At 39.8% G+C, this 60,948-nt stretch overlaps 1 protein-coding gene across 3 annotated transcripts; it reads left to right on the top strand.

The window, feature by feature from the left end:
- The first annotated feature begins 654 nt into the window (after window positions 1–654).
- Window positions 655–45,336, top strand: SS18 (SS18 subunit of BAF chromatin remodeling complex). 3 transcript variants are annotated; one of them, XM_072998872.2, is made up of 11 exons: window positions 655–855; window positions 4,897–4,973; window positions 5,764–5,848; window positions 12,547–12,700; window positions 21,078–21,305; window positions 26,374–26,541; window positions 27,478–27,582; window positions 29,885–29,977; window positions 30,701–30,817; window positions 38,934–39,067; window positions 43,739–45,336. In XM_072998872.2, exons 1-11 carry the CDS (start codon window positions 787–789, stop codon window positions 43,763–43,765), a joined length of 1,257 nt encoding a protein of 418 aa, XP_072854973.2. In that variant the 5' UTR covers window positions 655–786; the 3' UTR covers window positions 43,766–45,336. The 3 variants fall into 3 exon arrangements, with proteins under 3 accessions (XP_072854973.2, XP_072854975.2, XP_072854974.2); XM_072998873.2 differs by lacking the exon at window positions 29,885–29,977 and having other exon boundaries at window positions 657–855; XM_072998874.2 differs by lacking the exons at window positions 27,478–27,582; window positions 29,885–29,977 and having other exon boundaries at window positions 656–855.
- Window positions 45,337–60,948: the final 15,612 nt, after the last annotated feature.

Genomic DNA, 60,948 nt, shown 5'->3' with positions numbered 1-60,948 from the left:
TGGTCGACAAAAAGACTCGTTCTGAGGTACGGTTCCATGGTGTGTATTTATGTCTGCAGGCACTTTAACAGAAAAATTATATTACATCAATGGTGTTCGTCTTGAAGGAATAAAAGATGTTTTGTTGCGTTGATTAACAAGGCGGCATCAAGGGCAAAAATCCCATTGACGGATTTCACTTGGAAGGACTTGACCGCCTGAGCTCGAAACTTCAGATTCGCGTTTCGATGCTCGTGACCCTCCACGCGAACTTCAGGTTTCCCCCAAGAGAGGCGAGAGTGGGCTTGACTTCCCGTGAGGGTGGAGAAGCGATAATACATCACGAGCGAACTCCTCCCACAATCGCCCTCTCCTCTCCAGCAATAACAGTACTTGTCGCTCTTGGAACTCGAAGGAGGTCGGGTAGGAACGTACCACTACAGTGGAAAGGGGAGCCCAGGAGTTTTTAACTTTCCCAAGGGGACAATAAAGTCTCCGAAGGCGACAGTTCATTTCCTTAAAAGTCCCCCAAGACCATCGGAGGGGTGGGAGAAGTTACTCTTTGTGGGCTTGCCGACACCCCGTTGCGCTTGGTGAAGCGGCCGGTAGGCTTCCCTCCCTCCCTCTTTGTAGGAAGAGAATGGCTCAGTCCAACGGGCAACCGCTTCCTCCTCCTCCTCCTCCGACGCGCTCTTCTTCCCAGAGATTTGTCGCCGCCGCCGCCGCCTCGGAGGCGCGCGAGGGAGTGAGGAGGGGGCGCCTCGGCAGGAGACGTGCCGCGCTGCGAGTCTTTCCGGATTCCCCAAGATGTCGGTGGCGTTCGCGGCCCCTCGGCAGAGGGGGAAGGGCGAGATAACGCCGGCTGCCATCCAGAAGGTGGGCTGAGGGGCCTAGTGTGGGGAGGCGGACAAGCCCGGAAACGGGGCGGGTTAGGCTGGGCTGCGTGCCTTCTCTCCCTCGCCCGCCGGGCATAGAGGGTCCCGTAGAGGATTCTCTGGATTGGGGTGAATGCCGTAGTTTGCTGTTGTTTTCCCCCCCTCGCGAACCACTTAAATACTGCGCGTCTCGACGTACTTTCCCTGGAGAACCGTTTCCAGTAGGAAGAATCAGGCTCACCGTCGGGTGATCCGTGTTATGATGGAGGTGTACGTTCAGACGTGTTGGTCTTACAGCAGCCCTGTAAGGTTGCTCTGTGATTGCAACTCTTCGTATGAAGGGACTGCGGGCAGTAGTGAGATGGCACAAAAAAAAATCCATTCGGTTGATGGCTTGTTGAGATGTATCAACTCACCACTTCGTTGTTGGAATCACAGCCATATAGTTTTCATTACTTATTAGTGTGGTTTGTACTTTATTAATGCATCAAACAAGTCAGACAACCTCAAGAGCCGGGATGGGCGACAGGTGGTGCTTCAAATGTTGCTGAGTTGGCACTCCTGGCATCTCTCACCGTAGAGAGTCGGGAGGCCAGAGGTTCCTACTCCTGCTGTAGTGTGATAAGAAAAGAAATAAAATAGAAGGCTGATAGAACAAGCAGGTGAGTATAATGAAGTGCTGGAAAGAAGAAAAACTGTCGGTACTGTACAGATAGTACTGTACTGGTACTGTATAGATTGGGTAACCCAGGTATTCTTGGATTGTAATTTCCAGAAGTTGTGCAGGCTGGGATTTGTGGGAGCTACAGTCCAAGAACATCTGAGTTGCCCAAGGTAGGGAACCACTGGTATAGAGTGAAAAGGACAGTAGTTTTTCTAAGAAACATTGTAGCAGAAATAGGTTGAAAAGAGTGTGAGAGATTTTGCTAAATCCATGTGAAAGTAGGAAAAATGTTCTGAGAATTATCCGCTTTCACGTCCCTTAGTACAAAGCGGGGTGGAGTGGACTGATAGGGGGAACATCTTTCCCAAAATTGGAGCTCCTGCTGTTCCAGTCATATGTTGCATGTAGTAGGGATCTGGTAAGGATGAGTATGGAGAACCTGGAACTTCCAGTAATACATAGCGTTTCTCTTGGCCTTCAACAGACTAAGCAATTGTGGAGTAAGCAGGGTAAGAGCAAATACTGTATGTATCTTCGGATTAAACTATTGAAAGTAAAGTACAGTTGAGATGTCACTCTTTTCCCTTCCCCTTATCCTGGTTCCAAATGGGTGCTTCATTCTTTGAGGTTGGAAAAAATGTTTGGATTCAAAGAGAGTAGGAGGAAACTGCGCTAAAGATGTGTCTCAATTCAAATACCACACTGTGAATAGTATGTGAGAATACTGTTTTATATTCATTAGGTTAGAAAATTAAAGATTCTAGCTTTAAATGATTGCTTATGGTTAGAACTGTCATTCTTCATATGAAAGGATGAAGAAAGAGATAGCAGTGGCTGTTGTTATTTAAAATGCTACAGAGATTGCAGTAACTACTATTAGGATTTGTGGGATCAAGAAGTCTTAAATATGAGACATAAAATTGTGTTGCCTGGTTTGAGTAGGAGACTGGGTTTGTAATATTGCACTTGCAAAGCTTGTAGGACTGGAAAGACCATTGTTGAAAATGTGTAGGCTGGTAGTGTTTTGTTTGTGACAGTGATAGTTGGCTAAGAACATATGGATCGTGTTGGTACATGTTGCAGACAACCAGACTGCAATTTTTCAAGGTTAGTTGGAGTCAGTGGTATAATTTTAGGGCTGCTTCCAAATCTAGAAGCTGGATTTCTTTCTGCCTTAGTAAAGTCTTTAGAAAACTGAACTAGGAATAAGGAAATCTTGGGGAAGCCATGGTTTTAGTACATAAGGTCATAACTTAATCCATCCTCTTCCTTGTTACGTGAGTATAATAGTAATATTCCATTTACAAGGTTGTGGAGTGGTTTATGATGTGTTCAAAGGAATATATGAATAATAAGCACTGTAAAATGCAGGGAATTTGATACCATGTACAATTTTGTTTTGTAGTTAGCTTTGTAGAGGAGTAACTTTTGAAATTTAGGGGAAATTGTTAGAAAAAGAAATCAAGCACTTGATAGTTCAGGTTTTTTTAAATGCCCTCATTTTCATTGGGAATACAAGCGCTTGAGGGATTTTCAGAGTTGGCTCTAAGATAAATATGTAATGCCCTGCGTGAAGAGCCCAGTGGTTGGTGTAGTAAGTAGTATTGCCAATTTGTTTCTTGTGTGGGATTGCAAAATCTAGCAAAGGAAAACTATTCTGATTTTTTTTAATCCCAAACAAATGTTATTATATGTGTTCGCGAAGGCTTTCGCAGCCAGGATCTAATGATTGTTGTGGGTTTTTCGGGCTCTTTGGCCATGTTCTGAAGGTTTTTCTTCCTAACGTTTCCCCAGTCTCTGTAGCCAGCATCTTCAGAGGACAGCATTCTGTGCTCTGGTGTAGTTTGCTTGGGAGCGGAGTGTTTATGGCTGTGAGATAGACTTTTGTCCTGTTCAGGGCATGGGTGATTACTGTGTCTTGTTGTGGATGTATTGTTGTGATAAGGAGGAGAGATTATCTGTCACTTCATGCCCTAAAACAAGCTGGACATGAAATTCTATTTCAAAATACTGAAATACTGGACAACACCAGCAATCATTACATCAAACTGCACAGGGAAGCCATTGAAATCCACAAGCACCAGCAGAACTTCAACAGAAAAGAGGAAAGTTTAAAACTCAACAAAACTTGGCTTCCAGCTCTGAAAAATACAGTGTGCAAAAGGTCAATGACTTCTACCCAGCCACAAGGACTGGGGATCACTACACACAAAAGACCAGCTAATGACACCCATCAATCACAGTGACAGTTAATCTCTCCTCCTGGTGAAACGTTAGGAAGAACAGCCTTCAGAACATGGCCAAAGAGCCCGAAAAACCCACAACAACCAAATGTTGTTATACTTGAAATTAGAAAAGAACTGATTTTAAGGCTAATAGATAGCAGTTCATTTTTCTCATCGGTACCCAACCAAAGAGTAAATGTTAGGGGAAACAATTAGAAGCAATTACTGCTATAGTAAACTCAACAAACCATACCAGTGATCCCTTCTAGGCCTGTATGAGTACTTAGCTTATCCATATCCAAGACTGGCTCTTGGCATTATGAGAGATTTACTTCAGTCAAGTAATAAACAATTTTGGTAGGGATTTCAGTTTGTGATCTTTAGTCTTTGCTTTAACAGGCATCAGTTGCTGGTTTTTAGTTCTAAAAGTGATCCTTGTTGTAATAAAGTACACTGCCTAGTGGGTATCTATTCTCTACAGGATGGTTTAAAAATATAATAAATAAATTTGATGGTGTGCTTAAGATTTTAGTATAAAGGTTAAAATGAAACAGAATGTTGTTGTAATTTTTTTCTACCCTTCCACTCTATTTTGTAGAAAAACTATGTGAAACTTTAGCTGCAGTCAGAAATAATCTCCCCATCCCTGCTGTTAGTCTCATAATGGGCAGAGCAGGGATTTGCCTGTTGCCCTGTCCCCTCTTTCTTAAACCCAAGAGCCCTCCACATAGTGGACAAGTAACTTTTGCAACAGGGAATCATCTCATGTCATTAATAATAAAGAAGGTGAATGTCTGAATAGGGTTTGTATAACAGGAATGGAAATTAAGTCAAACCCAATGTTCCCCAAGAGAGACTGGCAAAGTTTGTGTTCAGGACTGAAAAGAAAAATTGTGTCATAAGTCCAGTAAGGATGAGTTGTCTGCTAAAAGGATGAGATGCTTTTGCTATGTTTTCAAAAACAGTTGAAATGTAAAATACATAAAAGTGAATTTTTGAAAACAAAGAGAAGGAAACATTGGAAATGAGTTTCCAATTTGATCCTGAACATATGGTTGCTCAAAACTTGAGGTAGAACAGCCAGTTGGGCAAAGTAAAGTTTAATCTATATTAGAACAGATTCATCTTATTATGAGAGTCTATTCTTTTTCAGATGTTGGATGAAAACAATCACCTTATTCAATGTATAATGGACTACCAGAACAAAGGCAAGACTACAGAATGCTCCCAGTAAGTTCTTTATCTGAATATAGTTCATTTTAACTTGAATTATGGCCTAAGAATGTGATATGTATTTGGAGGAGGTATTTGAGGTGCACAAAGTAGATTGTGTATTCTCGTACTGTACATATGTCTGGTTGCATAGTGTTATTGTCAATTACTCAGTTTGTACAAGTGAGATTTCCTTCTGGGGCTTGTCAGCGTACTTGTTCTCTATGCCACCATACTGGTGAAGCACTAAGTAGGCAAGTTAAAACAACATCAAGAACCTTCCAGCATCTTTATCACAGCTCTGCAAATTACAAAGAAAATAGTACCATTTTAGATAGTTAGTTAGATATGGAGGGGACTAGACAGTTCCCTTTTAAGGAAATTCTAATAAATGAATGTGAAATGAAAAAGTCTTTCATAATGTATCTTTGGCACACAGGATGTGTAAAGGAGTGAACAACTAACAGGGCTTCACTCTTGTCAGACTCCTGAACAGAGAAAAACCCGTGAGTGAAAGGTTTCCATCTAGACTCAGAAGCAAGACTTTTCAAAGCTTTACATATCAGTCTCTAAAATTAATTGATAGGCACTATGTACAGGCCAACATTGTAATATGCTGCTATGTTATATATCAGGAGTATTCTATTACATTCTGCATGAACTGCCTTTTATAGGCTGTTTTCAAGGGCACGATTTACATGATATGCTATCATTTTAATAACTATGCTGCATTTGATGGGGTACGGGGGACTTCTAAATGTTTTCCTTGATTTTTAAATGTACTTTTTTCCTTTCTTTAAAAAAATAGGTATCAACAGTTGTTGCATACAAACTTGGTCTACCTAGCTACGATAGCAGACTCCAATCAAAATATGCAATCTATACTGCCACCAGTAAGTATTCCTTGAAAACAATTATGCATATTCTCCCTGCATTAAAACAAAAGTTGACACAGCATTTGTAGAAAACATATATAACTTATTTTTAGTGCTTCTTGTGTCTTGCATAACAAATCTGTATGCCTTTGCTAGTATATTTCCTAATATAAGAAAATAGCATAAAAATAAAATTTCATGTTTGCCACTTGCTTAATTTCAGTAGAAGCACCTGTATAATTTGTATGTGGAGTTTGCTCAAGTTTCATTGTCTATGTCTATTGTAACTGTTTTCACAATATTTGTGTAGGTCACTTCTTAGTAATAGTTAGATATGTGCCATCAACCTGGAACCAACTTTTAGCGATTCTAACAGAGTTTTCAAGATCAGTGAGATATTTAAGTAGTGGTTTTACCAGTAGGTTTACATGGCTATGTGGGGTTCGAATCCTGGCTTTCAGAGTCCTAGTCTGCCACTCTGGCCATTGGTTCTTATTAAATGTATTACTCTGTCTGTTTTGAACTACTGTGCAAATCTTCTGCTTTTCCTGGAATGGTTTAATAGAAGCCTTCCATAGCACAGTTCTTGTCAAGCATTGTGAAACCTGTTGAGTTGTATTCAGAGGCACCATTGTGCACACAGAAACTGTCTTCTGCTGCCTGAATGATTGCGTAGCACATCCTACTAGAGTGTTTCACGGGAAAAAATACATTCAAAGTTATCATTTCCTGTGACAATGAGAGAGGTCCAGGAGGAAAAGGCAAGAAAAGAGAGGAAGAAGAGCGTGGAGTTTGAGGCAGGAACAGGAGAGGTAAAAAGGAAGGAGAGTCAGTTGCCGCCAGGCTGGGAATGGGGGTGGATAGAGGATCCCTGGATAGGATTATGGGAGAGGCTGAGAGTGCCTAAAAAGGAGGTAGATTACAGAAGGGAGATTCTCCCCAGACCCTCTTATTGGGGAGAAGCCGAGGCGAGAGAGTGGAGGAGGAGGTTGAGAGAAGAGAAGGAAAGAGTAGAGAAAGAATGGAGAATAAGAGAGATGAGGAAGAAGAACTACAGGGAGGACCCTGGAAGGATCGAGACCCCGAGGGATGAACCCTGTGGAATGGTGATCTGGATGACGAGATCGTGCCCTTGCTGGAAGGTTCGACGGAACAGACCATGAAAGACTGGGTCCCTGCAGATTTACTGGGACCATGGAACAATAGTTACGGCAACCCGTTCCTCTTAGAAGATTGGAGACCCTTTCCGGACCCGTTGGTAGAAGGAGAAAAGACTCATAATCATGTAACAGACACTTGTTCATTGTTAAATGCACCAATAAATCTTTTACCTGTTTTGAAGCAACGAAAATCTACGGATTGCTTTGAACCGAAAGAGGAGCCTAAAGCTGAACCCTCACACCAAGTTTGATTTTTCCATCACACCCAAATAATCTGAGGCTGCAAAACAATCCAGCTTTGCCTGCCACTGCTTGCAACTTGTTGAAATGTTTAGTACCCCTACATTATTCCTCCACCCCCAACTGCCCATGCTCGCTGGCACTAATAGGAGTTGTATCACATGCATCTGGAGGTCACTGGGTCTGATGGTAATCTGTTCTGGAATGCTCAGTGTATGTGTGATAAGACAATCCAAAGGAAAGGAAGAAATAATGCTGGAGGACTTCCATATTGGAAAGCACTCAGTGTGCTACAAAAAACAAAAGACATGTATTAATAGTTCAGTTATTAATGAAACAACTGGATTAAAATTGCACAGATGTAAAAGCCACATTGGATCACTGAATACAAGAAGTATAGGCAAGCTAGAAATTGTAAAACAAGAGAATATGTTAACTAATGTTTGAAAATGCCCAAATATTACAGTTCAGTCACATCAAATACTAAAATATTTGAATGTGAGTGAACTAAAGTATCTGGGCATTTAGAGTCAGATAATCACAGTGCTCCCATTTAGAAATGACAAATCCTGAAGAAATGGGGGTAGCTGTAATAGTGCAGTGAGTTGTAGAGGCAGGCAGGATTATACTGTGGGGTCTGAATAAATAATATCAATACCTCTTCACAAAAAATCAACATAATCCTAATTCAGGTTTATGCTCCAGCTGCAGATGGTGAAGAAATTGAATGTTTATAGGCAATTGACCAGGAAGAAATTGATCACACACCAAAAGAAGATATGTTAATGATAATAGTTGAACGCAAAAGCAGGAAATAAAGGGAAACTAAACAGGGCGAAAGCATTTTACTGTGGAGTCAGAAATGAAGCAGGAGAGCAATACATTGAACTTTGTGAAGCCAACGAGTTCATTGCACATTCTTGTTTTAGGCAACCGAACAGATGGTTGTACATTTGGATATCAGCAGATGGCCAATATGGAAATCGAATCAGCTATGTAATTGAAAGCACAAGATGGTGGCATTTCTCTCCTTGTAAATTTGCGACTACGAATGGATTATGACGTAGAGCATGAACTATTGGTACTAAAAAACAAAACAAAACCAACGTAAGGCTGAAGAACACCACAAAATCAATCATAGTACTCAGATATGATGTAATATTCCTAAAGAATTTAAAGGCCAAAAAATGGACTTGCGTTACTAAACTTCACCAAATAAATATGGCAAGGAAATTAGTCAAAAAAAGAATTGAGGATATTGAATACCAAGCTGACTTTACTAGTGTACAGAATCTGCTGTTAAGGGCCTACATTAAAAACTCCATGGAACCGGCAGGAATTCTTAGAAGTGAGAAGATTTAGAAGAGTTTTCACGCTAGCAAGATGTGCTGCCCTTCTGTCTGCCGTCCTCGAAGGGAAATATAGGAATGTGCCTTATGAAGAAAGGCTTTGCTCCTGTTCGCCAGGGGTGGTAGAAACTGTGCAACACATTTTTTTTACCTATCCCCACTATGGGGTTCCACGTAATCAGATTATTTATCCACTGAATAAAAAAAAATCCCAAGCCATACAGAAGAAAGTAGACTCCAGTTTCTTCTCTCAGATAAAGACCCTAAGATCACCTATCACGCTACAGATTTCTGCATGGTGATACATAGATTCCAGAAATCAAAGGGTAGATAAATTTTAGATGTGTAGATTTTAAATGGTTTTAAATTGTGGATTTTAAATGGATTTAAACTGTAAGTGTTTTAATGCATTTTATACTAGTGTAAGTGGTAGTTTTGCTATGCTTTATGCTGAAAAGGTTGAAATTGTAATTGTTTTTGTTTAATTGGTCTAAGGACTGTAATAAAAATATGTATGTAACTTGACCAGCCAGAAATCACAAAAGAACTAGTGACTAAAATAAACTACTGTTACTGAAAAATGATGATACCCAGTGTTGGTATAATACACAGAGTTCCAGAGTAGGACTCAGGAGGCCTGCATTCAAATCTTCCCTCAGTAATAGAAACTCACTGGGGGTGTAGAATTGGTAATATATTACTTACCTCGAAAGCCCTATCAGGATTGAAATACTGTATGTTGGTTCTGACTTGATGGCACATAACAATAGAAGAATACAAAAAGACTGTTCTTGTAGTTAAAGGTAAGGAAAAGCCTCAGTGGATGAGTGATGGAACTTAAAAGATAAATGAGGAGGAAAAGTAAAATGTGGTAGAGGAACAGAATACAGGTTTTCAGCAACTGGTACATTGTAACAAATGAAACTATTATAGTTATTATTGCATAGATATAGAGAAACAAAAGAGCCGGAAATCTCCTTTTCATAAGATCAAAGAACTTAGAGGTAAATTTAAATTAATGTTGAAAGGTCAGCATGGAAATATTTTATGTTGGAATAATAAAATAAAGAAGCCAGAAACAGCATGCTAACAAATTGAGCATGAAAGATGCCTTCATAGAAGAATAATTTAAATAAGAATTTGAAATTTTAGAATGTGAAATAGAAGCAGCATTCAAAGCAGTTGAATGAAGTAAAGCATCAGAAGTAGATGTTAATGTTGCTGTTTCAAGCTATAGAGCAGTGGTTGGGGAATGGATAATTCACCCCAAATGGGGTAAAAGTGAAAAGCCTGGGGGTAATGAGCAGAGCAGTACCCCCCCCCCCCACAGCCAAACCTCAAATTGTAAGCCACCTCTCCCTGTTACTTCCTTGGTTGCAGCAAGGCACTTGTAAACCAGCTCTTTCAGAGATCAGAGATTAGCGTGCTTGATTGTTTAGGGCTTTATAGCCCTGGGCAATCAATTCGGTGGTGTGGATGATTGCTTCTGCAGGAGATGAATGGAAGCAAGCAGGAGGAGGGAAAGTTAACGAGGGGAAAGAAGGTGCAAGAGATCCACGGCTTCATCAAGCTTCTTTAAATGTACAGTATAGAAAATGGAGAGAGGTTGGGTGTGTGTGTGTGTGTGTGTGTGTGAGAGAGAGAGAGAGAGAGAGAGAGAGAGAGAGACTGACTCTATGAAAAAAGGAACAGGCAAGCAAAACAGAAGGCTTGAATTAAGGTGGGGGAAAAGGTTGGCTTTTTAAGATGCTGTCTAGGTTTGTCATCGCTTTCCTCCCAAGAAGCAGGCGTCTTTGAATTTCGTTGCTGCTATCACCCTCTGCAGTGATGATGGGGCCCAAGAATCTGCTCATTTCCTACATACCTAAGTCTTTTGGTACATCTTACACAGTCATGGCCAAAAATATTGGCACCCTTGCAAATGTTTTGGTACTCACATGTTCATTTCTTTGCTTTGCATTGGAACAACACAAATGTTTTTTCACAAAACATCAACAATTTCAAGACCATGAGTCCATCTCCAGAGATCTTAATGTTCCTGTGTCCACTGTGTGCAATATCATCAAGAGGTTTACAGCCCATGGCACTGTAGCTAACCTCCCTGGACGTGGACGGAAGAGCAAAATTACTGACAAATTACAACGAAGGGTTGTTTGAATGGTGGATTAAAAAATTCAGGTTAACTTCTCAACAAATTCAAGCTGATTTGCAGACACAGGGTACAACAGTGTCAGCTCGCACTGTCCATCGCCATGTGAATGAAAAAGGACACTATGGTAGGAGACCCAGGAGGACATCACTGTTGACACAAAGGCATAAAAAAGCAAGACTGGAGTATGCGAAAACTTATGTGACAAAACCACAATCCTTCTGGGAGAACGTACTGCAGACAGATTAGACAAAAGTAGTGCTTTTTGGTCAAGGACATCATGGCACTTCTTACAGAAAAAGAAATGAGGCATTCAAAGAGCCCTACAGTCCCTACACAGCCCCTACAGTCAAACATGGCAGAGGTTCAAAGATGTTTTGGGGTTGTTTTGGATGCCACTGGATGCCTTGACTGTGTGAATGGTATCATGAAATCTGATGATTACCAATGAATTTTGGGGCACAACATAGTGGCCAGTGTCAGAAAGCTGCATCTGCACCAGAGGTCATGGATCTTCCAGAAGGACAGTGACCCAAAGCACACTTCAAAAAGTGCTCAGAAATGGTTACAAAGCGCTGGAGAGTTCTGAAATGGCCAGCAATGAGTCCAGATCTGAATCCCATAGAACACCTGTGGAGAGATCTCAAAACAGCAGTCGGGAGACGACATCCTTCAAATCTGAAGGCCCTGGAGCAGTTTGCCAAAGAAAAGTGATCCAAAATTCCAGTGTAAGAGGTGTAAGAAGCTCATTCATGGTTACAGGAAGTGATTGATTTCAGTTATTTTTTTTTCCAAAGGCGGTGCTACCAAATATTAAGTTAAAGGTGCCAATTTTCGCCAGTGCATTTTTGGATTTCTGTGTGGGCTTGTATCAGATTTGACTTTTCCTCTTGGTTTTTTGTTGTGTTCCAACACAAACCAATGAAATGAGCATGCGAGTACCAAAACATTTGCAACTGCAACAATTTTCTGAGAGAAGGGTTGCATTTTCTGACAGAATTGGAAAGGTGCCAATATCTTTGGCCATGACTGTAGGTCTCTTCATGTTCTTTTCCTTCATTGAATTCTAGTGTCGCTCGATTTTTCATTGGTATAACTTCTTTGATAAATGTACCAAAAATCTTTAAGAGATGAGCAACTGTGAAAGTTAAGTTGAAATATCATACTAGGTGGCCAGTTCCAAAATTGGAAAACTGAAATTCTTTGCAGTGCAGAATCCTTTGTAAATGGTGTGTGTTTTTGATACGCCCAGTGTTCACAAAATTTTAGAAAGAATTAATTGGATCGAGTTGTGCTATTCTATGAATCGAAGTCTCTTGGATTCAGCAACAGTTCCTAGTACTAGAAGGCAGGAAGGTGCCTTTTCACTGATGCCCCCACCCTTTTGGTAGTTTTCTTGCTGAGATAGAAGATTCTTCTGTTCTTCAGACCAGATTTCCGGCTGCTGTAGGGGAGAATGGGAGCTGGAAAGTATCACCTCTCTCTCCCATTAATGAGTACCAGGAGCACATATTCTGGGTTTGTGGGATTAGTGAACGTATAATGTTGTTTTAAATTTGAAAAGAAAAATTAAGGTAGATGGTTAATTTTGTAACTGATAAATAAGATGAATAGATAAAGGTAACTGTGGGAAGAAAGCAGGGGTTAATCATTTTGGAAGATACTGCTGTACTTTAAGACCTAACAGAAATGAAGATACTAAGCAAAAATAAATATTTGAGAAGACTTGGGGTCTGTGTTTGATAGAGTACCTGTACCTTATGTATGTCTGTTTATTTGTTGGATTAACTGTTTCTGTTTTATTCAATTGTCTTTCAGCCACCCACACAGAATATGCCAATGGGTCCAGGAGGAATGAGTCAGAGCGGCCCTCCCCCACCTTCACGTTCTCACAATATGGGTTCAGATGGTATGGTAGGTGGGGGCCCTCCAGCACCACATATGCAGAACCAGATGAACGGCCAGATGCCTGGTAAGTTTTTTCTCCTAAAAGATAGTAACACAAGGGTTGCTCAGCAACTGAAACAACATGTGGGCTCAAAGGATAGAAGATTGCTGATGACAAAACTGCTTTGAATGCCCCTGAGTACAGACTCTCTTAGAATTTGTTAGCTGCAGAGCTACGTGACCTGTATTCTGTGTTGATCAGGCTGCCCTTGGGCTTTGATGTTGCTGACACACTGCATTCCTTTGAACAGAATGGCTAAATTTAAACTGTCTGAATCTATACAGTATAGTTGTGTTTAGAGGATTTACTGAAGAAGGGTATTGGCCTGAGGCAGAATAAGATGTCCTTGGAAGAAATTATCTAAATTGTTGCAGCTGTGTTAGTATGATAGGTAAGAGATAGTAGAAAAGTGTAGAAAAGTGATTTAGACTAAAAAATTCCGCCAATTTTTGTATAATACAGCATATAAAGAAGACAAGTTGTGTATTAAGCAATAGTGTCAAGTCCAACCCTAAAGCTAAGGGGCTTTTAAAAATTATTATTACAGGACAAAATAATATAAAATGTCCTTTTTGTGTGACACTACTGCCTCACCTGGGTTTCCACCTTACAGTAGTATGCAGGGACTCCTGTCCGCAGGACAGTTCAGTCTCTGTTATTGCTCAAAGAGACAGTCAGTTTGTTCCTTCAGATATTTGTATAAACAGAACACCTAGACTCTCTTTTCAATCTCCTTACTTTATGAAAGATCTCTAATTCATAAAAAAAATTACCCTTAGTTAACTCTGCCCCCACCTGTTCCAAAAATGGAAACATGTTACAAGTTGCATTTTTCTTTTGCTCTTCTCCCTGCTTTCTGAGCTATGGCTAATCAGCCAACATGAGTGGTTATATAACTGCCACTAGAAATGTTTATTGCATTAAACAAGTGTGTTTCTTTTTATAATTGATTGCATAATAAGTGGTTGGAATAAAACAGTAAGAACAGTTTAAGTATGGTATTTCATGCAGTCTTTAGCTATTAGCCATGGCCTAAATTTTCACGAACTTTTCTTAGGTTTCCCTCAAAGGTATTTAACAATTTGCTTTAAGTCTGCGGTTTTCAGACTGACTGACTGATTGACATCTTAAACCTCAAGATGTAAGGTATTTTAAGTACACTGAATTTTGTCCAGGTGTATAGTTTTCTGTCTAGGTCACAAATAAGCAATTTGTGATCTCCACATATTGGTTATGATAGCTAGGGCTAATGGAAGATGCACTCTTAAAACACTTGGGGTCCACAGATCGCCCAACTGTACTCTTAAAATAACAAGAGCATATTAAGATAAAACTCTTGTAAACTTACCACTTGTGTACGTAATGAATGCTGGCACCTGAAACTTGTTTTGTAGGGATGAAAAAAGCTGCACTGATGGATATTTACTGATTTTTTGCATAAATATTAAATGCAGGAACCTGCCATTATTGGCTGCCACATCAAGACATACTCATTGTTGGTATAGACTTCACAGCCCTGTTGTAAATCTTTCCTGAGCCTTGCTTTGGATCACTGTGTGCCTCATCCTAACTGACTTACACAGTAGTTCTGAAGATTAAAATTACAATAACACTTATGTAAATCTTGAGCTTCCTTGGAGAAAAGGTAGGTTATAAATGTGGCAAATAAATACTGGTTAATTGTACTACAGACAGTCACAGGGGAAAAACTTCTGTAGCAGTGGAGCAGAGGCACTGGAATGTGATTAAACTACTAGATAATGCTAATAAATCATGCATAGCCTTTTCAGATACTTTATTTAATTGTCCTGTACACTGATTAGTTGGTGATTTGTGTATTTCTATCTGTACAAGAACTTTTAATATGGGCTAAAACATACTTTTCGTACTAATGTGGATATGTCATTTTGTACATAATGATGTCAGACTTTTCTGTGCAATTAGATGATAGAGTTAAGCCAGTTTTCTAATATAGTCCTGAATAACTTAAAATGTAAGCTAACAGATGAAATGCATATATTTTTAATATAGACCTTGTTGTTGTTTAGTTGTTAAGTCGTGTCTGACTCTTCGTGACCCCATGGACCAGAGCATGCCAGGCCCTTCTGTCTTCCACTGCCTCCCGGACTTTGGTCAAATTCATTTTGGTCGCTTCAATGACACTGTTCAGTCATCTCGTCCTCTGTTGTCCCCTTCTTGCCTTCACACCTTCCCAACATCAGGGTCTTTTCCAGGGAGTCTTCTCTTCTCATGAGAAGTATTGAAGCCTCAACTTCAGAATCTGTCCTTCCAGTGAGCACTCAGAGTTGATTTCCTTCAGAATGGATACGTTTGATCTCCTTGCAGTCCAGGGAACTCTCAAGAGTCTCGTCCAGCACCACAATTCAGAAGCGTCAATTCTTTGGCGGTCAGCCTTCTTTATGGTCCAGCTCTCACTTCCGTACAACACTACTGGAAAAACTATAGCTTTGACTATGCAGACCTTTGTCAGCAAGGTGATGTCTCTGCTTTTTAAGATGCTGTCTAGGTCTGTCATCACTTTCCTCCCAAGAAGCAGACGTCTTTTAATTTCATGGCTGCTGTCACCATCTGCAGTGATCATGAAGCGCAGGAAGGTAAAATCTGTCACTGCTTCCATATCTTGCCCTTCAATTTGTCAGGAGGTGATGGGACCATTGGGTATGATCTTACATTTTTTTTTCTATTCAGCTTCAGACCATTTTTTGCACTCTCCTCTTTCACCCTTATTGAGAGGTTCTTTAATTCCTCCTCACTTTCTGCCAACAGAGTGGTATCATCTGCATATCTGAGGTAGTTGATATTTCTTCCCGGTAGTCCTAATTCTGGTTTGGGATTGTTCCAGTTCAGCCTTTCGCATGATGTATTCTGCATATAAGTTAAATAAGCAGGGAGACAATACACAGCCTTGTCGTACTCCTTTCCTAATTTTGAAGCAATCAGTTGTTCCATATCCAGTTCTAATTCTTGCTTCATGTCCCACATATAGATTTCTCAGGAGATAGATAAGGTGGTCAGGCATTTCCATTTCTTTAAGAACTTGCCATAGTTTGCTATGTCAAAGGCTTTTGCATAGTCAATGAAGCAGAAATATACGTTTTTCTGGAACTCTCTGGCTTTCTCCATAATCCAGCACATGTTAGCAATTTGGTCTCTAGTTCCTTTGCCCCTTTGAAATCCAGCTTGTACTTCCGGGAGTTCTCGGTCCACATACTGCTGAAGCCTGCCTTGGAGAATTTTGAGCATAACCTTGCTAGCGTGTGAAATGAGTGCAATTGTACGGTAGTTGGAGCATTCTTTGGCACTGCCCTTCTTTGGGTTTGGGATGTAGTCTGATCTTTTCCAATCCTCTGGCCACTGCTGAGTTTTCCAAACTTGCTGGCATATTGTGTGTAGCACCTTAACAGCGTAATTTTAAGATTTTAAATAGTTCAACTGCAATGCCATCACCTCCACTGGCCTTGTTGTGGTTAAGGGGCAAAAGCAGCCATCTCTGACATGTTTATTTCATTCAAAACCAGTTGCGAAAACACAGTTTCTCTTGAGCACAGTTGGCAGCAGGATTTTTAAACCCAAACCTGGTATCCAATTGCATTTTGATGTTATGACAAACAGTATGCATGAGGCCAGCAGTACAGTTACATTGTTGACCACACCTGTTAATTCAGTCTTGTGTTGCATTGATATGTTTTTTCTTAGCTCAGTGGTTTCGGTGTCTGGCTGTGAAGCCAAAGATTGGGAGTTTGATTCCCACTGTGCCTCCTTGACAGGGACAGGACTTGATGGTCCATAGAGTCCCTTCCAGCTGTGCAGTTCTAAGTTTATAATGCAGGCCTAATACATGGACTGATGAAGTTGTGTGAATTTTGAGCTGAGGCAGGTGATGCAGTCTTATTTCTCCTTGATTGCCTGAGTGCTCCTTCTCTGGAGTAACAGAGAAAGGGATTTAATAGAGACTCATTGGGGCCATTTGTAGAATAGTTCTTCATTCTGTTCTCATCCTTTTTTTTTCTTTTTGCTATGGCCATAAACACAATATGAAAGAAATATAGCCTGAATTAGGATTGTATACATTGCATAATGAACCTCATGATGTGTGAAGAAATGTAGAAATGTTTCCAGTCTCTGGCACCCTTCAAATGTACCAGGGGGCCATGTGGCCCCTGTTGAAAATGGCTGAAAAAAGAACCATTTTGCATTCCAGAAAGTAAAATACTTTCTTGGTGTAGAGATCTTAATAGGACTACTTAATGAGCATAATTCTGGATTGGCTTATGTTCGTCTTCTGCCCTGAACTTAGGAATAGCCATGACGTAGACTTGACACGCAGTTACCCTTTTAATGAGGTATTCAACAATGAAGCATCAGCAAGGACATTAGGGATGGGCATTTTATAGGGGAGCAATTTCACCAGTGCATAGAAGGAGAATATGTAGCCAAATCCAACCACAGTCTGTAAAGGGAAAAACTAAGTGCATGGGACTAATTTAGTACAGCACTGCACATACAGTGGCATTTCTGACTTGAACATGTTTGTACAGGGACAGTTTTTCTGGCTGTTAGGTGGTGTTTGAAAAAGTTATTACGTCTTGCTGGAGAGCTGAAGAAGGTTGCTTGATTTTTGCAAAAACATTTTAGAGAGGCCTGTCTGCCATTTTCGGTTTTACAAGTTTTCACTTGTAGGGAAATTTATGTTGATGAAACCAGCAAAATGGGAGTTAAGTGTTAAGCTCCTCTCCAAAAATAATTTTCCCTGTTTAGTATTCTAAATCTTCCTCATTTCACTCATAACAAAATATGTTATGTTACTCACCAAGGAAGAGTAAAGACAAGAAGCAAGGAAATAGAGCAAAAGCTGAGAAAGAGCTGAGATTAGCTAGAGACACTAAAAGCAACAAAAAGCATTCTTCAGGTATATCTGAGGCAAAAGACAAGAAAAGAAAAGCTACTCAGTGGAGATGGAAAAAAGATAACAGATGACAAAGTAAAGGCAGAGGTGCTTAATTCCTGTTTTAGCTCAGTCTTTTCCCATAGGACAGACTATGAACCTCCAGACAAATGTGAAGTGCAAGTGGAGGGGACAGGATTGCAGCTGGAGATTGATAAACAAATAGTCAAGGAATACCTTACCACTTTGAACATGTTCAGATCTCCAGGGCCAGATGAATTCCATCTGAAAGTACTGAAAGAACTGGCTGAGGAACTCTTTATTTTAAAATAATAATAATAATGGGAAATGGGTGAGGTGCCCTATTATTGGAGGAGGGCTAATGTTCTTGTCTTCAAAAAGGGCAAAAAAAGAGGAAACCCAGAAACTGCAGACCAGTCAGCCTGACGTCAATCCCAGAGAAAATTCTGGAACAAAATATAAAACAGTCACTATGCAAACACCTAGAAAACAGTGCAGTAATAGCTAGAAGCCGGCATGGAGTTGTCAAGAAGAAATCCTACCAGACTAATCTGATCTTATTTTTTGATTAGGTAGCCTCCCTGGTAGAGGGAATGCTGTAGACATAGTATATATTGACTTTAGCAAAGCTTTTGACAAAGTGCCCCTTGATATCCTGATTAGATCAAGTGTCAGGTAGATACAAAATTGGCTAGAGAATCATACTCAGAGGGTGATAATTACCGTATTTTTCCGTTTACAAGACGACCCAAAGTATAAGATGACCCCCCCTTTTCTAACCCCCAAATTAGAAAATTTGCACGCTCACACCCCTTTGATCCTCCCACCCTTTCCTGGCTGTATTTCCCACTTTCTAAGCTCTGCGGAGCTTAGGAAATGGTTAATGCAACCATGAAAGGGCAGCGTGCTCGTGCTCGTTTGATCCTGATGCCCTTTCCTGGCTGCGTTTCCCACTTTCTAAGCCTGGTGGAACTTAGGAAATGGTTAATGCAGCCATGAAAGGTCAGCGCGCTCACGCCCCTTTGATCCTGATGCCCTTTCATGGCTGCCTCAGGATCAAAGGCGTGCGAGTGTGCTGCCCTTTCACGGCTGCTTTACTCTGTGGGTTTGCAAAAGGCAGGGAAAGCGGCTGCCTGCCGTGTATAAAATGACCCTTAATTTTTGGTCTAATTATGTAAATAAAAAGTCTTGTTTTATACACGGTAAAATGCGTAATTTCTCCTTCAACTGGGAGGAAGTAACAAGTAGGGTACCCCAGGGCTCAGTCCTGGGTCCAGTGCTCTTTAACATTTTCATTAATAACTTGGATGAGGGAGTGGAGGGAATGCTTGTCAAATTTGCAAATGATACCAAATTGGATTATTGGATTGGTGGTATTATTGGAATATCTATTGATGGAATAGATAATACCCTTGAAGACAGAAACAAAATTCAAAATTATCTTGATAGGCTTGAACACTGGGCTAAAATCAACAGAATGACATTCAACAGGGACAAGTACATTGTACTGCATATCAGAAAAAGAAACCAAATACACAATTACAAAATGGAGATACCTGGCTCAGCAATACAGTGGTGCCTCGCTTAACAAGGATAATCCGTTCCAGCGAAATCGCTGTCGAGCAAAATCCTCATTAAGCGAAATAAAAAATCCCATTGAAACGTATTGAAAACCATTTTTGATGCCTGTAAAGCGAGGAATCCGTCCAAAAACACAGCGGGGAGCCATTTTACACAGCGGGCGGCTATTTTGAAGCCGCCGATCAGCTGTTTTAAAAACATCATCTAGCGAAAAATTGGTTCCCAAAGCAGGGAACCGATCGTCGGAAAGTGAATTTTGCCTATTAAAACATCGTTTTGCGATCGCAAAAGTGATTGCAAAATAGTCATCATATAGCGGTTTCATCATTTAAAGAGGCAATTTTTAAACGAGGCACCACTGTACTACAAGTGAGAAGGATCTTGGAATTGTTGTAGATCACAAATTGAATATAAGCTAACAGTGCAATGTGACTACCAAAAAGCTAAATGCTATTCTCGGCTGCATTAACAGAAGTATCATTTCCAAATTCTGCGAGGTGCTAGTCCCCCTCTATTCAGCACTGGTTAGGCCTCATCTTGAGTATTCTGTCTAGTTCTGGACATCATATTTTAAGAAGGATGCTGACAAATTGCAACAAGTTCAGAACAGGCCAACAAGGATTATCAGGGAGATGGAAACCAAACCAGATGAGGAAAAGCTGAAAGAATTGGGCATGTTTCTCATGTCTTGAGAAAAGAAGACTGAGGGGTGATATAACATTTTTCAAATACTTGAAAGCCTGTCATACAGAGGAGGGGCAGGATCTGTTCTCAATTGTCCCAGAGTGCAGGACACACAACAATGGGCTCAAATTACAGGAAGCCAGATTTCGGTTGAATATCAGAAAAAATGTTCTAAGACGGTGGAACCAATTACCTTCAAAGGTGGTGAGTGCTCCAACACTGAAGGCATTCAAGAGAAACTTAGACAACCACCTTGCAGATATCGTTTGGTTTGTATTCTTGCATTCTATGATGGTAGAACCCCAGTCAATCCTCTGATTTAATTCTGTTCCACATAGGCTTTGGAAATACTGTAGTTGGTAGCAGTGCCTTAGTTTGTTTTACTGCTTCTGGATGTACTGCTTTTCTCTTGGAACAAAACCAAAACAGACAAACGCTAAGATAATAGGTAGCCTCTTACCAGTGGTATAATTTGAGCATCTACCACTGAACATCCGTTTCATGTAGAGCAAAGTCGGTTGTTGGCAGAAGCTTTTTGATAAAGAATATGTATATAAAGAATTAATCTGTATGTTGAAGCCTAAACTGGTATATATACTATATATATTATATACTATATAGGTTTTTCAGTCATGATCAAATGTCTCCTTAAAGGAATGCAGGGAGAAAAGATCCCAGTTTTTCTGAGGTAAAGATGAACCCTCTGCTTAATAGAGCCTGCTCAGCATCACAGTGTAAGCTCAGATAAAAACACACTTCAAAAAGCACTCAAATGGTTACAAACAAAGCGCTGGAGAGTTCTGAAATGGCCAGCAAAGAGGAACATCCACTACTTCACATTAGCTCATAAAGGAACGTCTACTGAGGGACACGACTGCTTTTAACTCTGTAAAGTGTTGATTTAAGACTTTAAACTCTATATAAAACATGTCTCTTCTGTTTTGGTCATCAGCAGAGTGCTGTGTTCATCAGGCCTAAAGCTACCACAGGATTTGGGAAATGCCAACCGCAATATAAAAACATTATTTTGAAGGATAATGTGATTAAATATACATGTAATTTCAGCCTGTAGTGTGTGACTTTTTTAAAAAAAGACTGAGTTTTATTAGCCTACATAGAACAGATGACTATTGATTTGCTAGATCATTAAAGTAATTAAAACTTTAGTTATTTTCAAGATCCATAAAGAATGTGTTTTTTGATTCAAAGGACCTAACCACATGTCGATGCAGGGACCTGGACCTGGACCGAACCAGCTCAACATGACAAACAGCTCTATGAACATCCCTGCAAGTAGTCATGGGTCTATGGGAGGTTATAATCATTCAGTACCATCTTCTCAAAGTATGCCTGGACAGAATCAGATGACAATGAGCCAAGGACAACCTATGGCCAGCTATGGTCCCAGGCCAAATATAAGCATGCCACCAAACCAAGGTAAGCAAATAAATATATTATCCAACTTCTATTAAATATAGAATACTATAAAATATAAGCATTTTCAAAATGTTTTAAATGAGGGCTATAAGTATCTGTTCTTCTGTAATGTTGACATTTGTTGGATGTATATTTGTAACCATCTATATCTATTCACTGACCTTGAAAGCCATATTAGGATCATGATAAGACAGTTCTGACTTGACGGCATGAAACATGAACAGAATATTTGTACCAATAACTTTTCTCTCTTTTTTTTACTGAATGCTTGAAAGATAATCCTTTTAGTATAGAAAAGCAGGGAAAAAGTGTAACAGTAGCATTTTAAAATCTTGTGTAATGGCACTGTGTGTGTAAGGTAATGCAGGTGGGGTACCTGAAAGAATGGCTTTCTCTTGTGAGATTCCCAGCTGCTGAGATGGTTTTGGGAAGATCTCTTCTGCATCCTGCCATCAAGAGACATTTGGTTGCCCCGAATACTGGCAACAGTACAGTAGTACCTAGGTTTACAAAATTAATCTGTCATCCAGGATGTTATGTAATGCAGAACGCGGATTGCCATGGCAACAGGGTGGGGTGGAGTGCTAGAAACCTCCAGGTGTGATGCATCCTTTTCATACAGAGAACCCACCCACCCTGAAACAAAGTAAACCAAGGCATTATTTCCTTTGAATTTCAGTTCCAAACTGAAGGTTACGTAAACCGAGGTGTATGTAAATGTATGCCTGTATTGGATTTAAATCAGTGATTTGAATCAGTTTGATTTTTAAAAAAATCATTGATTTTAATCCACCTGACTGGAAATACCTTCTCTAGTTACTTTTCAGCCATGTAAACACATTTTGCCATCTTGTTTTCTCCCTTAAGCAGATTATGAGACATATTATAATGGTTGTTGTGGGTTTTTTGGGATCTTTGGCCGTGTTCTGAAGCTTGTTCTTCCTAACGTTTCACCAGTCTCTGTGGCCGGCATCTTCAGAGGACAGCACTCTGTGCTCTGAAGATGCCGGCCACAGAGACTGGTGAAACTTTAGGAAGAAAAACCTTCAGAACACAGCCAAAGAGCCTGAAAAAACGCACAACACCCATTAGATCCCAGCCGTGAAAGCCTTCGTGAATACAGACATATCATAGTTTGCTATAACCTGTGGGAAAATCATGATGTAAGTATTTTTATCAGTAGATGCTAAATAATGTGTATTGTTTGCCAACATTTTACAGACCAATATTGGTGTCAATAATATTTATTCTTTTTCATCCTCGTACTGTTACTACAGTGGGGTCTTGACTTAACGGCTCGAGTTAAGAACATTTTGACTTAAGAACCACTCTCATAGGAAAATATTGACTTGACTTACATACTTAGATTTGAGTTAAGAACTGAAAAAAAACCACGTGGGAGGCAGGGAAAGTGCAAAATTTGAACTTTCAGTTAACTGTTGGCCAGTGAAAAGGGTGCCTGTCTGCTTCTTCACTCCTCCCAGCGTTTAGAGAGTGGATTGGGAGTCTTCAGACTGCCTGGTACTGCCTGGATTGTATTTTCCCTGCCTTCCCTGAACCTTTCTTGACCTAAGAAAAAAAGAAACAAAATATCCCCCTCTAGTGGTCGAAGGCGGAATAGCAGCTTCCCATTAGTTTCTATGGACGGAAAAGAGCAGATACGGATCAAATGGTTTTCAATGCATTCCTATGGGAAATGCAGATTTGACCTGAGAACTTTTTGACTTGAGAACCGCCTTCCAATACGGATTAAGTTCTCAAGTCAAGACCCCACTGTATTAATTTTTGCAAAGAAGTATAAGCTTTATAGATGTAGGAGAAGCATGACTGTAGTCCATGTGTACTAAATGTTTTTCTCATGGCGTGTGTGTCTTACATTCTCTGCTATTGATCTGTCCATCTTTACTTTGAAATTCTCTCCACAACAACGTGATGCAGTATTAGTATGTAATGTGGCCTGGGCTTCACACTAAATTCAGCATATCTCCATTATGAGTAGTTTTGTCCAGTTTTATAGAAGGTTCCTTCAGAGATATTCATATATGATGAGATGGCACAGTGATGTGAAAGTCAACACAATTTTAGTAACTGTCCAAAGCCTTTGTCTGCAGCATTTTTGCCAGGATGGATAAAAGGAAATGATTTTTTTAAAAAATATTAACAATTGAAGAATTTTAAAAATTGTAATTAGGCTTTATTGAGATTTTCCTCTCTCTGATTGTAGGTTTTATTTTAAATATATGCAGTAATTCTAAGATCTCACTATGAAATAGGGATTATAAATTATAATGCTGTATTGTGAAACAGTATATCCTACCATTTTAAAAAACTTTTTAGAAATAAGGTCTTTGTGTAATATAGACACACTTATTGCTCCATTTTAAAAAGATAGAAGAATAAAGATGCTAACATTCAGATACACTAACAACCTTTTAGTTTCATGTACTATTCTGTAGAAAAATGTAATAGTACGGGCTTATAAATAGCTGCTTTAGAAAGTGCTTGTGGCAAGCAAGATATACCTTCAAGTGCTGAGAAGGTGCTCTCAGAACTCCTAAAATTCTCCCAAGAATTCCCCAGGCAGAATGCTGGAAGTTTCATCCCAAAGACCTACATCTAAAGACACTTACATTTCGCTCACTTGGAGCAGGGCCTAGTTCAGTAGATCCACAGCAGTCTTATGCCTACCTCCTGCAGTTAATGTAAAGAAAAGGAAGTAGCTTTTGTGCTTCTTGAAGGTTACCTCTTAGACTCTAGAGGGTGTCTCCCAAAGAACTGTATTTAGGTGTCTGTAGGTGTGAGTTTGTGGGCATTCTGGCAGAGAAACGTCTGGAGAACTCTAGGTGTTAAGAGTCCAGAAACCCGTATGGCACATTTCTAATAGTCTCTGTCTGCTCCAACTCAAGAAGAAGTCTTATCATGCTCACAAGGATGGTAGAACACTTGTCATGGCAAGTAGAATTGTAGACTCTGAGGAGTGTTTGGAGAAAGACTGAAGAGGTGCATTTTGAGTTTGAAAGAAGACATTAGAAAACAGATGAAATATTAACTAGATTGAGAAGTAGAGATATAAGCATCTCTTGAAGGAGGGGAGTTAATAATGAATTATTTCTGAAATGTTTTAGACATGCACACCTAAATATGGTGTAAGAACTTCTTCCCTTCCAGGACTAGTAGCATAGAGTATAGCATTTAATGCAGCATAAAAGTTGTATTTAATACAGTGTAAAAGCCGTATTAAAAATTATGGATATGATTTTTTGAATTCTAGGACTTCCAGTCTCAAATGTCTCCTAGAATTCCCCAAGCAGACTTTTTGAACTGAGGGAGGAGAATTGAGAAGGCAAAAGCAAAGTGTTCCTACCTTAATTTCTGCCTCATTGCATGTGTTTAGGATGAGAAGACAAAAGGAATGTACTTCAGTCCCACTTCTTCCAGAGAGCCACCTCATTGTTGCATGGGAAGAGTAGTCTTACTAATCATTAGATTTTATAGGGGAACCTCTCATTGGACTACCTGCCCTGTGAATTACTGAGGCAATTCTGAGGAAGCAGTGAAATGGGGTGGGGTGGGGCAATCTCTCCTTCCTAGCTGAAGCACACAGAGTGAAGCTGGTTTTTCCTCATTCTATTCTGGATGTCTGCTTAGAGATTTGAAGCAGCTTCTAGGACTGAAACTCCTGGAATTCTGAAAGTCCCATCCCTATTAAAAATAGACCAGCAGTCCAAATACACAGAAGAAATACTTATTGTAGATGGTGTAGAGATTTTCTTTTCAAATATATATATTTCAATAAGAACCATATGGAAAAATGTGGTTGCTATTGCCTAATGCAGTATTATTTGTGAAACTCCCTATTCTCTAGCTTTTGTTACTAAAATAGTGGGTTCACTTCTGCAGAAATTCATTAGTGGTATATTTTTCATTTAGTCAATTTTGTTGCTAAGGTGTTCTGCTGTTTTCTGGCAAGGTAAATAATTACCAAGCTAGTTTTCAGAGTTAATTGCCTTCATTCTTTTAAGTTTTTAAACTTAACATATTTACAAAATCACATTGCTTTGAGAAGTAATCTACTGAAAGTAATTGGCTTTATGGTTCCATATGAAATATTTTTTTCTAATATTTATTCAATGTCTTGTTTTGATCCTTCTGATAAATGTTTTAATAGCTCATTTAAATATTCAGGGTCAGGAGACAAAATACTGGCACTTTTTTGTATATTGGCTACTTTTACAAAATTTAATGCCAGTTATTCAGATAAAGAGATTAAATATTACTTCTGTTCAAGCATATCATAAAGCATGTATGTCATATGAGTCAAGCTTTCTTATGAGTTAGATAAAAATGTTTTGGGATTATCTATTTGACATTAAGGTCTGTTGTCTAAAAGAAGAATTGATTTCTGTTCTACATATGTTAAACATGTTTGAACAAATAGTTCCTGTTTTTCAGGCCTGTTAGCAGTTCGTAGAAATGAAGTGAGCCAGATAGTGTGAGAGCAGATGTGTGTACAATCAGCCTGATCTTTCAAGAGTTTGACTCACAGCAAAATGAGAATACAGAATTTATCAGCACCCATTTAAATTGTGACATTCTATTGAGAAAAGTAGTGTTGGCATACAACTATGAAGTGAAGCAAGAAGAAAGGTAGTTGTGATTATAAGTTGAAGGTTTTGCAAATGTTTCATGAAAATAATTCTGTAACTTGTTTTAGATGCCCACTAAAACAAATGCTAGGTTGTATTAATAGTCATCCAGCACATATGCAGTATTGGATCTGCTGATGTAAATTAAATTCTTCTGTAGTATCTTTAACATTTAGCAATTGCTCCCTTCCTTTTGGCCAGATTCTATGCTGTTTCCAAAATACCTCCCATCTATCAGCTACTAATATCAGCCTTACCTCTTGAAGGAACAGATTTTAAATGCTTCAGGGTTTTTTGTTTGTTTGTTGTTTGTTTAATTCTGTTTGTCATACCCTTCTGTTACAATTTTGGCTTATCCTTTGTGTAAGTTAAACTGTAACAAGTTAGGAAGTTTTAAAGTTGCTATTTTTCTCCCACTTTAGGCCCAATGATGCACCAGCAGCCACCTTCTCAGCAGTACAGTATGCCCCAGGGAGGTGGACAGCATTATCAGGGACAGCAGCCACCAATGGGAATGATGGGTCAAGTTAACCAAGGAAACCATATGATGGGACAGAGGCAGATTCCACCATATAGACCACCACAGCAAGGTAAGATTAGGTGTTGCATGTTTAAATGCTTTGCTAATTAACATAGAAAGAAAAATATATCCAGTTAGTAGGACTGGGGGAAAATCCTGTAGTGGAACACTCAGGGTTCTGGCCACTCCACTCCCCCTACTCCCAACAGTCACATACTATGCCCACTGAGGTTGCACAGTTGTCATTTTGCTCCTTTCTCCTTCTTATGCTCATCTAATATGTAATCTGAAGTTCTTTGTCCTCCTTTAAATTTTGGGGATTTGCCCAAGTGTGCTTGAAATCCCCCTTTTTATGCTTAATTGTGCTTTTTTCACTACATAAGGGCCAGCATTGGAAGACTTGCATTACTGCTAGTATATATTATTCAATCTGAATTCCTACATGCACCCCATATTTCTTTATATGAACTTTTGGAATATCCAGCAAAGTTACCTATGTGAAAATAGGATTTTTTTTTTAAAGTCTATCTGCCTATTTTCTTTTGGTCATTGCAGGCCTAAAAGAACAAGCCAATCTGAAGTTTACCTTCTTAGTACTTAACGGCAAACCTTGCCTGCCACAAGTACTTTCCAAAGCAGCTATTTTACAAGCCCATACTATTACATTTTCCTACAAAATAGAACTTGAAGCTAAAAGGTTGCTATCTGTATCTGAATGTTAACATCTTTTTTTTCTATCCCTTTTAAAAGGAGCAATATGTGTGTTATATTGTTACAATGTTTTTCGAAATCTGTAGTTACACAATATTGGGTATTTAATGAAATCAGGTTCTTTGTGTAATACATACATGTATAGTCACAAAGCATTAAATATGTTTTCCAAAATTCAGTGACATGGGGGGTGGAGTCTATAGATGAGGTTTGTTTCTCATATTAAAGAAAGAAATCAGTGAGTGTGCGGGAAAAAAACAAGTTATTTACATATTGACTGGTTGTGGTTTTTCAGGCCCACCACAGCAGTACTCAGGCCAGGAAGACTATTATGGGGACCAATACAGTCATGGTGGACAAGGTCCTCCAGAAGGCATGAACCAGCAATATTACCCTGATGGTAATTTCTCATAATGTTAACTTTCCCATTTTACATACCTGCCCATTATTCTACTCACATTAATAACTATACACAAACTACTGGATGATTTGAAGCCCAAGGCATAACTTTCTTACAATTAGAATTAAAAAACAACTAATACAGATTTTTATATTTTTATAAGAATTCCCTTATTTGGCTAGAGATATAGAAAGTATTTACCATATGTGGATGGCTGATGCAATATATCTGCTTCCCAACCTGTAGTGTATCTGCATACAGTATAATTTTATTTATTTAAAAAAATTAAAATTGAGATTGACTGAATATGTTGATTCTAAAGCCCCATAATAAAAGTGATTGGTATTTTTCTGTGTGTGCAAATGTGTAAAAGAGAGTGTAGGAATTTATGAACATAATTAAGTAATTGCAACTTTCCTTTAACATTCTTCCGATTCTGAAAACATGTAATTTTTAGAATCTTTTTATTGCAAGGGATAATAAAGTGACATTTTGAATCACACAAAATGATTCCTGTAACTTATACATCCCTCAAATATATTGCCCACATCTTGTTGGTGAAAACCACATGCATTAGAGGCAGTTGTGCAAATAGTTTTCTTTCTGGCTTGCTATCATTATGTGGCCAGGTGCACAACCAAATGTGTAGACATTTATGTAACCAGTAGATGTGTGACAGATGGACAACTGAAAAGGTAGAATCACTTGGATAATTGGCCTTATTTGACTGAAGAAGACAGTAGGATTTTGACCACTGAATATAGGAAAATGTAAGATGTTGCTCCTGAAACTAAATATTTGAGTATATTTTTTAGAAATTATACTGAAGTTGAACTAAGCAAATATTAATAGATTCATGGCTACTATAAGAGCCAGCAGAACACTGTGAATGTTAGTTTGTGAAGATCAGGGTGCATGGTAGATTAGTCACCTTCCTGAAGTGTAATCCTTATTTCAGAGTGACCATTCATTGCAAATTAATTTTGAGGTTTTTTCCTAAATGTGTTCAAGTTGGGTTTGCCAAGTTTTAAACTACCCATTTTTCCTTGGTCACCATCATGCTCATGGTTTATTTTATTCATATCATGAAATAGCTTTGAATGACCTTTGTACTGGATCAGTTTAGTATCAGTTGCAATATGTAACAGTACAGTAAGACAGTTGCACAAATCATTGGTAAAACACTATTGTCGTTTGCAAAAGTCATATTGTTTCTATCTGGCTGTTTTATATTATTCATAAGCAATTACAAACATTTTCAGTAACATTAAACTGTGGCTTAGATAATTCATGATAAGGTATTGTCACATTTATCTGCCCCTAGATTAATTAGAATATCTACGCAGGTTCAGCTGTTTTGAAAATATTCTGTTGACCAGCCCTACAACATGATATATAAATTGAGATTTTAGTTGCTATAAAATGACTTGTTTGAACAAGCAGAAAAGTAACAGGAGATAGAGATGATACACTGTGAACAAAATTAAAGGTGTGCCATTGAATAATCAAGAAACTTTATAAAGAGGTATTTTTTCAAAATGTAGCACCCATCTTAACAAAAAAAGAACAAAGAAGGATTATTACTGAGTGTTCCCAGCAGTACAATTTGTAACCAAATTTCTAACCACAAGCAGAATTGTGAGAAGTTTTAAAAGAAATCTCAGGTCAATTGAGTCCAAATGGTGGATGTCTATAATATTTACTGGCTCTTACAGTAAAGGAGAATTTGTAAAGAAATGCATCTTTTCTTGTTATTGCATGCACTCCACCCAGATATGCAAATAATGTTTTGTGCAGAGGGGGATGTGTTTTAACAAATATATCATACAAAATGGTATAAAAGTAATGTGGAAGTTCAGAGTTTTACTTGTAGTTCACAGTGTTTTTAACAGCATATGCTTTTGAATTGGAGATCAGTAGAACAGGTGTTCAACAAAGTATGGTAATTGGTTTCTTTGTTCATTTTAATTAAATTCAGGTTATTTACATGTGAAAGGCCTAAATGCTTTCATTTTTAGAAAAAAAGACAAAGTGCTTCCCTTTCTAACAAAGATTATCAGAAGCTTAAGACCATTCCTCACTGTGATGTCGCTAAAACTACTTTCATTAGCTGATTTTTTCCATGTCGCATGTTAATTCAGTATGAAAGGGAAACCTATTGGTAAATCCTTCTAATTCAATTTGAAGGTTCTTTTTTATGTATTTCCAATTGACACTGATTTTTTAGTAAGATGAAATCTTTTTAGGGTTTTCACTCAGAGGCCATTAACGTTTCTTCCTGTCTCTTGTCGAATTGATGTAGGTCATAGTGATTACGGTTATCAGCAACCGTCGTATCCTGAACAAGGCTACGATAGGCCTTATGAGGATTCCTCCCAACATTACTACGAAGGAGGTATCTATATACCTTCACACACACATGCACACATACATTCCTTTTCCTTTCCCCTTCCATGAAGGAACAGAAATTCTTTCACAATATAACTTGTTTCCTGCCCATGCAAAGTTGCTGTAGACTGCTAGTTGCTGGCTGTTGAAAACTGCAGGGAACTTGAAGCATTCAAAATAGTTGTGGGTTTTTGTTTTTTTGCAAACATCTAAAATTATAACCTTAAATATGTCATTTCTAACAGTAATAAAATGACTAAAACACTGTTAGCGTTCCCCCAACGTATTTTTTATTTGAACATAAACCCATTGGTCCAGTTGTATATTTTGTGTGTATGTATACATACAAATATAGTGCCATTAGGAAACAGCTTGCTGATTTGTGTAGCTAGTCTGTGCTCTGTAGCTGTCTTTAATTTTGTCCTTTTTTTTCCATTTAGCATAGTCGTGGCCTTATCAAGTCACGGCATTATGTTCCAGTAAACTTAATGCTTGTTTGTCAGAGATGCTGAAAATGCTGCAGTTTAGCCGTGCAAAATCTGGTTTTAACTGCAGTTTGTTTGCCTGAATTCCTTCTGTTTTGGTTTGTTTCCTTTGTTCTGTTCAGTTTTTGAAATCAAAACTGCATTTTCATTTTGTTCTGTGGTGTCCGCTGTGCATCTGAAGAGAAAAGAAAAAATTGAACCAGAGAAAGCGCCTTTAATTGTTTTTGCTTAACCTACTCTTTCAGGAAATTCACAGTATGCCCAACAACAAGAAGCATATCAAGCACCACCTCAGCAGCAAGGATATCAACAGCAACCATACCCAGGCCAGCAAGGTTACCCTGGACAGCAGCAAGGTTATGGTAAGTCAGCAGTGGCACTTGGAAAAAAAAGGTTGCAGGGGAGGACATAGAAGGAAATGGTATATTTCTGAGTGGGCAAACTATGTCCCACATGTTAAAATCTATGAAAAAATTAACAGTATTTAATCATACTTAAAAATGCCATCCTAGATATGTTTTCTCTGAAGTAACTCACATTCACATTGGGTACTTTTTAAATATGATATATATTATCCAGATTAGAATTACGGTAAGGGAAAAGGCTTTCAGACAACATAGTCACTATCAACTTGGATATCACACGTTCTAACCCATTTAGAATTTCTCTTACATTCAAATTAGATTTAGAAACTGATTAGATCGATCTGTAGAGATCAGAGCCATCAGTGACTTCTAGTCAGGATAGATGTGTATCACCTCTAGTAACAGATACTTTATGCCTCTGTAAATCAGGTTTTGGGGAGTGCAAGATGGAGTCATCCATTTACATTCCTTGGACATCTGCTCAATATACTAAGTAAAATATAGTTAGACAATATATGGTAAGAGTGAGATATTAATTTTAATAGTTAATATAATAACTTATCTGCAAATTAGAAAGCTCTTCCTATCCTCCACTAGTTTTTAAAAAATTATAGCTTTAAGTTTCTCCAGTTCTTTCCAGGTCAGTTGGTATAGATTCACCCAGCAACAAGTGGTTCTCAACCTTTTTTGTAATGCGGACTGGCAGAGTCTCTGAGGGAGGTGGGGCGGCCCCTCGCACTCTCCGACCCATGTGCGAAGTGGTTGGGGAGCGCGTGTGCCATAGGTGTGCGTGCACATTCCCCCACCGCTTCACACATGCGCAGGAGCGCCTGCCCACCTGCGTCCCCACCCCACTGAAGTCTTTCATACTGATTGCCTACAAGTCATTTCAGGAGGCTTTTGGCCTGATATGGGGCATTATTTACATATAAATAAAAGCTTGACAGCAGGAATGGGGGGGGGAAGCTGAGAAGCTCTGGATGTCTTTAGGGTCCATTAATGAGGGCAAGGCGAGGCACTTTTTGATGGTGCCTCGGATGACAGCCTCTCACTACCTTGTTACCGGCAAGCGAGAAAAGTAAAATAAAAATCAGAATAAAGATCGTCCTTAAAGGGCAGCCACACGCAGGCACTCCGCCCTGAGGTGAAGCATTCTCATTTCTGTCGGAGGGCAGGGATCACAAGGGTTGGTTGCCTGCCCCTTTGAAGGCAGGGTTTCCTGTGTGAGGGCTAAGCAAAAAAAGGAGCAGCAGCAGCGGTGGCGCCTTCTCGGCCAGAAGCCCCAGTGGCTGTGGATGGGCTCACTGCTCTGGCTGGCGGCATTGCAGGCCTGTTGGGCAGACGCTTACTTCCCGGAGGAACGCTGGGTGCCCGAGTCGCGTTCCCCCACCACTTTGCGCATGCGCAGGAGTGCCTGCCCACCTGTGTGCTCACCTGTGTGCGCATGCTTGAAGGGGTGAGGGAGAGTGCCAGTGGCAGCTCGGCTCCCGACGGGTTCCAACGAGTCCGGGGTTGGGGCTCCTTGCCACCCTCCACGGCAGGAAATTCAAATGGTGGAGGGCGGGGAAGAGCGCCGAAGACCAATGCAGCCGTCCCGGTGAGCAGCCGCTGGTGGTGGCGGCAGTGGCCTGCTGAGGGTGGGCAAGGAGCGCCGACCCGGCCTTGTTGGAGCCCACTTGGAGGTGAGTAGCCGGAGCACCTGGCCATGTTCAGCCTCCTGGCTCTGGGCCACCCCAGCCACCAGCACTGCCGGCCGTGAATACAGACCTCCCGCCCACCCCACTCCCCTCCCCACAGCTACTTTGTGCCTGCGGGCACAGGCATGAAGGCGTGAGGTTGCGCTCATGCACTGCGTGTGTGCACAAAGCATCTGTGGGGAGGGGAGTGTGTGCGGGAGGATGGAAGGTTTCTTCGCGGCCCGGTCCGGCTCAGGCCAGGGACTGGCACCAGGCCGGGGACTGGAGGTTGATGATCGCTGGCATACTAGATTGCACACCAAAGAATTTGAAAAAGAAATGCAAAACGTGTATGTATGTATTCTGCCTGTCTTGAGACACAGACACTCCTAAATATAAAAGTCATGCCATAGGATGAAGAATCATGGACATGTCTTTGAGTTTTGAAATTACTCTCAAAGCAAAATAGAACTTGGATATCATACGTTCTAACTCATTTCATTTGATATCTGTTCTTTTTCTTTTAAAATATTGTAGTAATTTATTGTTTTATCTTTTAATGTTGCTTCTTTTAATATTATAAGCTGCCTTGTGTTTTCTTGAGAAGAAAAGCATAGCGTAGATATTTTTTAAAAAGCGAAATTACCCCATAGAAAATCTTTAAATAAATACAGTGGTGCCTCGCGTGACGAGGATAATTCGTTCTGTTCAAATCGCTGTTAAGCGAAATCCTCGTCAAGTGAAATGAAAAAGCCCATTGAAATGCATTGAAAACCGATTCAATGAGTTCCAGTGGGCGAAATACTGCAGCATCCAGCGAAGATCCTCCATAGGGCGGCCATTTTCAGTGCCTGTAAAGCGAGGAATCTGTCCTAAAACACAGCGGGGAGCCATTTTAAACAGCAGGCGGCCATTTTGAAGACCCAGTGATCAGCTGTAAAGATTGTCGTTAAGCGAAAAATCAGTTCCCGAAGCAAGGAACTGATCATTGTTAAGTGATTTTTGCATATTAAAGCATCATTTTGCGATCGCAAAGGCGATCGTAAAACTTCATCGTCAAGCGATTTCCTCATCTAACGAGGTAATCGTCAAGCGAGGCACCACTGTAAACAGATGAAAAAAATGCAGCCCTTGTTTTCTTCTCAAGATACTGCGTCTTCAACATTCAAACTGTTCTTGCAGTCCCTTTGGATTTCTCTTACTGGTGCAGTTAGGAATTTATTTATTTGTTTGTTTGTTTGTTTGTTTGTTTGTTTATTTATTTAATATCCCACTTATCTGGTCGGTTAAGACCATCTAGGCGGCTTACAGCATAAAAATACAAAAGTATATATATAAAACAGTTTTTACATAGTGGATCACTTTTCAACAAGATGGGGCAAACAATGGGGGTGGGAGGAGAAAAGGAAAACATCAGGAATTGACTGGAGGGAAGGCCTGCCGAAACATCCATGTTTTTAGTTGATTTTTAAAGATACCCAGCGAGGTAGCCACGCGAATCTTATGAGGTAGGTTGTTCCAGAGGTGAGGAGCCACCGCCGAGAAGGTCCGATATCTTGTCTTTTCCTTCCGTGCCTCCCTCGGCGTTAGGCTCCTCAGCCTCACCTCCTGGCTCACACAAGTGACACGGGTAGATCTTGGTGGGAGTAGGTGTTCCGCCAGGTATCAAGGCCCTAAACTGTTTAGGGCTTTGTACGTAAGCATCAACACTTTGAAGTTGATGCAGAATCGGATGGGCAGCCAATGCAATGTGGCCAGAGTGGGTGAGATGTGTTGGTATTTTTTCACTCCACTAAGTAGTCTGGCCGCTGCATTCTGCACCACCTGGAGTTTCCGCAACAGCCTCAAAGGCAGCCCCACGTAGAGCGCATTACAGTGGTCTAATCTTGAGATTACGAGCGCATGCACCAAGGTAGTGAGCGCCCCAACATCGAGATAGGACCGCAGCTGGGCTATCCGCCTAAGCTGAAAAAAGGCGGTACGGACCACTGACGCCACCTGAGTTTCCATAGTGAGCACCGGGTCCGGATGGATCCCCAAGCTGCAGACCCCATCCTTGGCAGGAAGAGTCACCCCCCCAAAAGAGAGGGAGTTTCCCAGGCCCCCAACTGTGGGGGCACCCAACCTTAGTACCTCCGTCTTGTCCGGGTTCAGTCTCAGCCCGTTCTCCTGCATCCATTGCAGTACAGTCCCCAGGCAGCGCAGAAGGGACAGAACGGCATCTCCTGCAGTTGGTGAAAAAGAGATGTAGAGCCGAGTGTCATCAGCGTACTGATGACACAATGCTCCACACCCCTGGAGGACCCCACCCAGTGGCCTCATATAGATGTTGAACAGCATTGGGGAGATAATTGACCCCTGTGGAACCCCACAATTGAGACTCCACGGGGCCAAAACACTCTCCCCAAGCTGTACTCTCTGGGGGCAGTCCTCCAAGAAGGAACGGAGCCAGGCCAATGCCAGGCCACCAATTCCCAGCTCAGAGAGCCTCCCCAGGAGGATACCATGGTCAATGGTATCAAAGGCCGCTGAGATGTCGAGGAGGACCAGCAGAGACACTTTGCCCCTTTTAGCCTCCCTCAATAGGTCATCACATAGGGCGACCAATGCCATTTCTGTACCATGGTGCAGCCTGAAGCCCGACTGAAATGGATCCAGGGCATCTGTTTCATCCAAGTGCGCTTGGAGCTGGTCGGCCACCACCCTCTCGACCACCTTGCTTAGGAAGGAAACATTGGCGACGGGCCTATAGTTGCCAATTTCGTCCGACGCCAAACTGGGTTTCTTCCTAATGGGCCTAATGAGTGTTTCCTTGAGAGCAGATGGAAACCTGTCCTCAAGGAAAAACCCATTGATTATTACAGTGGCCCATTCCGTTGTTGTAGGCCTGACTACAGTGGTGCCTCGCACAGCGAGGTTAATCCGTCCCGGATTAACCCTCGCTGTGTGAAACATCGCTGAGCGGGGCAGAAAAGCCCATTGGAAAGCATTAAACATCGTTTAATGCGTTCCAAATCGGCTGAAAACTCACTGTTCGGCGATGCTTCTGGGGTCCGGCAGCCATTTTCGCGCCCTCCCCTCGCTGAACGAGGGCACGAAAATGGCTGCGATCAGCTGTTCCGCGGGTCCAAAATGGCTGCCGGAACAGCCGAAATGGCCGGGCGCAGCGTTTTCGCGCCCTTGGTAAGCAAGGGGAGAGTGCGAAAACGCTGCGCGCAGCCATTTCGGCTGTTCCGGCAGCGTTTTCGCGCCCTCCCCTTGCTTACCAAGGGCGCGAAAACGCTGCACCCGGCCCTTTCGGCTGTTCCGGCGGCCATTTTGAAGCCGCGGAACAGCTGATCGGCAGGTCGCAAAGTGAAGGTCGGTAAGCGAACCGCTTACTGACCTTCGCTCTGCGATTTTCGCCCATTGGGGCCATCGCTGTGCGATCGCATTAGCGATCGCAAAAGCGTCCTCGTAGAGCGAATTCATCGCTCTACGAGGCGCTCGTTGTGCGAGGCACCACTGTACTTTGATTAGCCAGGCCAGGCAAGGGTCAAGGGAGGAGGTGGTAATGGTAAAGACTTTTAAAAGACTATCTTGGATTGTGTTTAAAGGAGTAGTGGGATCATAACCATATACAGTGGTGCCTCACTTAGCGATGTTAATCCGTTCCGGAAAAAACATCGCTAAGTGATTTAATTGTTAAGCGATATTAAAAAGCCCATAGGAACGTATTAAAACACGTTTAATACGTTCCGATGGGCTAAAAACTTACCTTAAAGCGAAATTCCTCCATAGCGGTGACCATTTTGGGTGCCTCTAAAGCGAGGCAAAACAGCTGCGGCCATTTTGTTTTTGCGGCGGCCATTTTGGAACCACCAATCAGCTATTTTAAAAAGTTCGCTTTGCCATGATCGCTTCCCGGTGATCATCGCAAAGCGAATTTTAGCCATAGGGGCCATTGCTAAGCGATCGCTCCAGCGATGGCCAAAAGTCCAACGCAAAGCGATTTCATCGCTCAACGGAGCGATCGCTAAGCGAGGCACCACTGTAGTCAAAATGGAGAAGGCTCAGAGTAGCTTCATTAAGGTGAACATAACATGCAACTATAATTACAGACTGGCTTTGAAAATATATGATGCTATGTGATCTTGAGTTCTACTGTACATCATGGCATTTTGGACTTTAATACTGTTATATAACAGGTAATGGTAGTAGTATATATAGAAAAGTTAGAAATATTTAAAAGGTGGATTTGTTACAGGATATTAAGAAGTTTTTTGGATCAAGAAGGTGACCAGTAAAGATGTTCTAAAATGAAGACCAAGTTGTCATAAGATATGTGCAAATAGCTGGAATACTTTAGTTGTGTAAATAGGATACAGAAAACACAGGGCAAATTCTGTTGTATAACTTTGTGCCTGGAATAACTCAGCTAAGGTGTGCAAATTCCCCCACTCCACATCACTGGCCTTAGGTTTCTAAGGGGTTGATGGGCACAAGAAGGAGTGGAAAGAGCCTCCAGTGTATTCCTTCTTTTTCTTGTCAAGCCAAATAAAATTGACAATTAGTGTAAATAATTAGGAAAAAAATAGGCTGCCTAAGTGATGTTAAAGGTTTTGTTTTTGTTTTTTAAAGTAAGTATCTCAAAACAGAAGATGCTGCTGTGAAAGTTTGGCACTGGTAGTGTGATGACAAAAATTAGATTTAGGCAGGAAGATGCCCAAAGTGTTTTTGTGTTGCCAGCCAATGAAGCATTCATCTTTTGTTTTTCTATACACCAGTCTTCCCCTGTCTCCCCCCATTGCAAATGCTATTCCGCCCTTGAGACAGATAGGACTTCGTAAAGGATTTTCTGATACTCCACTGGTGCCTGCTGTTTCTTAAAAAATCAAAACATACCATTAAACACAGATTCTGGCTATTGGAGAGTTCTCTAGACAAGTTAAGTTGCAGCAAAATAAAATGGCAGGCCTTGAACCGATAATCCTGTGCAAGTGGGTAATCCACAAGTGGAAAGAATGATTAAGCTCTGGTCCTATCAGGAAGACATTCATTAACTTCTTTGTTAGTGTGTTGACAAGAGCCCTGTTTGGTTGTTACCTATTCATTTGTTATCAACATGCATAGAAAGGAGCAATTAGCCTTTCCCCTCCCTGGAGAATTTGGATTCTTGTTCAAATGTATGTGCAGGAGTTTCTGTTTTAAAGACATTTTATTGTCTACATGGAAAAAGCAGCGACATATTATGTAGGGGATAGTTGCTCCTCTGAACATTTTGATAGCATCCAGGTAGATAATGACTGAATAGTGCTAAGCTTTGTTTCACTTAGATTCATTATGAAATTTAACTTCTGTCTTAAAAGTGTAATTTGTGTCTGTTGAATACCAGTCAAATCAGCATGTTTACTTAAACCCAGGCCATTGCTCCAGTTGAAATATTGAAGTTCTGAAGATATTCAAACTGAGTTTTATAGACTGCATAGACTTGTTTTACACTTAAGTCAACTTTTTATTGCTATTGCATCTGAGAAAGGGTAGTCAGATCAGTAACCTGGTCCAACATGATAGTACTCCTGTGTCTGAAACAATACAGCTTTAATTACAATTGTAAGCAAAATTTTTCTTTGTTTTTTCTTCTTTTGGAACAGTGGTTAATATTGTCTAAGTGGGCTCAGGGTAAAAAGGACATGAAGGGTATTCACATCCTTTACTGGTATAAAATGACAAATACTTGTCATTACTTGTGATATTTTAAGGGTTTATGGTATGTTGCTAATACGTTTAATAGTGATTGATCAAATTTATATTTGTAAAAATAGACTTAGAAACATGTGAGAATTCTATTACTGATTTTTAGATATTCCTACCTGTTTTAGCTTAATTAGATCCCACAGAGTCTTTCTAAGAAGCATCAAACTACTAGGATGCTAGATCCTAATAATGATCTATTTTCCCCCTGGTAGTAAAACAAAGACATCCTCGCATTAAAGATATCAAGAGAGTGGGTTACTTGGAAAGGGTCAGTTAAAGTTTTCAAAATAATCATTTCATGTGTCTTTTGTGGACATCTCCCTTTTATGCTCCTATTCACTGTCTTCCAGAAAGGAGAATGGGGGGCAAAGAAGCAGAAGGATATATTTACTTTTTCTTTAAATGTTTCACTCTGATCTTGAAGAGAGGGAGCTGGTAATTATAATTTGGAAATGTTAAAGTAAATCTTACGATATGTTAAAAATTGTCATTTTTTAATAAAAAAGCAATAAGCATTGTAAAATTTAAAACAATATAAAAATGTCTTGTATTTAATTAATCCAGTAGGGTATATTCTTGCAACTCCAAAAGTACGATGTCATCCAGCGAGTAATCTTATCTGAATATCATTGTTAGGGAATTTCTTTCTTCATATATTGAATGTTTTAATTGGTCTAATTTTGTTCCCCAAAATATTTTAGGTCCTTCACAAAGTGCCCCGGGACCTCAATATTCCAATTATCCTCAAGGGCAAGGTCAGCAGTATGGAGGATATCGGCCTACACAACCTGGACCCCCACAGCCGCCACAGCAGAGGCCTTATGGATATGACCAGGTATACTTCTATGTTTTATTAAAATGTTGCGCATTTTGGATTTTATATACATATTGATCTTCAAGAGTGAGATAAAATTAAGCACCAGATATGTGTATGTTTATATTTATCCCTTTAAGCTTTTCTAATATTTGCAAGGTTACCACTGTAATAGCATTTTAGTTCTGAACTTTGTAATTGTAGGAGAATTGTTTTGAAAGCTGGTGATTTGAGCAGTTATCAGGATGAGTGTGCATTGCTATCATATAGCAAATGCCCCTCAGCATAAATTGCTGTTAGCATATACTTTTGTAGTGCATCAAGTTGATGAAGTACAACATTAGAGCAGCTACCTTTCTGACTTTTCTTCCAACTTTTAATTTTATAAGGCTAGGAAACACAGAGAATCAGGATGTGTCGCTCAGCAACTGTATTTAGAAACCTTTTCTAGGCAGGTAGAAAGTGTTCAGAGTGTCTTATATATGACAATAAAACCAAGAGATCACATAATAGTAATTAAAACACTAAGTGAAAATGTCAGAGGAATAAGCCAAAGGCATATTGAAATCTAAAACTAGTTTTACATCCTCCTAAAAACTAGGCAGAAAGAGTGCCTTCTCACTATAGCAAGTAACTTTTCAGAGAAATAGGGGTTAGTGTGATAAAGACACATCTAGATGATGTTACATTGGTTAGACATAATAAAGGACGTATAGTGAAGGGTCTCATTTCTTGACTGTACCTGATGCATGCTCTGACATAGGAAGGGATGGTGTTCCATTGATATCTAGATCCCAAGGAAAACAGGAGAGTAAAGGTCAAAGGAGAATACAGTGGTGCCTCGCATAACGTTTGCTTCGTTTAACGTTTTTTTCGCTTAAAGTTTATTTTTTCAGAGTCAGATTGTGCTTCGTATAACGTTTTTCCCTATGGGCGATTTTCACATAGCGATTTTGGGATCATGCTTCGCTTAACGTTTTTTGTTTTAGGTCCCCTGCTTCACTTAACGATGTTCATTTTTTCAATTACAAAAGTGTCTTAACATGTTGAAAAACGGTTTTAAATGCTTGGAATCGTTAGTGCACCTTCTAAAATGTGTGCATACTTAATTTGGCGTTGATCTGACTTTTTGTTAATTTTTTGTGAATTTTTTTCTCCCCCATAGGAAACAATGGAGCTGTCAGATTTTGACAGCTGTCAAAAGTTGGGGGGAAAAAATTCACCATAAATTAATGAAAAGTCAGATCAAAGCCAAATTAACTTTTGCATCCGTTTTAGAGGGTGCAGAAGCTAATCCAAGCATTTAAAACCATTTTTGACCCTTTTATGACACACTTAAATTTGCAAAAATTGACTTCGCAAAGCCATTGAAATGTATTGAGTTGGCTTCAATACATTCCAATGGAGGAAACATTGTATCGTTTAACAATGTTTCCTATGGGTTTTTTCGCTTAAGGACGCCAATCCGTGCCTATTGGAACGGATTAACCGGTTTCCAATGCATTCCTATGGGAAATGGTGTTTCGCATAAAGTTTTTTTCGCATAAGGTTTTTTTTTTTTTTGGAACCAATTAAAAATGTTATGCGAGGCACCACTGTATTGTATACTGAACTTCCCAGTTAGAGAAATGCAGTGAGTCTTGTGTTCTCATAATGTGCTCAGAGTACAATAGCCTCAGTTAAGTCATTTTTGCTTTTAAAGAGAATTCAGGCTTGATTTCATCTACTTATTTATCTTTCTAGCAGTTCATGACAGTGGTCAAACTCTCCTCCAACACTTTATTTCATGAATTGATTTTTTTATATTCTCGAAGGCTTTCATGGCCGCGATCCGATGGTTGTTGTAGGTTTATCAGGCTGTTTGGCCGTGTTATGGAAGTTTTCTTCCTAATGTTTCAGCAGTCTCTGGCTGGCATCTTCAGAGGACAGGAATTAGAACTCGTTCTGGTGTAGTATGTGGGGTAGTTGACTATTTGTAGCTGTGGAATCAGCTTTTTATCCTTTTCAAGAAATTGGGTGATTATGGTGATCCGGGTCTTTTCTAACTGCTGTCCTCTGAAGATGCCGGCCACAGAGACTGGCGAAACGTTAGAAAGAAAAACCTCCAGAGCACAGCCAAAAAGCCCGAAAAACCTACAACAATCATTGAATTGATTTTTTGCTGTTTGCTACATTTTGTGTTGGACATGAATGACCAAATCTTGTAATCACAGTGAATCTACAAGAAAGTACATGTGGTTCTTTTTTGGGTGTTCTTGGCTATTGGAAAATGTACATAGGATAATAAATAAAATACTTAATATATTACAGCGTAGATTAGAAGAGGAACTAAAAAAAGAAGCTGATGCTCCTATCCTTGATGTGTGAATTTCTAGAAGATGCAGGTCATCTGTACTTAATTTTTCAGTATTCCAATGAGAGAGAGAGAGACGTCTTACTGGAATACTAAAAAAATATTACACACAGAAACATATAAGAACAGTGGTGCCTCGCTAGACGATAATCCATTCCACTGAAATTGTTGTTTAGCGAAATCATTGTCTAGCGAAAAGCATTTCCCTGTTGGAATGCATTGAAACCTGTTTAATGCGTTCCAATGGGGAAGAATCGTCGTTGTCTAGCGAAGATCGACCATAGGAAAGCCGCTTTGCAAACCACTGATCAGCTGTTTAAATAGCTGTCTTGCGAAGCTTAGGTCCCGAAAACACCCGTTTTGCGAGCACGGAGGGAGCTGTCAAAATCATTGTCTAGCGAAAATCGGTTTGCGAAGCAGGGACCAAACATTATCCAGCAAAATTCCCCCATAGGAATCACCGTTTTGCGAATCGCTATAGTGATTGCAAAAAGTCAATGTCTAGCGAAAACTGTCATGCAGGGTAACTGTCTAGCGAGGCACCACTGAAGTTTATTTTAATGTTTTTGTCATTATTCTTTTTCAAATTTGAGCATTTATTCATGTGGAAATTCATATTTTTTGCATTTACGTTTTGCACTCACCCATGATTCTGCTGCTGTCAGTGACACTGCATAAGTAGCTGTAGTTATGCATGCTTTTGTAATTTACAGGCTGGATTATTGCAGTATGGTGTAGGCCAAGGTGCAGCCAATGGGTCTATTTATACTTATTAAAAAGCACTTATTACTGCTTAGATTTTTGAAAAATTAAATTATGTTTAAGAATAGTAAAGCATACATGATATATGCAAAATTCAAATATGCAATACAATGCAAAAAATAGTGCAAATATAAAATACAAACGCTGACATACAGCATTTAGATCTCTGTGAAATAGATATCAAATCAGAGTCTATAGAATTGGTCTAAATTAATAAGTTTTCCACATATGTCCAAAACAAAAATTGTAGATGTATGTTGTGTTTGTGAAGGAAAGGCATTCCACATAGCAGGTGCCTTGTTCTTGACAATTGCAGAGTAACTTGAAGAGCTGATGGCATCACTGGGAGGACCTCTCTAGATCACCTTAAGGACCATGTAGACCTGTAAAGAAAAAGATACCACCACTGGTGTTTGTGGCTCATAGATCCCTGCTTGGCCTCTGGTGCCCCCACTGTATTGGAAAAAAATCAATGAAGGACAGCACAAAAATGAATTGTTAAAAGCAAGGCATGGCCATTTTGCCTTAAAAATATGGTGATTTCCCCTAAAAACAAGGGATGCCACCCACCCCATTTAGTAGACCCTCAAGAGAACACTTGAGGAAGCACAGGGCCTTGTGCACCAACCTTATTTCCAACAGTTGCATGTGTACCAACTACAGACTTCTCCCATTGAGCAGAAAGGGTTGAAGTCAAATTCTAAGTATAAAGCAGAGTATAAGCAGCAGCCTCCAGATGACTGGTAATCCTGATTTTATAGAGATTCTGCCTATGTGGTGGATATTAATAAAAATGTTTTTGCTAGTTTAAAAATAAAATAGCAGTGTTGGGGGGGATGTTGCGGGGGCCACATTTGGGTTTCTAGACATGCCTATGGCCCACCCCTGCACTAGGCAAAGATCATTTTCTCTTCCCCAATTTTTAAGCAATTGGGGTAATAGTCTTCTACTGTTGTGCTATTTCTGTCCTGTGGAGTTGGTTGCTGCTTTATTATAAGTTACACTGCAGAGCGCTATTGCTGAAAATCTGGGTAGAATCCTGAGTTCTTTTTGTGAATGTATGAGTATCATGGCCAGAGTGCTCTGCTTGAACCGTGATGATCTCTGGCTTATACAACGTGCTGCTTTAAAGAAGACATTCTCCTCATCCAAGGGGTTACAAGATTCTGTCTTGGGCAAACAGTGGACAGGGATGAGCTGTACACAGAAACTGAATGTTGCATAGTACATTTCCTGGCCATATTGGCCATAGAAATAAATGTATTCAACCTGATGATTCTATTGGAAGAAAGTGAATACTTTTTCTGAAAACTGACACTGGAAATTTAGATGTTGAGTGTCTACCAACTTTCGCCTTCTTTCAAATAGAATCAGCACATTGATTCCCTTTTTGGGGGGAACAAGAGTATACATCTGAAATTGTGAAATTATCATAAACAACCATTATATCAATTCCCGAAAGAAAAATAATTCAACATTGTGTACAAGTCTTATACTTTTAAAAGTTGTTGTTTTGTTTTAGGAAAACACAATAACTACTTTCTGTTTACTCTTTCTTTCTCGTTCTCTCTTTTTAGGGGCAATATGGAAACTATCAGCAATGAAACAATAATTTCAGTACAATAGCAAATGTGTGTTTGCAGCCGTAATGTTTCTCCAGCATTGTGGACATCTCTTTTTGAAGATAAAGCTTCAATTCAGTAGTTTGGGAAGCAAAAAGCCAGCAACCCCACATTGTTGATAAATGGCTGCTTTGCAGGTGTTGCCTTCCTGGGCTAGTTATAAACAAAAATGATAGTATTTCTAAAAAATTTTGCATCTGTACTCTAGATGGCAATATTGGACAGAAAACGTATTCTCAAACAGTTTTGCTGTGAGCTTAGAACTGTACATCAAACTAACTGTTACAGACTGAAATGTGTGAACAGCATTGTATGTTTATGAAGGTTAAGGGAATTTAATATTTTTCCACAGGTTCTTTTGTAAGGGGATGGGGAAAATTTTTACAGCAGCAATATTTTATATATTATGTTTTTCATGTGGAATATGCAGGGCAGTACACTACATACTGGTAAAGGTCAGAAACCCATATAGATAGGGGATATAGATTGGGACATGATTAATTCTTCATTGTGTTGGTCTAAGTGTATTACATGAGAAGGACAGTTGTATCTCTGTACATTTGCTGCAGACCCTTGTAAGAAGAATTATATCCCAGCTATTTGAATCATGCACAATAAAGGCATAGTCATGTATAAAGAATTAATTTTGAAATATATTGTGTGAAGCTCTTTTTTAAAAATGGTTTCTAGCAGTGGAAATTTTCTGTATTATTTTTAATAGGAATTGAATTGAATTTGTAATGGTCTTATTAGCTTCACATAGAACAAACTATGATCTTTTTCTGATTTCAGTAACAAGAAATTTGAAGAAAGTGTCCATTTAACATGACTTAACTATACAGTGTTTCAAAACAGATTATAAATAGGCTGATGTGTGTTTTATTTCACATGGATTTAACTTTTAGTAGCCCAATTTCTATGTAACTAAAATAGTATAGAAGTTTTGTACAATTCTTGTCTAAACTTTGAGAGTTCATATCTTTAAGAAGGAAGGCATTTGTTGTTTATATCCATGTTTGTACTGGTAAATATGAGACCAAGAGCAAGTTATAGTGAGATTTTTTTAAAAAATGTCAGATTCTGTTGTGAACTGTATTAATGCTTATGACATTGCATGTGAGGTAGCCACTACCTGGATCAACATTGGAGCCAACACAGAAGACACACACTTTCAAAGACTGTCCTGATGTTAATGTTTCAGGTGCAATCTTGAATATGTGTTGCTCTGGAATACATGCATTTAGAGTATCTTGGCATCTAAGAACAGTCCAGGAGTTACATATATTCATTATATATTATGTGTTTTAAAAGGGAGACAGCGAAACTCAGTGAGACATAAAAAGTCACATTCCTCCATAATAATAAATAGAAAACAAATTTCTTTACATTGGTTGCATATTAAAATCAAATCTTGAATTGAAAGTGAAAGGAATATCGGTATGAATGAGATTCTTTTTGGTTCTGTGCCAATTCACCACCACTGTGTACTTCATTGCTATTTAAAAGTGTATTCCATCAACTCTAGCAGACAAATAAATTATTTGTGGTCTTAATTTTCTCATTTGCAACTTTACATTAGATCTTTATTACTTTGATATTTTATTTGGAGTATTCACTATGCATTTTTCTTTTGTAGTATTTGATCCAAAATAACCACATTGTGTTTGTATTCTAGAGCTTTATCAAAATTCTAATCAAGTTCATTAGAATTAACAGTTCAGTAATCAGCATGTTGATGCATGTGAAGACTGTTTGTTGCACAACTCTTTCTGTAAATGATGGTCCATGTGGTTATAATCAAGATGACTGAATTAGATAAATGGGTTGAGACAAAAACTGCACCAATCCAACCTGGTATAGATATATTATCTCATTTAAAATAAGCTCGACTGACATTAAGAAATAATTTGTTTTTCCAGCCGATCTTCTGTTGTCTTATTCTCATTTTTAACGGAAACTAAAATTGCAGTTTTAATAAGCAGAATTTCCTCCAGGGTTTCTCTCCAAGGGAATAATGTGTTTTCAAGCTTTAATTGTTTTATAACGGTCCTATTTCATAAAAGTTTTTAATTGATGGTGACAAACATTACCTTGTTTTTCTAATATTGGCTTAAAACAACAGTTTAGAAGATACCTTTTGATGATTTGCAGTTTGTTCAGTTTGTTCTAAAATCTAAGCAAAGTAGGATGCAAAGACAAAGGCTAAATCCAGTGTGGCTCCTACTTAGAATAGGCACACTGGAATCAGAAGGACTGTGGTTCATTTTAGGTAGGATTAAAATTACCAGAAAAACTGCCAGAAGAATATTAGCAAAATGGTATAATGTCAAACATATTGCAAGTGGCTTTCCTATAGTAAATTAATCCCAATCCAAGAGAATGTAGCAGAAGAATCTTCTCCCAGAATACATGTTATACTGGGAAAAGAAATCAGATGAAACAAGTAATTTGAAACTAAATTATAATAATAAAAGGCCCTACTGGGCAAAATCCTGTTGCTTAACTTTGTGCCCGTTGCAACCCAGATTGGTGCCCAAAATACTGTACAGCATTCCACAATAAAATTCCTTTCTCCTGTCCAATTGAATTGCTAAAAGTCTGTCTAACATGGAAGGAGAGCAGGGAGGGGACCAGGCTGCTATCTTGAAGAAAAATATTCCACAGCCTTAGAACAGCCAATAAAAAGGCCCTCTTTCACATCCTTTGTGGTTCCTCCACAAAGGGTGGAGGAACCAAAGAAAGGCTGGCCCAAAGATCAACGTGACAATGGAGCAACGAAAAGATGCATAGAGTTCCTTCTAGTCATGAAAATATTTTAGATTCACTGGCTTTCTAAAATGTAATAAAACAGCTTGCCCAAGGGCTTTAAAGATACTCATATTGATCTAGTATTTTCCCCCTATGCCAGTATATCTGCTTACTTGCAGGTGTGTGGGAGCAAATATGCTTATTCATATAGTTGAACTCGGCCCTTAAACTCCTGGGTTAAATCCAGGAGCTACACTTTGACCAGAATCCAATGTTTGTGTAAGGCTTGTATAAGTTGTTACAGCTAATTGCTGAAGTGTTGGGCATGACAAGGTTGTGCACCTAGTCACACACTCGCTGCTGTCATACCCCATCAAAATGCTCTGTTTCACTTCCCTTTTTATATCTTTTGTCCATTATCTTCTAATGCTGATGTGGGTAATTAGGAACATGTCCAATTTATAGTTAACCTGATTAAATCTGTGGAGCCACTCTGAAAGTAGCAGTACCAATGGTCAGTTGTAGATTTAGCTCTCATCCTTTGGCCTGTATGGCAACATGTTTCAGTAATTGATTTGATCAGAAAGATTAAGAGTTCCTCAAAATCTTGATGTTTTCCTCATCAACGTGGCCCCTTCATTCTAATTACTATTAGCTTGAATATGCTCTTCATCTTAAAATTGGAACTTCAGCAGTCCTCTTATTTCTAAAGAAAACAAAATATAACATGTGTTGTCTTTTTATCTAATACAGAGACATTTTGACATGTTGCTGTCTTTTTATCTAATACAAAGAACTCATTAGGTACTCCTAGCACTAGTTTAAGTCTTATTTTTGTAGTGGAGCTGAAATGCTGCTTCGCCTTCATGAGGCATCACAGAATAGAGAATGCTGACTGTACTCATCATGATATTGCCTTCTAGACCAGAAATCCACCTCAGAAAAAAATGTGGAAGTTGGTAACCAACTAACTGGCACCTTTTATCCTGTTCTGTAACACTGAAACCATTGGTTCCTGAGAGAGCATTCATCCCAGATGGATGAAGAAATTCCGAAGTGGGTGTGAAATTAGGATTTTCATAAAGAAAAAATGGTCAGTTTAAACAGATTTCTGCACCTTAAATGAAGGTGGTGATGCTGAAAAGTTTGAACTTATCAAGTTTATGTTAAAGGAGATAGAAAAAGGATGTATGTAGAAGCACATTTTGTGTACTTTCATTGGTCTAATGAGGATTATCCAGAGAATATTTATTTATTTATTTATTTTGCTATGTATTATTTCCACTTCTGTACTGCCCCATTAATGTTATCACTCTCTGGGCAGTTTGCAACTTATAATAAAATCATGCAATAAAAAACATGTAATAAATAAACATTAAAAACTGCAATGAACTCTGTTACTACCTAAAACAGTGTTTCCCAACCTTTTTTGAGTCACAAATTTCTTTTATAATAGCAAGCAACTTGTGACCCCATCCTGCCATATTTGCATAAAAGGCATTTTTAATAGGGTAAAGAAAACATTAAAATAGATTTATTTAAAATATAATTCTACCCTAATATATTAATAATTAATAATACACAATTATGGGGGGCTGTAAATCTGCCTCTACCAGACAAAATTTGAAAAGGAAAAAAATATATCAATATGCTTTGAGTTTAATTTGCCTTTTGGCTAACACTCCGGCTTGAAGGTCTCATATAAGTCCCCCAAAGGTGAATGCAAAGGAGCTGAGAGAAATGAGCAAGAGCAGCTCTTTTTTTGAGGTGGGGGGAGTTGGAGCAATGCATATGCATAAAAGGAAAATCCACTCAATGGGGTACAGAAATAACTAAGAACTCTAGGTTGCCCGCAATTCCAGCTCAAAATTAAAATTCTCTTTCGTCCAAGAAGATGAAAACAGCATTATGTAAACCATATTTAGTATAATAAATATAAAAATCGCAACTAGACTCTGTCTAGAGGGGCGGGGTAGAAATCAAATAATAAATAAAATAAAATAAAAATAACTGTGACAATCCCCAAGAAAACACTTTGCAACACCCTTGGGAATCCTGACCTCCAGGTTAGAAACCTGTGAACTAAAACTATGAACCTGCCTTCAAACAGAAATACCACACATTAAAACCCATTTGAGCATCTCAGGTCAATATTCAAGGCAGCTTTATATAATTCTGTCTTAAATAGGTTCTTGAAAACTGAGAGGGATAGAGCATGGTGAACCTCTGTAGGAAGCTTATTCCCGAGGCAAGGGGCCGCCATTAAGAAAGCTTTGGCTTCTTTTGGACTCCTTGGGTGTTATAATTTTTAACATCAAGGACTGCAAAGATGGGTAGCTGTTTTGTGGGAGAGATATTCTGCCAAATATAGAGGTCCTAAAGCATTAAGGGTCATAACTGTTTAAATTGTTTAAATTTAAGCACTTTAAATTGATTGTTTTAAAAGTTCATCATGCTCTAGCACATTGAAATCATCGATAACTATCTCTCCTATTAATATTTATTTATTTATTTATTTAATTTATATGCCACCCACTCTACCCAGAGGTCTCTGGGCGGCTTACAATAATTAAAATTCAATACAATAATATCTATGGATATCTATCAATAATATCTATGGAACTGAAGCCTAACTTTCTCAATCGTGCTCTGATTCTAGTGCCGGTAACTGAAAATCACAAAAAAATTGTATTTGGATCACTGATTAGAATGTATCTTTGGATAGCACATGAATCATGGTTAGAAAGCAAGCAGGAAGGAAGGATGATACTGTGGCACCTTCAAGACTAATTGGCCTACTGTGACATGAGCTTTAAAAAGTAATAGCTTATTTTATGCTGAGAAAGTGACACTTGATGGCACTGGATCTGAAGTATGACACATATGGGCTGGATCCAAGACATTGTTTCAACAGGGAACACAGCCACATCCCTTTAAATGAGCATTGTTTTCTGATGCATTTGTAATGACAGACTGTGGAGTTGTTGTTTACTCGTTAAGTCGTGTCCGACTCTTCATGACACCATGGATCAGAGCACGCCAGGCCCTCCTGTCTTCCACTGCCTCCCGGAGTTTGGTCAAATTCAGATTAGTAGCTTCGATGATGCTGTCCAATCATCTTGTCCTCTGTCGTCCCCTTCTCCTCTTGCCTTAAAACTTTCCCAACATCAGGGTCTTTTCCAGGGAGTCTTCACTTCTCATTAGATGGCCAAAGTACTGGAGCCTCACCTTCAGGATCTGTCCTTCCAGTAAGCAGTCAGGGTTGATTTCCTTCAAAATGGATAGGTTTGTTCTCTTTGCAGTTCAGGGGACTCTCAAGAGTCTCCTCCAGCATCACAATTCAAAGGCATCAATTCTTTGGCGGTCAGACTTTATGGTTCAGCTCTCACTTCCATACATCACTACTGGAAAAACCATAGCTTTGACTATGCGGACCTTTGTCGGCAAGGTGAAGTCTGCTTTTTAAGATGCTGTCTAGGCTTGTCATCGCTTTCGTCCCAAGAAGCAGACGTCTTTTAATTTTGTGGCTGCTGTCACCATCTGCAGTGATCATGGAGGCCAAGGTAAAATCTGTCACTGCCTCCATATCTTCCCCTTCTATTTGCCAGGAGGTGATGGGACCAGCGGCCATGATCTTAGTTTTTTGATCTTGAGCTTCAGACCATTTTTTGCACTCTCCTCTTTCACCCTCATTAAGAGGTTCCTTAAATCCTCCTCACTTTCTGTCATCAAAGTGGTATTATCTCCATATCTGAAGTTGTTGATATTTCTTCCGTCAATCTTAATTCGGTTAGGGATTCATCCACTCCAGCCTTCCGCATGATGTATTCTGCATATAAGTTAAATAAGCAAGGGGACAATATACAGCCTTGTCATACTCCTTTCCCAATTTTGAACCAATCAGTTGTTCCATATCCAGTTCTAACTCTTGCTTCCTATCCCAGATACAGATTTCTCAGGAGATAAGGTGGACAGGCACTCCCATTTCTTTAAGGACTTGCCATAGTTTGCTGTGGTCCACACAGTCAAAGGCTTTTGCATAGTCAATGAAGCAGAAGTAGATGTTTTTCTGGAACTCTCTTTCTCCTTAATTCAGCACTGTGTGGAGAGCCTATCCTAAATCTTGCATAGATTTTGTTAGCATAATAGCCATCTTGCATGTACTAAGTATCAGCGGGAGGGGGCTTTACAACTGAATTTAATTTGTCTACAATTGCAGAATTGAATTGGTAAAGTTCTTTTCCACCTCTGGCTTTAGCAGCAAGCCTCCACCCCTGTTTTGCTCCCACGGTTTTGTTGATTGTCCCTCTTCTTCCTGTGACTGTCCTCCAAATATCAAGCATGCAGCTATGGTCTCTTGCACTCTGGAGACCCCATTCCCTGACCCTGTTTTTCTGTTTAAAATATTTTTACCCTGCTTTTCTCCTTAAAAGGACCCAAGGCATCTTACGTTATATTTAAAAGCTAAAAACTGTAGAAATATTTTTTTTAAAATTAAACAAGTATATTAAATACAGTAAAGAAAATCAATACTAAAACCAGTACTGACTGTAACTACAGATGGTAACTCAGTAAAGATACATTCACCTTGTACTGTAAGTAAAGATATATTTTTCTACTTTCATTGCTTCTAGAGTTATTTTTACCGTGCAAAGCACTAGTTTGCGTGCTAAACCAGGGAGGATGTGTATGAGACTGGGCTAGTATTTCCATGCTTTTGTGTCGTTTTTCTGTCTTATATTCTGCTTACTTAAAAGAATAACTTCCTAGAAAACTGCTTTTCAATCAAATTTTCCCAATTGATTTCAACTAGACTTACTCCTTTTCCTCAGTACGCAGCCTAACACAGGGTATCTTACCATTTTATAGTGGCAGGTGGGTATGGTTCTCTTCATGCTGGGAATACATGTGCCTATTGAAATTGGCTATAGAAAGGGTGGTGGTGTAGTATTTTGTTTTAAGAGGTTACAAACATTTATGGGTGTCTTCATTTTAGGATGGAAAGGAAATGTTTTTTTTAAAAAATCCAATGGTGAGAAAGTAGAATGATAGACGTTCCCATCGCTAGCCTCAGCACATGCTTGGGTGAATGCATTGTTAAGAAAAATTATTTTGAAGGAAAAAAATACAATATTTGAACTCCTAAGAGTATGGTTTTCGAAAAAAAATGTTTTAAGCAGTGGCATAGGAGAGCACTGAAGGCTAAGTCCAAATTCAATAGAACACCATGGCTCTTTATGTTTGAAAGGCAAAAAAAGAATGGAAAAAAAATCTGTCTTGAGCTACAGTTCTTTCTGTATCTCCCTCTTCACTACCTCCACAGCAGGAATGCCTGTTTTAATCCATACAAGTTAGTACTTAGTCTTCACTCCCACATAAACACAATCATTTTGCAAACATGTTCTAATATTAATTATCCCCTTGGCGCCCAAAGTCAGGATTTCTTGATGCAGCCCACTAATGTAAAATGCATTAGTGCAAATGCTGGCTCCGAGAGTTTAGATTTAGATTCTCTTAAATAAACAGTGGGAAAGGGGGTGGGGTGGGGGAATCCGTACGACTGACTATTGTGAAAGACTAGTCTCTCCAACAAAATAACTACTGCCACCCTGTGTTTTGATATCATCAAAATTGTTTCAAAAGCAAGAATATTCAGAGATATACCAACTGCATTCGGCTTATCTTCAGGAATAAGACATCAGTATGGTGACTGTTTTTCAGAACTGTACATGGAGGGAGGTGGTTACCTCAGGTAGCAACTTGTTTGTTTGGTTTTTTTTCTTCATTTTAATAGAATTATTTTATTATCATTGCTACAGTTAACTTTGTTTCATTTTTATTTCCGGAAAGGGGAAGGGAACACTTATGGCCACTGGCAGCAACATCATTTAACTATCCTAGGGTACTATATACACATTTTGACATTTGTGTTGGTGGAGGTTCTGCTGGGCCTCAGGTAGCATGATATCTTGGGCTGGTTGGTTTGTACTAAACTTTGTGAAAATGTTCCTTTGTAGAATCAGGCACCACATGTGAGCTTTTGGTACAAACCCTGCAGTGTGATTAAGTCTTTCCCTATAGTTGACCTGGCATTTGTAAAATGGGAAGAAAATGAAAAGAAGACCTCTATAGGAGGACATTCATAGAATCATAGAAAAGTGAAGTTGGAAGGGGCCTCCAAGGCCATCACGTCCATCCCCTTGCTCAATGTAGAAATACAATCAAAGCATATCTGTCAGGTGCTTATCTAAGTTATTCTTGAATGCCTCCAGTGTTGGAGCACTCCCCAACTCCCGAGGTAACTGATTCCACTGTCATAATGCTTTAACAGGAATTTTTTTCATGATATTCAACCAAAATCTGGCTTTCTTTAATGCAGGGATCAGGGAACTTTTTTACCTTTTAACCCCCAAAATATTTATATACACCAACATTACCCCCTTGATTTGAAAGGAAGGATCTTGATTTGAAAGGAAGGCCAGTCGAGCGCAGCTGCCGAAGCCTCACCGCCCGCGCCCAGGCCTCCTCTTCCTCTGGTGGGTGACTCCTAGGCAGCCGTCAAAGAGCAGCAGGTGGCTCACCTGCCGGGGGTCCCCAATGCTGTCTCCCGCTCCGGCACCAGCATTGGCAGCCACGTTGGGCCTTGGCATCAGGGTTCCCATGGGTCTCACCATCGAAGCACCACAACAGCTGCTGCACGGAGAGTAACAGGCCCAGCCAGCCGGTGCAGAAGGAAGCCACGTGGCCAGGTGAGCACCACTGCCGCCTGACAGGCTCCTCCAGGAACAGGGTATGGGGCAGCGGTGTCCCAGTGCTGGGAGGCTGAGCCTGGTCCAGGCCACCATTGTGGTCACGCCCTCCCCCCCCACCACAATCCAGCTCCCCAAGCAGTGGAATGAGAGGCTCTTCCTGGCCGGGGCGCTCCGGCCGCTTGCCCCGGCCTTGCCCTCTGCCATGGCTGACCCTGCCACCACTACCTCAGCTGCCCTATGCCACCGGCTGGGGCCCGTTGCTGGCCACCATCCGCCGTGGCTTGATTGCAGCCAGGCCGGAGATAGGGCTGGGTAGGGGGTAATTGGGTAGCTGGGGATCCCCCCTCCAGGCAGAAGAGGAGGAAAAAGAGGAGGATGAGGAGGGAAGGGGGTTAGGGTCAAGTCCTCATTACCCCTAGGATTTTCATTTTTATCCCATTTGGGGTAATTTGCCCCTGTTCCCTGACCACTGCTTTAATGTGTACCCATTTTTGCATAACCAGCACTATGGGATGATTGGGAACCGATCTTGCCCCTCCTCTGTATGACAGCCTTTCAAATATTTGAAAAGTGTGGAGACAAATCTGTCTCATTCCAAACTACCTTTTCTGTCTCAGGATTACACTTATCTAAACTCTTTCTGCTGTCCATTGAGGCATAATATAACAGTATTATAATGTACTCTATAATGTGTTGCATATTTTAATATACTCTTTAAACTGAATAGAATATACATGAAGATATTCTGTAAATAATTATTCAGGGAGATTATTTATTTATTTATTTATTTATTTATTTGGGCTTCTACCCCGCCCATCTAGACCAAAGGTCTACTCTGGGCGGCAGGTCTACTCTGAGCAGTTCAAAGTGAAGTCACACAGTCACGCAGTCAATCAGAAAAATTAAATTACAAGTCTTTAATACAAAGACCGGGAAACTTTGTTTTTTATGGAAATGAACAAACTAGTTACTTTTTACTACCAACAATCTATTTCTGCAGCTTCAGTTTGTAGTTTTTCTCTTTTTCAAAATCATTTTAATCAGCGTAATGTGGTATTACAGCTGTATCAATATAATCTAAAAAGGGTATCACAGAAATCCTACACATTACTGATAGCAATCCTGTTTAAAGCAGTGTCAGTATTGTTTTTCCATTTGTGTTGAGTCTCACCACCACTAATGAAGCCTACTTGTACACAGCCCTATTTCTAAAGAATGATGCATTTTTTAAAAAAGTCTTAGAAGTAGGGCACATTCATAATAAAGCAAAGTGCCTCAATATTATGTTTGTTTTCTTTCTTCTGATGAGAAAGAAAAGTATGTGCAGGGCCAGGGCTGGGTGGGCAACGTTGGGTACACCCTAGTAGATAGGCGGCAAAGGCTGCTATATGTACAGGTGAATAGCAGGCATGAAGTGTTGAAATCATCTATATTCTTTCCCATCTGAGTTGTGTTTTTGTGTTATTTTTAGTCTGATCAGACACAGGAGAGAAGCAGATAGTGCCAAAGCTCAGATTAGAAATGGAGAGCAAAGCCGCAACTGCTCTGAAAATCCGTAGGTGCTCAGATACTACTGTGCTGAGTGTCATAGAAATGCCTATTAAAGCGCCATCTTCATGCTTGGAAGAGCAGAACAAAGCAGTTAAAACCTCAGGCTCTGCCAATTTCCCCCATAGCTCTTGTATGAAAATAATATTTGAGTTCTTCTGTTGCAGTCACTGCTTCTTGCTAGATGGAGGGTGGGTGCTAGAGATGGTTTGCTGGTGATGCAGGTGACAGAGCAAAGCAACAGGGTACATCTCAAATGGCAGTACTTTGAGGTGGGAAGGCTACCAAAATAAAGAGATCTCTCCAGACAAAACCTATGTCGTGAGAACATGAAAACATTGTCTAGCCTTTTAGTAGATGGATGATGACTTCATTATCAAGAGATTTTCAGATTGATCTAAAACACTAATGCTAAGTAGTTTTTGGAGACAGGTCCTTCCAGGTCTGAGACTTTCTAGGTTCCCAAGGGCCAATGCGCCCTAACACAAAGACCACCGTGTGCTTTGCACAGGAGAAGCTGCAGGCTTGGGCCCCTAGCACTGCTAGTTTAAAGGCAACCCTTTGGCTGCAGTCAAAAAGACTGCAACATCTCCCCGCCTCAGTCATTGCTGCCATCCAGATTAGGTAATTGTCAAGGATTTGGCAACAGGAAAAACGCAGAGTTATTGAAGATACTTACAAGTTCTTCTTCTTTTGCAAGACGGTTGTATTTACAGTGGTTACAAGTATGTACAGGCAGGCATCACATCAGCATGGCAGGACATCATTACATTAACCGGCATAGAGTATAGCAGCAAATGGTGGAGAGAGAAGAGAATGATACAAAGACACTGTTCACTTATATACATATACATGGCATCTCTAGTCCAATCAGAAGACACATGACTTCATCTTCTGCACCTGGGTGTCTTCTTATTTCCAGACATTGCATCATCTTCTCAGTAGTCAGAGTGACTCAGCATACACACATCTGTGCACAATGGCAGCTCGTTAATAACACATTTATTCAGGTTCAGGCCTATAAAATTTCTATATTCTGACAGTAATTCATTGCAGATTCTTGTCCCTATCAGCACCAGTAAAAAGCATTTCAATTGTTCAAAATATGTAAAATACAATTCTAAAATAATGAAGTTGGAAAGGGGCCAATAGGAGCATCAACTCCAACTTTCCTACATAATCTATGTAGGAGACAGAATATAGTTTCCTTAGCACAATATTTGAGTCATCTTGGTGCAGAATTGACTTTAAAATGGCTTTGCCTAGAATCTTGCACCCATATCTGGAGTTAGTTGTGGAAGCAAGGAAGGCTACTGTACATTGAACCTGAAGCAGGACAAGGAGTGGTTACCCAGCAGTGTTAGGGAAACTGTGTTTAGCCGTCTCTACATGAGGCTGCCCTTCCCCTCAAGGCTATGCTTCTCAGATGTTTAGAACTCACCTGTAAGCTTACTCAAATGTACTTTCAGGACCCCTTTATAAACTAGCTGCATCTTTCAAGCTCTGTGTTTTAGCTTTGCAACAGAAAATACATGACTATCGGTTCCTTTGTTAATGTCAAACAAATTTATGTTTCATGTTTTATGTCAGTGTAACTATTTATTTATTTATACATTTATTTATTTATTTATTTATTTATTTATTTATTTATTTATTTATTTATACATTTATTTATTTATTTATTTATTTATACTCACTCACTCACTCACTCACTCACTCATTCATTTATTTATTTATTTATTTATTTATTTATTCATTCATTCATTCATTCATTTATTCATTTATTCATTCCATTTATACCCCGCCTATCTGGTCATTGTGACCACTCTAGGCGGCTACATGCATACATTCTGTTTTTACTCTGCCTTTCTCCTAAAAAGAAACCAAGGTGGCTTACATTTATTTTTTTAAAAATTGCAATCTAAAAAACAATAAGATATTCAGACATTTAAAAAGAATTAAATAAACACCGTATTAAGAAAAATAGATTAAAACATCAGTAAATACTGTAGATTCAGAAGCAACAAAAGTACAAACCGTCCTATTAAAAAAAAAAAACCTCTTAGACAACTGGTTCTTCAGGGAAAGCCTGCCTGCTTGAAGAAGGACAGCAAAGATGGGGCTAGCCTAACCTCTCATGTGAGGGAGTTCCAGAATCTGGGAGTGACCCATGTCCTCACCAAACACATCTGGGAAGGTTGTGTGACCAAGAGAAAGGTCTCCCCTAAAGATCTTTACACTTGATGAGGGTGTGCTTTTTAAGATAGCTTGGACCCAAGCCATTTAGGACTTTATAGGTTAAAATGAGCACTATGAATTGTGCCTGAGAACAGATTAGCAGCATTTTGGACCTGCTGAAGTTCCTGAACACTTTTGAAAGGCAACCCATTATAAAACATGTTGCAGTAATCCAACCAGGATATAACGAAGGCATGTTTCATTGTAGCCAGATCTGACAATTCGACAAACAGGTGCAGCTGGTGCACTAGTTTTGAATGCAAATGCCCTCCTGGTTACCAGAAAAACTGGGCATTCAGGCTCAGAGTCAAATCCAGGAGTACACCCAAGCTGCACAGATGTGTTGTCCAGCAGAGCGTAACCCCATCCAGCAAAGGCTGAATTCCTTTCCGCTGACCAGGAGCACCTCTGTCTTGTCTGGACTAAGTTTTGGTTTATTCACCCTCATCTAGTCCATTACTGACACTAGACATTGATCTAGAACCAAAACAGCTTACTTGAATTTCAGTCCTGCTGCATGGGGGTGGGGTGGGCACAGCTTCATTTGAAACAGGAAGTAAACTAACCAGCTGCCTCTGTGCAACCCTGACAGAGCTTTGGGCAAGTGCACAACTGCACAGCTTAGAGAGAACCTTGCTTCCTTAGAGAGAACCATTTGGCTAGTTCCTCTCTGGCAGCTTTTATAAACCAGGAAGGTGAAGGGTCCAACATATATGTGGTAGCCTTAATCTCTCCAAGGGTCCTGTCCCCATCATCAGGCTGCAAAAACTGAAACTTATCCATTAACACAGGGCAATCAGGACCATAGTTACATTCACAGAACCTGTATCAACTACAGGACCCGAGTCAGAACAGATCCAAATTGTGCAAATTCTTCAAAGCAGGCTACAGTGTGGTCTATGTTCTCTTCCTGCAGGCCAGCATGTACAGTGGGGTCTTGACTTGAGAACTTAATCCGTATTGGAAGGCGGTTCTCAAGTCAAAAAGTTCTCAGGTCAAATCTGCATTTCCCATAGGAATGCATTGAAAACCATTTGATCCGTATCTGCTCTTTTCCGTCCATAGAAACTAATGGGAAGCTGCTATTCTGCCTTCGACCACTAGAGGGGGATATTTTTCTCTTTTTTTCTTAGGTCAAGAAAGGTTCAGGGAAGGCAGGGAAAATACAGTCCAGGCAGTACCAGGCAGTCTGAAGACTCCCAATCCACTCTCTAAACGCTGGGAGGAGTGAGGAAGCAGACAGGCACCCTTTTCACTGGCCAACAGTTAACTGAAAGTTCAAATTTTGCACTTTCCCTGCCTCCCACGTGGGTTTTTTCAGTTCTTAACTCAAATCTAAGTATGTAAGTCAAGTCAATATTTTCTTATGAGAGTGGTTCTTAAGTCAAAATGTTCTTAACTCAAGCCGTTCTTAAGTCAAGACCCCACTGTAATAGGCCCTTCACCACTTGAAAGAGATCTGCTGTAATACTCTGTGGATACAATGGTGGCAGAGAAAAATGGGTAGGCCTTCCAATGGGCCCTAGCCTGTGTTCAGTCAGAGTCACTTCAGGTTTTTCATAATCATCACTCTAGTCTCCATCCCACTCATTTCATCACCACTAGCTCCCTGGTAAAACAAGGGCTATTTTGACTCTATTTTGTGGGAGGGGATGCTTAGGAGTGATTGTGCCAAAACCCTGGTCTTTTCCCCATTCTAGATATCAACCAAGGCTTCAACAGAACAACCTACCAAAGTGACAGACAGATTCCCTAGAGTCATCAGGAAGCCATTTGTATCCATCAGTCTCTTTGTGGCAAACTATCTAGTCCCCCACCCCTGTAGAGGCTTTGAGTTTCAATGTGTAAAACCCAGCAGATAATGATTTGTCCATGACAATGTATTTACACAGAGTTACTCCACATCCAGGTCACCAACATCTATCTCAGTAAAGAAGACCTGGTCTCCTGTGTGTGCTGCAGCATGGATGAGGCCAGATACCATTTGGAATAGACCCATGGTCTTAATGGAGGATTGGGTACATCCAGTTGGTTCAGTGGGTTTACTGTAGTTGGAAACTACAAATTGGATTCTGCCTAAGGAAAGTAGGTTGTCCTCTAAGTACTGATCTAACATGTTATGAACGTTGGTAGTGCTCCAACTCTAGAATATATTCCCCTAAGGAATTTCAAACATGCTAACATGGTAGAAACTACCATCTTTAAACGGCCAGCCAAGACTTTCTGTTTGCCAAGCATTTTAAATCAGTTTTGTTGCTTTTCTTCTGTCTTATAATTTTAGGGTCTCATTGACTTTTAAGACTATTTGTTGATGAAGATTGATGTTTTATTGTTTTTATAGCACTATTGTTTCTTAACTTAAAACAGCCCTGGAATCTATGAGGATGAAGACTTGGTTAGGAATTTTTAAAATAAAGACTCCTGAACCACAGTTTGACCAACTCCTATATTAAAAACAAGTGTTTAACATTATATTTATTTTAATGTTACAGTTGTTTAATATTCTGCCAAACACTGAGCTCAAGGCATGAAGTCTCTTTGCACTAGACAGTCTGTTCAGTTTCGTATCTCTTATTTTCTAGGAAGAGACGAGAATGCTTTGAGCAAAAATATTACTATTTGTTATTTACTGGGGACACTGTGCGAGTGTCAGTTTTGATTTTATCACTGCTGATCAATATGCCATTTGCTTTTAACTATCCTTTCCTTCCGGGGAGAAGATGTTGGGAGAAGCAGGTGAGAAAGGTCAAGGAGAGTTTGGATAAACAGAGATTAGAGAAGTATGGAAAGGTATAGCTTAACTTAAGGCGTCCACCAGTGTAAATTTCTTCCTTTATACTCGGATGCAGCAGTGGGCCTTCTGTAATAATTCTGTTTACATTTTCTGCTATACAACCTCCCAAGGAGAGGCAGTTTAACCATAAGGTCTTCAACAGAAGACATATTGTATGCAAAAAAGGTGGTTCTGTTGGGGCATTTCCTCTTAGCCAGGATAAGAAATCTAACAAAGTTTTTATGAAATGGCATATTGAACTATAATTAACATCTTGGTCATTAGATTTATTTCTGTGGACTTTTCAAATGAAATGTCCACTTCTCTCTTTCTCTTTCTGAAAGTATGTTTTAATGCTACTGGTTGTTACACATGGGTAAACATTTAGAAACTAAACATTAGACTTTGCATTCTTGTTTATATGTGGAATTATGTTTTCCAATCGAAGAATGATACATACTTATGGGATCATAGAGCTAGAACATCAGTTCCTAAACTTGGGGGAGGGGGCGCATACCCTCCCACAGGGTTGGGAAGATATTTCAAGAGAGTACAAGAAAGTGACATTCGCATAGCCAAACATTTTTATCAGCTTTAACAAATATCTGTAATAGATATTGGCATTAGGCTGCAGGATGTCTCCACCAACTTCCATGGGCCTGCTGCATTCTAAGAACTAAGGGGCCACCCCTGGAGAAACATTTCCTTTTTCAGGGAATCCGAAGACAAAAACAAGGTGGAGACTACACTTCCCAGACAGTGCTTCCCGATAGCTGTTGGTGCAAAGAATTGAGGAAGTGGATGAAAAAGCTCCACGGTTGCTGTGGGTTTTCTGGGCTCTTTGGCCGTGTTCTGAAGGTTGTTCTTCCTAACATTTCACCAGTCTCTGTGGCTGGCATCTTCAGAGCACAGTTTGCTGTCCTCTGAAGATGCCAGCCACAGAGACTGGCGAAACGTTAGGAAGAACCACTTTCAGAACACGGCCAAGAAGCCCGAAAAACCCACAACAACCATTAGATCCCAGCCATGAAAGCCTTCGCGAATACATCATTGGTTTTATTGGAGGGTGTTGACATCTTCTCTGGACACTCCACCCATCCCATTGT

The sequence above is a fragment of the Pogona vitticeps genome, chromosome 4 (assembly GCF_051106095.1).
Source record: "Pogona vitticeps strain Pit_001003342236 chromosome 4, PviZW2.1, whole genome shotgun sequence".
Lineage (NCBI taxonomy): Eukaryota > Metazoa > Chordata > Lepidosauria > Squamata > Agamidae > Pogona > Pogona vitticeps.
This window is presented reverse-complemented; position numbering and strand designations above follow the sequence as displayed.

Excerpts from the sequence above, each read along its gene's own strand:
- SS18 (XM_072998872.2), top strand. The coding sequence starts at position 787 with ATGTCGGTGGCGTTCGCGGCCCCTCGGCAGAGGGGGAAGGGCGAGATA. Across the intron at positions 26,542-27,477 it reads ATATAGACCACCACAGCAAG|GCCCACCACAGCAGTACTCA; the intron begins GTAAGATTAGGT and ends GTGGTTTTTCAG. Across the intron at positions 29,978-30,700 it reads CCAACATTACTACGAAGGAG|GAAATTCACAGTATGCCCAA; the intron begins GTATCTATATAC and ends CTACTCTTTCAG.